General features: G+C 36.9%; 1 protein-coding gene across 1 annotated transcript; it reads right to left on the bottom strand.

The window, feature by feature from the left end:
- Positions 1 to 47,025: 47,025 nt before the first annotated feature.
- Positions 47,026 to 69,398, bottom strand: LOC113754107 (tryptophan--tRNA ligase, cytoplasmic). Its single transcript, XM_027298448.1, has 11 exons — positions 68,940 to 69,398; positions 68,028 to 68,213; positions 65,747 to 65,798; positions 65,575 to 65,640; positions 63,709 to 63,795; positions 59,675 to 59,767; positions 57,407 to 57,487; positions 55,788 to 55,859; positions 49,890 to 49,958; positions 49,651 to 49,761; positions 47,026 to 47,484 (listed from the first exon to the last, which is right to left on the bottom strand). The coding sequence occupies exons 1-11, from the start codon at positions 69,326 to 69,328 to the stop codon at positions 47,434 to 47,436; spliced, it is 1,257 nt and encodes a 418-aa protein (XP_027154249.1). The 5' UTR covers positions 69,329 to 69,398; the 3' UTR covers positions 47,026 to 47,433.
- Positions 69,399 to 72,089: the final 2,691 nt, after the last annotated feature.

Below are 72,089 nucleotides of genomic sequence, written 5' to 3'. Positions count from 1 at the left end.
CCGCTTTCTTGTGCCTCTGTGATTGCTATTTTGACCATGAAAATGTGTGAACTGAACTTCGATGTCTTCATAAGAAATGTAAAGCTATGTCTTAACTTTGAAATGCCATAAAATTCATCTCAATCTGATAAGTGTCCCTCTAGTTATGATCAAAATTCCAAGAGGTGTCAAAACTGTCACTTTGATTTTTTTTCTCCTTTGCACTCTTTCCTTCATTTTTCTTGGTTCAATTTAACATTTTTCACTCCATACGATACCTGAACCATTGACCTAACATGTACATGGAATTTCCCTTTGAATTGAGCTTGAAAAGTATTTTAGATATATATTATTTTCATAACTCGAGCTCCCTTTGAATGGAGTGAAGTGGTGCTCTACTGGACTGGTTACATTACTTTGAAAGTCGATGGAGTGTCGACTACGTGAAATAAGATCAAGATTCGTGGAAATTGGCTCCTGAGAGCCACCTGTATCCTACCCCTTGATATTGTTAATCACTTTATTTACTTGCTTTGACTTGTGAACTTGAAGTGTCATTTGAACTGCTCTATGTGACTGTATGTCTTTTTGGAACTCACTGGGCATTAGCTCATTCTTTCAATTTGTTTTCCTTAACAGGAATAGAGAATTCAAGTGAAGCCACTGTCAGTTAGGGTGTGACCCTGTTTCTTTTGTATCTTGTTTTGGGTTGTTAAACTTTGAATTCGATATTTTGGAAACTTGTAAGATGAACGTTGATTGTATCTTACGTACCTTGGATCGTATTTTACTAGTCGAGTTGTAAGTTGAACTTAGTTATGTTATAAGTTGTGGAATTGTTATTTAAGTACTTTGGAAGTATTTTATTCGATTGTATGAGTGAGTCCTGGCGCGAGTTGGGCAGGCAACCCGCCGAACCCTTTAGTTCACCCAAAGAGAAGGTGGGGCTGTCACAAGAAGAAGCTTAAACTTTTTTTCCCCTTACACAATAATAGGTCATTAAAATAATTACAAAGATCCAACGGCAAAAAATGTGATAGCAAAATTTTGGCCCAGTTTGGCAAGTGAGTTTTTTGAGTTTTTGTCTAAAACTTTACCGTAATTTAGTGTAGAAGTTGTAGAAAAAATTTTTGAAGTGTGTAAATTTTTGAATATTTTGAAATATATAGTTTTAAAACTTTGAGAATTTTTTGATTATCGTAACTAAAGTTGTTAAAAAACTTGTAGCAGACAAATTTGGCTAAAAACTTGCTTGCCAAACAAGGCCTTCATTTATATTATTAATTAAAGAGTAAACAAAAAGTCAAAAAAATTTCATTGAGTTTATCCACTTTCTAGCAGAATTGAATATCTTGTTTGAAAATTTTGAGTTATTAATTCTAAGATACTAAAATATAAGAGTCACTTTTGCCTATTAATTTTCCAACCACCTTTGTAAGATACTAAAATATCAACATGGGCTTTACCGATTAATTTTTCAATCACCTTGTAATGGATCGAGAAAGTATTCTGCAATTTGGGATTGCAGAAATGCACTAATGTGATCAGGCTCTTCATAATATTTCTTGATTACATGATGATTAGACGTTACACAGCTTTGGAAAATGTTTGTTTTTTCTTTTGTTTTATATATTTTTTATTTTTCTTTTCGTGCACGTGTAAGTTAAGGCAATGTATGTACACTCAAAATGGTTAATAAGTCTAATACATTATATAGAAAAATCAAGAGTTTGGTTTTGTACTCAAACACTCGTTTAAATGCTAGTTTCCATGAAAGATACCAAAGAAAATTTTCAAATCATCTGTAAATATTTACTGTGACGACCCCACCTCTCCTTAAGGTGTACCCCAGGGTTTAGCGGACCGCCTGCCCAACTCTCGCCAGGACTCGCTCACTTCAAGAAAACAAGTTATAACTTCGAAAGGAAATGAAACAACAGTTCCAAACTTAGAATATACATTTATGCTCAAGTCTATCTCAAATATTCATACATTCCCCAAAATACAACAAAAGATTTAAGATCCAGATGACTTCCAACTCTAATCAAGCACTAGCGCAAGTACAATTCACAAAAGTCAAAAACTAGACAACGCTACCCTAAACCAGCCTCACGCCCACGCTCGTACCCCCTATAAGGAAAACAAAACTAATAGACTGAGCCAAAACTCAATGAGGTTCCAAAATTTCATACAAATCCAAATAGCACATTGTCCATTGTGAAACTTGGAATATCAAAGTAGTGAGCATAAGAGTTCATAAAAATAAGCAGTAACATTTCAAATAGCAAATCATTAGATATCCAACAATTTCAGATAAAAGGATACAATAGCTTTTGTGAGTTAACTCCGCCGTAGCTTCTGTGGCGACCCCACTTCCCCCTAAGGCGAACCAGAGGGTTGGCGGGCCGTCTGCCCAGCTCTCGCCAGGACTCACGCACGCACACTAACCCGAATCCTTCCGAAGAATAACCTAAACTACTACAATATCGCTTCCCTCCAAAAAAGTCAATCACTAAACCACATTAACTTCAGAGATAGCAGTAATTTAAAACAGCCAGTCAACGGCTCCTAAACATCCCATGCGTTACAACCAGGGAATAGGGTCGTACAATTCGGATATACAAATAAAATTCATACAAACCAGATATCGAAATTAGGTTTTACACTTTTCCAGCTTCAAGTGGCAATCTAAAACAAAAGTACATAATTCAAGTTGAAGCATAATACAACCCACACAATAGCCGTAATATCCATTACATCCAAAAGAAAAGAAACATAAGTAAGTTCAAGGCTTTCAGTTTCCAGAACCTGTCAAGGAAAAAAAATAAACGTGGGGTGAGCTAAAGCTCAGTGGTGCCCCAAAACATGCAATTAAATAAAACAAATAGCAAGAAGCAATATTGATTAAGGTAACCAAGTAGGAAAGCGGATAACAACACAAGGTAGGATACAGGGGCTCTCAGGAGCCAAACTCCTCACTTGATCAGAAACCATCGTAGTTGACCCTCCGTCAACTCTCACTACTTATGATCCATGTAGATTCTCTTATTTTGTTTCCTAACCCGTCACCATTCATACCCCTGTCCCGGGCCCGAACGTCGACTAAGGCCGCAGTATACTCGAGATATACCCGTAGATAATTTGGACGCAGTATACTTGCGTATACCCGTAGATAATTGGTCGAGGGATTCACCCAACGACGTTATTGTAGTTAGATTCACGCGTCGAGGGATTCACCCAACGACGTAACTACATTTAGATTCACGGATTCACGAGAAAATGATTCACGCAAGTCACCACTCGAACAGCTAGTGCGATAAAGTACACACTGCTCACTTGGATGGATAAAAACTAGTTTTGCAAATTATCACATATTGAGTCAAGAAAGCACTTTAACCAAGTAAGCATAGAACAGGCAGGGACACTCACCAAGAGTGAAGTTCAGATATCAAGTTGGGAATCGAATTCCGCGTCCTCGCAATATCCTAGAATACCAAAATTTGAAACTATAAGTTTCTATTCAGTTTTCAAGCTTATACACATCGAGGTTTATCTAATATATTACTAGTATACTTTCCCATAGTAAATTCAAGAATCTACTTAGGTTGAAGCTTGACAAAAGTAGCAGAAATGTTTCTTATAGTTTTCCTTGATATATTTTTCCTTAGAAAAGGGTAACTAGTATTATTTTCTTGAAACAATTCGACCATCCACTTAGGATTGAAATTTAGTAAAAGTAGGAAATGTTTTATATGGCTTTCCTCAAAAATATTTTTCTCTATACGAGTGCGGCTAGTACTATTTTATTTAGAATAAGTTTTCTTGCCGAGAAAGTTTTCAGCTATTTTTAGTTAAAGCCACTAAAATCTTGTATTTTGGAAATTTTCCTCTAGACAATTAGCCAGGGACAATTTTAAGGAAAGAAAAGAAAATAGATCAAGACTTAGGGTTTTAAAACTAGTGAAATCATTTTCTAAAAGTAATAAGGCTAGTTTACGCTTAAAGGAGAGATATCGAGTTGGCAAGGTTTAGAAAATCCCTATACGAAATTTCTAACTTTAACATACAGTGCTAAGTTTTAACGAACCATACTAGAGTGAAGATATATTTAAATAGCTTGCTTAAGACTTCCTCAAGTGCACAAGACCAAAACGGATTCCTTACGATTTCGATTCACAAGCACATAATATTTCAGATTTGTCAATATAACCAACTCACATTTCAAATAGAAATCTCACTAGGGCTTCGTCAATCATTAGCCCTAGGTTTCAACAGATTCAATTCTGATCAAGAATAAAACGAATAACCAAGGCTTCGTCAATCATTAGCACTTGGTTTTGGCAAGCTCATATCACATCTTAACTAAAACAAAAATGAAGGTAAGGCCTTCAAGAAATTCCAGCAATCAAAGTTCATCACTCTTTAATATTTATAAAACCATTCAAATGGCCAAGGGCTTCTTCAATCATTAGCCCTTGACAACATCAATCACTTCCAACCACAATTCAATCAAGAATTCAAACCACAAATAAGCTAAATGTTCGATCCAAGTCAAAAATTCAGTTTCATAAAGAAACAGGACATTCAAGCAGGACAGTCTACTTTGAGGAGTCACGGACAGCAGTACATATGGAGGAAAAATATGAAATTTCTACAAAACAAAGGCCCATGTCTCTAGTTTCAAATGCCACTGACGGCACCTTAATCGGATTTTCCTACACCAAGATATAAGCATTTTACTGAGACTGGTCAGTGAAATCCGAAAATCTGGAAATTCATTTTTCACTTGTGAAAAACTCCTTTTTCTCTTTTAAGACCATAAGACTTTTATTCAAACCATCCGTACATTTAAATATGACATTCATACCAGCATATACCAAGGCAAATAACGCTTACTTCCAGTAAATGGTTCAGCCAAGAAATCATATATATGCTAATCTGTCATCAGCTAAGTATGACAATCATCAATTGGCAATTCACCCACAATTCGAGTGTTTCGCATCTGCATGTCTTATAAAACTTTAAAACAACATATTCCAGGCATTTCCAATCATTATGCTTCAAAGAATAATTTCACAACCGAGCTAAAACTCCAACTCAACCTTCGGATACCACGAAAGAAATTCCAGCCTTTAGATATCAACATTTTTGGTTCAATCTTTCAATATACCCAATATTTCATTGCCAAACAACTTAAAATTATATCTCTTATGTATTACTAATCCATTATATTCCAAGGGAAGAATAAAATAAATTTCCAGAAACCAATTAAAATTTCCAAAGACAAACTGAAAATTCTGGTTCATCCCCTCGGCTATCAATACTTTTCCAGCACTTAGAGTTTTATAAATCCAACCTTTCCTTGGTTAAAACATGGTTTTAGATTCTCAAATTCATCATGTGAACCTTTGGCTAACTAATTAACATTTCTGGTTCAAAATCGAATTCGAATAACAGGTTTAAACATCCCAAAAATTCCAGAAATCTGTCCAGCAAGCTACGGATGAATCATGTGTGAAGAAACTTTCTGTTTTCATTTTATTTTCTCGGTTAAAACATGCTATTAAACTCTCAACTTCCTCATGCAATTACTTAGCTAAACAATGAACATTTCCAGTTCAAGAGTTACAGAAAAATCCCCAATAATTATAAAACTTCACCAATTCAACCAAAATCAAGATTTAATCCATAAAAGTGCATCTTATACCACCACCAATCATGAATTGAACATCAATTAAGGGAGGAGAGTGGTTCTTCACAACTTACCTTAGCAATACAAGAGATAGAGCAACTAGTCACCTTAGCTTTCCAAACAACTCCACAAAACACCTCAAGACCACTTAGCAAAGAGATTTTATGGAATGATTTGGAGTTTTATTGGTTGGATTTGAAGATTGAGCAAGAAATAGAAGGAAGAAATTGAGAGCTTTTCTTTCTTTTCCTTTGAGAGAGAGCCGGCTATGAAGCTTTAGAAATAAGGATGATTTTTGGCAATTTTTTGATATTTATTTTGAGAGAGAGCCGGCTGTGATGGTGTTGGGTTCTGAGGTTTTTTTGTAGCTGGTTGAGGTTTCAGCAAGGGATAAAGCTCACGTAGCCTCCCTCCTTTCTCCTCTTTAGCTTACGGACAGAACGGACAGGTTGCAGCTCGCGTGATTTCCTTTCTTTTCTTTCCTTTCGGACGCACGGATGCAGCTCCCTCTCTAGCTCTCTCGTCGATGATAACAAGGCAGAGGAGAATGTTGTTGTGGTCTTGAGGTGTGGTGGTGTGGAGAGGAAATGGAAATGAGCTACGGATGAGAGAGTTGAGTGTGCAAGTGGAGAAGTTTTCTCATTGGCCGAATGGAGAGGTGGATTATAAGGTTGTCCGACAATTTGGTTTTGGAATTGCATGGTGATTTTTGGAGTAGTTCAAGGGTGGTTTAGTCCTTTCACGTCTCTTCCTCATCTCCACTCAAAACCTTAGTTCTAACTTAATTCCAAAAAATTATCCCCAAGTGTGATTTGATTGCCTAATTATACACTAGTCATGCAAAACTTTAATTATCGAAATTTTCACGCCTTAGGTATGTTTAGTATACTTGCATAAGGTTTATCGAAGTTTATCGATTACAATTTAATATTAAGGTTCCTAGTAATTCCTAACATTATTACCTAATTATTTAAACTATTAAATTCAAGTTTGACCTTAATATATAAATTTAACGTTCTTAATATTCGTTTATCCATTTATATCAAAACTTATTAACTTAATCATTATTAACGATTAAGATTAGCTATCGGAATTCGAAGAAATTATTTGTTAAATCAATGAAATAATTTACCTTCGAAATATGAATTTAATGAAACAAAACTAAAAATTTAATAGTTTAGCACAATTCTTTTATTTTGCACATAAAATTTATTGGTTTTGGTCTTAACGTGAAAATTCTTGTTAGTATTTAACGTTATTCACTAATTAGGATTAATTATTGGAATTCAAGAAATTTTATATAATTAATCTACTCAGGTAGCATTAATTTTTAACATAAAGAAAACTAAGTATTTTAGCATTTTATTTTAAGGCGATAAATTATTCTAACTCCAGATGTATTAATTTAGTCTAGCAAAGTCAAGAAAATTCATAACTTGGGAAAATTATATTATTTCTCACATAAAATTGTTTTTACGGACTTATTTGCAGACAAGGGAAATTAATGCTAAAATTTATTAAAGAGTTAAAAGAAATGCAAATGAACTACAAAATGATATTTATATATATATTTTTCAGGGTTCTCATTCATAAGCTAATTCCAACATTTTTACTTTAAATGAAATTTGTTAGCCTACTAATATTTTATTCTTGCGAAGGTTCAATTATCGATATTTTAAATGTTCTGAATGTAATTGTAAAGGATTTCCGCTAACACTTAATATTATTAACGCTTAGACTTGGCTATCGGAACTCAAAGAATTATCCTCAAGGCATTAAAATAATTTACGCCAAAAAGTATTAGTTTATAATGGCAAGGATCAAATAATTTTAATATTTTGCACAATTAAGCTGTTTGTAGCATAAAACTACTTTTACGTACTTAATTAAAATCAAATAAAGAGAAATATGAAGTTTATTAACAGTTTAAAAATGCAGGTGCAATACATATATTTTATATTATGTATTTATATATATATATATATACTTTACCCTTGCTTGTTTAAGAACGAATAAGGTTAGGAGTAGGATTTCTTACAAGTCCAAGATGCAAAGGCAATACGTAAGTACACCTTTATTTTTATACGTATATATATATATATATATATATATATATCTGTAGGCATATTTTCGAGGTTCTCACATCCTCCCCTCCTTAAAAATGAATTTTGTCCTCAAAATTCTTACTTTCTAAAGAGATAGATCGGGGGTATATAAATATATATTTTTTTTTTTATAAATTCAATTGGGCACTAAATTTAACCATTTATTTGTTATAATATTTCTAATAGCAAAGTAGTTAAAATGTAGCATACATACAATTCGTAGAGTACATATAATTCATAGCGAAAAATTACACTTCCAAAAGTGCTATCCTAGTTTAGGGTAACTATAACCTCTGTTCCTCGAGTGAGGTCACCCTCTTGATTTGTGAAACGTTCACTACTAGGACCCCGTTCATGGCCATTAACACGAATTACTTCCATCTGGCACTTGGTCGCTCTGTAGCGGACTTAATTATCTGCTGAGTACTTCCTCCTTGTAAATGCTCTAGGGCATCCCGAAATCTTGTGCTTGGTACTACCGCACCTCAAGCACTTTCCCTGTTTCCTCCAACATCCGTCCTTAGTATGGCCAGTTTTTCTACAATACCCACAATTTGCATGAGAAGTGGTGGCCTGGCTATTTCGAGAGTTTTCTTTATTTTCCTTCTCCAGTTCTACATTTTGGCGTAGCAGCTCAATTTTCTCTGCATATTCTTGTTTCTATCGTCCTTCTCAGTAGTCAGCCAATTTCCTTTGAAATTCTACCTCATTTCGGAGAATGTCCATTTCCTTACGCATTTCTTCCAAAGTTGTCATCTTATTAGTTGGCTTAAATCAAATAGCTAGCCTGCCAGACAAATCATAGGATCAAAATAAGCAACTATTCATACTGAAAGCTTGAGCCGTGATACTCTTTCATCAGTTTACTGATGGTTACTCCAAAATATAAACCTTACTACTTTCTTCCTAACCCAGCGAGTTCTTAAGTGTTACCGAGATTACCATCGTTAATCACTATCACGACAGAATAAGGAAGCCTTATCCCAAAGAAAATTTTCATGTCTTAGTGCACTATTCAATACTTACCTTCAACGTTGTTTGAAACAATAGTCGTGCTTCTTATTCTCACTAGGGCCTTATTATATTCCTTCGATTCAATCTTACTATTTTGAGATCAGATTCCCCAATGAAACCTAGGTAGACGAATTTCAAGAGTCACTCCATTTTCGCAACTCTTTTGGTTCCTAGGTTAGTTGATTGGCCTAAAGCTTTGGTACTCCACCAACCGTTCTAAGGTATCAATCATATGGTCAATAGGGGTAACTACGTGGGTGGGTTCCTTCTAAATTCCCATTGATAGCACCTTTGTCGGAGTCTGTCTACCATTAGCTCTTGCAACAATTATAACATCATTAAAGGCTCAACTTCCAAAATTTTACGTACCTTTCGTGACTAATAACAGGATATTAAATACACATTTGGAAAAATTGTGGTCTATATACATATATAAATAAAATGGTTATTCGAATGGAGGACGAGAAGAAAAGAAATTGGTTCTGATCTTGGTAGTCAAAATTTCACACTTTTAATCGTAGAGATTTTCCGGGTATCCTTTCTGTATTTTATCTTCCATTTCCACATCACTTCGTCTAATCATTCATGTTTGCCACGAAACCTTAACTAAAGGAATTTGGTCTTAGTATTTTTCCATAATTTAAGTGTCGAATCGACTGCTTCCCAAAGTATATAAAAGTTCAACTGCTTGAATTTACAATTTATCTGCGCGTCATACTCAATTAAAAATTTTCACCCAAGATAGCATTATTACTCTGACATTATCGCTCCCTAGGCTCTATATTTCTCACAACGAGTTGATTTAAAATAAGTAATAACCAATTATGCATAAATACGATTGCGGTAAATTTCACTCCATATATATCATTAATACCAAGCAAATTCATGATCAATTTAATTACATCACAGAACAAAGTCAATTACAACATATATCAAGCTCAAGTACACTCTAGTCAGAAATCAAACAAATTTCTTTTTAAGTGCATTCAATATCCAAGCATGGCAAAGTTCCGACTCCAACATCCCATCCTATTGATTTCTATCCGTAATAGAGTTGGTAAATCCTTGAAATTCCTACCTTTATTCACAAAAGTTCAGTTTAACCTGGATCTATCAAGTCATTGCTTCAACGTTGGTCTAACCTTTCTTCTAAAGGTATGAGCTGATAAATAGATCGAGTTTACTAACTTTTAAATTTTATTCATGTTCTTACCCTTTCCTATTTCTGGTTATTAATAATGGTTACATCAACAACTTGTATACATGATACGATAACTATTTCTTTAACTCATAAACTGCAACGATTTTACCAAGACATGATTGCCCTAATAGTCACCACCTACTCCATATATATATATTTTTTTATTTTTTTTTATTTTTTTTTTAATCTCATAGTTCTATACACCACTTTGGTTACCAAAATTCACTCAGGTTAGTAATTATTTAATTCCCGGGACCAATAAATATTACAGCGTTACAAAAATTAAACACGTAATCGTCAAATTATATACTCACAATATATGTCACATTGCATACCAAATTCATACAACTTCAAAAGCTAGATAATTCACGAATACATTCAATATTTTCATACATAACTCAAACTTCAATCTTTATAAGCATGAAAGGAAACAATACAACAATACACAAATTATTATAACCACATAGCTAATAGCCTAACCCTTAGTTTAGATTCAACTTAACCTTCATTAGTTTAGTCCTGGACAATCCCACTAGACCCCCTCGCAGTAACACTAATCAAATCTCCTTAGTAAATTGTAGATCTACTACGTCTAGTGCCAAATCAAATAATATGATCATTACTTAAGTACATCAGTGGCTCTTAAGTATTCTAAATGAACTCAAACATTTCATTCATCAAGTTTTCTAATAACCTATTAACTAGGTATCTTTATCCCATTGGATATTAGCCCCGAATAATCCTTCAATACAATTCAAAGACCACAATGTCATCTAGAGCTCACCTTTAATTATTTGCAAATGATAGCATACTAATCATGCGGCAAATTTATCAAGCTTATCTCTCCTCCGGGTTTAAAACCATTCACAACTGCATAGTTCTTATTTAAACTGCTGTTTCACTCAAATTCTAGGTCTAAAGCCACATTTTTGGAAAAGAGGTGACATAAAATCCATTTACCTTCGAACGACTAATGGAATTATTCATCTTAAAGAAAATATGAAATTTGCACTAATCTTCAAGATCTCACTGCTGGCTTTGCGCTTTTAACTTTCAAAAGTCAGACTTGGTCCCTTCGATCCTACTTTTCCAAACTTAGTCATGATTTCTAGTCACATCATAATGTGATATAATGAATCCTTTTCAATTGCAAATACTCCATTAAATGTAATATTTGTTACTCGGGTACAAGAATCCGAAAATAAGATGATTCACAACTCAAGCTGGCCAGTCCCAAGCATGAATCACCTATATTTGAGATTCCTACCCAACATACATATCTAATTCCCTTAGCAATAGTACTTAGTTCAACACTTAATAGGCCTTTCCCCTCGGTCTGAGAACCTTTTCCCGGTTTGAGCTCGATAGGAGCTCTGATACCACCTGTGGCGACCCCACTTCCCCCTAAGGCGAACCAGAGGGTTGGCGGGCCGTCTGCCCAGCTCTCGCCAGGACTCACGCACGCACACTAACCCGAATCCTTTCGAAGAATAACCTAAACTACTACAATATCGCTTCCCTCCAAAAAAGTCAATCACTAAACCACATTAACTTCAGAGATAGCAGTAATTTAAAACAGCCAGTCAACGGCTCCTAAACATCCCATGCGTTACAACCAGGGAATAGGGTCGTACAATTCGGATATACAAATAAAATTCATACAAACCAGATATCGAAATTAGGTTTTACACTTTTTCAGCTTCAAGTGGCAATCTAAAACAAAAGTACATAATTCAAGTTGAAGAATAATACAACCCACACAATAGCCGTAATATCCATTACATCCAAAAGAAAAGAAACATAAGTAAGTTCAAGGCTTTCAGTTTCCAGAACCTGTCAAGGAAAACAAATAAACGTGGGGTGAGCTAAAGCTCAGTGGTGCCCCAAAACATGCAATTAAATAAAACAAATAGCAAGAAGCAATATTGATTAAGGTAACCAAGTAGGAAAGCGGATAACAACACAAGGTAGGATACAGGGGCTCTCAGGAGCCAAACTCCTCGCTTGATCAGAAACCATCGTAGTTGACCCTCCGTCAACTCTCACTACTTATGATCCATGTAGATTCTCTTATTTTGTTTCCTAACCCGTCACCATTCATACCCCTGTCCCGGGCCCGAACGTCGACTAAGGACGCAGTATACTCGAGATACCCGTAGATAATTTGGACGCAGTATACTTGCGTATACCCGTAGATAATTGGTCGAGGGATTCACCCAACGACGTATGTGACAGCCCCACCTCACCCTAAGGCGAACCAAAGGGTTCGGTGGACCGCCTGCCCAGCTCTCGCCAGGACTAACGGTTCAGATTAGAGCGATCGAATACGTTCCGGACCGTACAACGCGCATAGACAAGTCAAAATCCCAGAAAAAAACAAAACGAAATCGGAGTCGGCCATGAATAGGAACCGACATGGCAAAACCCAACCAAACGTCAAGCAAATATTTACATCTCAAAAGTTAGCATAGACAACCCAAAGGGCATACCAAAGTGATTCAAAAGTGGATACATGTACGGTTTGCCAAATCCAAAAGAGAAATGGACCCAAAAGTATATTTAGGGTTTAAATCAATGAGCTATACAAAAGATATGTCTAACTAGCTCAATTCGGCAACCATTTGTCAAATCCAGTCCAAAAGTATTTATTTTCCTGTAAGGAAAACAAAAAGGAACAGAAAGGGGTGAGCTTGCGCTCAATGAGGTACCAAACATATAGCAGAAAATCATAGCATTTCACATTTAACAAATCAGATACACATGCCAGATGTAAAGTAAAGTAACTAATGATTCAAATCAGAAGGATACAGATGGCTCTCAGGAGCCAAATTTCCAGCGCAATACTTGATCCAAACCGGTTGACTCTCCGTCAACGTATATAGAACCAACGCGTCCGTAGACCTCACTTCGCACCGAATTCCGTCCACCAAACACCCCTTTACCGAGCCCGCTCACCATATTCGAACATAAATGGTAATACTCGAGTATACCCGGAATCAAGGGTCTCAATACCCAAAATCCCCGAACAGACTACCGTGGTTCGTTATCTAATCGTCCAGGCCCTTGCTGGCCCGACTCGAATAACTTAGCCACAGGATTGAGCTCATAGGTCATAGAAATCAGAACAGATGCAGACACAGATAACAGATTCAAATTTTGCATAGTAAATTGGCATATGAACAGACAAGAGAACGAGTGTGATAAAGTACACCCTCGTCTCGAACAAATAAACAGATTGCAGAGCAGAAATCAAGTTAAACAGCAATGGAGGGGAGTGGTACACTCACCGATTCAACTTCAAAAGTTTTTACTTCAGATTGGCCTTAATCGCCAAGAATCCCTAAAATAATCAAAATAAACCAATTGAAGGTTTCACATCCATAATCGAGTAACCAAAATGCACATGAGGCTCGACTACTAGTCGTATGCCTCGCCAAATAATTACAAATGCAAGGGTACAAAACATGATTTTTGGGAATAAAAATATAACATGAAGACCTAGGTTCAACAACCCAAAAGCCCTTTCATTTCTACCAAAAGGCAAATCCAACTTAAAAGAACCAAACGGCCTAGAAAATCAGGCAGCACTTCCCCTAAATTTCTTACTTTTCCAGCCATTAAGGCTTCATTATTTCCTCAAATCAGTCCCAACATCTCACACAAAAGTCATCTCATTTCCCAAAAGCCGTTCACGAGGCTCAAAGTAGTACAAGTACAAAAGTTAGCTAGGAAATGACCGGAATGAAAGCAAGCCCTAAAACATGCTGTACGCGATAAAAATTTCAGGTCTGCAAAACGACAAGAAAAAGAAATACACGACAAACATGTACTATATAAACTTAGAAAAATATGTAGGTACAATCTCTGGAAGTTTCTCGAACTTATGGAGAGCTTCCTTCGATTCTTCTCCTCGAACACTAATCCAAGGGCTTCGCAGCTTGTTCTTGGATCAACCACCGACTCCTTCAAATCTTGATATGGAAGATTTGAAGGATTTGAAAATACTTGAAGGCTCAAGCCTTGATATGCGGAAGACTTGAGGAGCTTTGAGACCCAGACCTTCGTAGCTTGAAGCTTCAATACTTGAGTGTATGAGATGCTTCTTGATATCTCTGTGTCCCCTTAACTTGGTTGAGAGACCTCTATTTATAGTTGTAGCAAGAGGTGGAGGTTGAGATCATGTACACCACTCTACTTGCCTAGCAAGACGTACAGTCATATTAAGACTGTGCCAGTTAAATATTATCTCTTCATTAATAAAGAGATAAGTAATTTCTCGATTGGCCAGACTTGTGGGGACACGTGACGTGGCGCCATTTTACTGGCCAGGCCATTGCAGTATATAAGAGATATACTTGGATTAAACAATTCTAAATATTATCCCTTTAATAAGAAATAAATATTTAGATATTTATCCAATAAATACATGATATGATATGATTTGGTTGGTGGAGATACCCCTGCAATTTGAATTGATTTAGAACACCTCACCTTGACACGTGGCAAAATATAATTGGTTGCTTAATAACCAAATTTTCCAAGTGTACATGACATATGGCAATATCCGATTGGACAAAAACATTTTAATAGACCAATGGTAATTTTTAGAATTTAATTAAAATTCCATTGTCTACAAATGCCCCCTCGAAACTTGTCTGCGAAAAGTAAAACTTGAACGGACAAGTTTCGACATTCTTCGTTTTTTTTTTCCCATTTTGATTTGGATGCCGCAAGGCTGAAATTTAAGCGTCAAAATAGCCACAAGTCTTGATTAACTCGCACAACACGCCTGCCAGATTCCAAGTAGTATTTGAACCCCGAATAGTATTGGATACTGGTGATGATTAGAAGAATCCCGAGGCCGAATTACTCCATGTTGGAGTCTTACAACAAGAGTCCGTGAATGGACTCTAAAAGCCAATTTCATAGCTTTTGAATTAGTCATAAGATGACCATGCGGGGGCCACCTATCCATACAACATTTAATGCTACCAATCCCAAGGTCAAAGTATATCATGCCAAAGGCTTCAAATTCACCGTGAATCATCCAACAAGCTTTGGTGGTTAACTTCCAATACAACTCCCTCTTGTGGCCCACTAAGCCTTTTCCTATATTGACTACTTCCCGAATTGAACTGTGACTCTTTGTCCGTAGCGAACTCTTGGCCGGCAGCTCCTGACAAGTCCTTTTAGGCTTAGCAAAGTCATTCCAACAAGGAATTGACTTCCTTCTCAAATTCTTACGGAAGAAGACTTTCTCTCTCGGCCCGGGTTCGCATCAAATCTCCCCTATAAATAGCCGTGCCTAGCTTTACCAATTGCCGCATCATCAAATTTCTAGCCGCATCATCAACTTGCCGCTGCGCCAGAGTCAGCCGTTATCTGTTGCACGGGACAGCCATCATCGGCTGCTTATACTCCAATAAGCACTTTCTGTTTGCCAGGTACTTCAAGTTTTTTTTTTTTTTTTGTATTCACCTCGAACACGGTCAGCCCTTGGAATTTATTTGTCTTCCTGACATGTGCTTTTGACTTGTATCCCCAACATATTACAATTTACAAAGCAACTTAATCCTTCGGTTTATCTGCTTAAAATAACGCCAAGCATAGCATTTGAGCTATTTCTCATGGCTGAAAATTTAGTCTCAATTTTTTGTACCCACTTTTTGTTTTGTTTTTATTTTTTATTATCTTTATTATTATTGTTTCTTTTGTTGTTCCTGTTTTTTTTTTTTTTTTGCATTATTGGGACAATACCAAATATGATATTTGGGCAAGAATTTTCCCCTTCTTTTTGCTAGAACTTGACCTTAATTTTTTTTTTTTTTTTTGCCCCTCAAATATTCCTACTATACATGATTTTGATCTAAACTTTGTCAACTTGCCTCTTTGTAGACAACTTACGCCGCGCTTGAAGAGGGGTTCGAAACAATTCCGGGGATTTGAGAAGAGGCAACCAATTGGGTAATTTAATTACCAAACTTCTTGCACGAAGCTCCTGCATCCTCTAATATTTTCTTTTACAAAATTCCAGCAATCATGCAAATTAAGGACTACGCCGTGCCAGTGCCGCATATTTCACTGACGGATGAACGGGGAGGAACTCAATCAAAGAGCTTGTCACTACATGTTTACAAACCAGCAATCGGCCCGCTCGCTGAATCCTTCATACCCCTTGAAGGATGCTTTCATCTCGAAGATTGGACTAGCAAGTGGATCAAGGAAGTGGTGGCACCGTCGACTTTCTCCACTACATCGAGGGAAGAAGAAGTGGTCGTATTAAACTCGTCACTTCACAATGGAGATCCAGAAATAGCCAAATTCACTCTTCCGTTCGTGGGATTCAATGTTGACAAAGCTACATGGAAAACCCCTTCGTCATTCTTCGGTGAGGCGTGCTTCACCTCCCATTATTGGGAGTGGGTTGAGGACATGCTTGGAAGGTATAAAGACATACTCACACGCGCTGGCATATTTGAAGCCGTCTACGCGTCGAGATACTCCTACGACCGCTGTGAAAATATCTTGCGGGCCTTCTTCAAATATTGGTGTCCCTCGACGAACACGCTCCATACGCCCGTTGGGGAGTTGTCCATCACACTTTGGGACCTTTATCGACTCGGTGGCCTTTCGATCGACGGCACGTTTTTCGATGAAGTTGTTCCTTCGGCACGGGAGCTCCTCACTCGTGACAAAGAAGGGAAACCACTTCTCCCTGAGAGTTGCAGGCATCTTTTTTCGGCTTACTACCACCTCTGGACGAATGACCAAGGAGTATGGATGAAGGACTGGATTCGCTTCTGGTTCAAAGGAGAGGCTAGGTATAGGGCTCCTCCGAGTAGAGCGAATAGAAGGAAGACCACATCTAAACCAAAAATGACTTACAACCCTTCTGGAAGCGTGGAGCCTTACGACCTTGCCGATACGAATGACTTCAATGTCCCTTTTGACACCCTGGGTATCCCAGGGTCTCTAAGAAAGGAGACCTATATTGCGGCATTCATAGCGTGTTGGATCTGCAAGTTCCTTTTGCCAAGCAAAAAGGTCGACCGTATTCGCCCAAGTGTTTTCAAGGTTGCATGCTTAATGGCTACAGGAAAAAAATTTTGTCTTGCAATTCCCGTCCTTGCGAGCATATATCATGGGTTGAGGGAGATCGTCCACGCCCCTAACCTTGGAGAATGTGAGGTAACTTTTCCAATCCATTACGTCTATGCTTGGATTGGCCAATACTTCGATGTATACTACGAAAATCATCAAGTGAGTAGCCACCACGCGCGCATGACAAGATTTAGTGGTGAGAAGATGGCAATATTTTATGGCCAATTGGAAGCTGAGGAAATCTTCAAAGAAACGAATCCTTTGATGCTTCCTAAATTGTGCTGGACTGAGAATGAAGAAAAGGCGTTGATCGATGCCGGATCCTTATCATCAAGACTCATGAGCTACTTCATTAGTCAACGCTCTTGCCATTTAACTCTACGTAAGGATAATACTTTCATTACTGAAAAATATAATCCTTGCAGGTTCAGCAGTTAATTCGGTTTTTGTCAGGACATCCCCAACAACTTGAAAGAGATCACTCACACTTATACCTTAGGTGAAGCTATTCAACTATGGGATTCCTCAGTTCGCACTCAGACGCGATCTCGGATGACTATACCCATGCACAGGAAGTATCCATTGATCACCAAAGACTATGATGCCTGGTGGTCGACTCGGTCAAATAGTGTCTCTTCAACTCCCTTAAAATTTACCGTTAAGATCCCTCAGCAATCATCGAAGAAGAGCAAGATTACCTCCGCCAACGAGTCAGTGCATCCTAATGGAGTTATAGAGATTGTAACGGGTCTTACCTCATCTACCTTGCGGAAGAACAAAACCATTAGTAGCTCCTTGGAAAATATTGTTACAAGAAATAAGTCTTCCAAGGACTCTCGACAGGCCATCAAAGAGGCGCAACCAGTGATTCCAGCAAAGAAGATGCCGCCCATGGTTTCAAAATCTTTATCAGTGACTCACACAGAAGAAGATGTCGAAATTGAAATGATGGACGATCGTGGTTCTCTCGAGGCTATAGGACAAGAAGGGACTCAAGCTCAGGGTATCGAATCTACCCAGAGAGGAACCCATTCGTTGGCAAGCGGCAGTAGTAGCCAAGACCGTCATTGGAACCGATCGAAGAAGAGGACATCTTCTGATTTGGAGGAAATTTCCTTTTCACCACCGTCGGTTGGAGTGTCGCCACTTAAGGTAATCATATTTTCCTTTTCTTTTTTTTTAAAAAAAAAAGACCCTCAAAACATTTTTTTTTTCAGCCCCCACTTCTTGAATTCCACCAAGAAGATGTTGATACCAATTCACCACTTGAACTTGAGACTGATGCTATAATTTCAAACAAGAAAGGTGACGAAGTCGTTATCAGCATCCCAAAGCAACTTGCCCCCAGTGGAGGCGCTTTGTCAAAGAAGGAGCTGTCTAATTTGCACGAAATCCGGAAAAAACCTAAGGTAGCATTGGTTTCAGAATTTCATGGTCAAAAATTGATCCAGGCGCATCGAAGGAAGTACTTGCAGAGTTTGTTGATGGATTTTCGCGGACAGATTCTTGACACTCCAACTGAACAGATCTCTTCTTTAAAAGAGTGTGCAGAGGAAATCATTGCGGAAATCACAAGAACGGATTCTACCAATGGTCTCCCTTTAAAAGATCACTTGATGGAATTGTTTGCCAAGGCGGAGGCATATGATGTTCTGGCATCCTCATCGTGGGAAAGGATGAGCAAAGAAACACATGCAGAACTCCTTTCCAACGCGACCGTCCAACTCGAGAAAGTTAAGGCAAAGGAAGAAGGACTAACTTGTCACTTGCAAAGTCTTGAAGAAAAGTTGCAGTCCATTGAAGACAGGAAGAAGGTTCTGCAACAGGAACTCATCAGTTTGGAGAAACAAGGCTTGGAAATCAGTTCGACTATCGATCAAAAGCATGAGACCTTCAAGGAGATCCAGGCTGAAATAACCCAAGCGCATGATGAGTTATCTTCCATTGAAAATACTAGCATCATGACTGATGACGCAATGAAGGAATTTGAAGACATGAAATCTGCACTTGAATCATATAAAGTAGCTGTAGTGGAATGCAAATTTGATATTTAGACTTTCCACCATGTTCTTCTTTTCCTTGAATTATTTTATCACTCATTTCTTCCATGTAATGAGTTTTTCTTTTGAATAATAAAATGCTTTTTATTTCTTATCTCTTGTTGTTTTTTTTTTTAAGAGAAAAGAACTTTTAAATTTAGCATTTTATCTCAAAGAAAAAGAGAGGTTTTTTTTTTTTGCAAGGAACAAGGATTTGATTTGGAGTGGTGTAACTGAACTTAGAAGTTGCCCTCTAAGCTGCCTACGTATCCCAACAAGGGAATCAAGTCACACGTAGTTCCTGCCGTTCACATTTTAACCTCATGCGGGCCAGGAGTATCTATTTGTTTACCACCTTAGATTTGGTGGAGTGTTTCAGCAGTTTTACCACATACTACACCATTGGTGGTTGCCATCCACAGTTTTAGCTCATGCGGGCCAGGAGCATCGTGCGGTTCCGATTACGCATAGTACCTTTTTAGGTACTTGCCATTGATGGGGCCAACCCTTAATCCATCTTCAGCAACCAACTTGTATGAGCCATTTGTATACACTTCTCGAATAACATATGGACCGTCCCATTTAGGAGTAAACTTTCTTTGCCCCCCATGAGTGAGAATGATCGGTCTCCGAACGGCGAGTACTAACTCTCCAATCTGGAAAAAGCGCGGTCGGACGTTCTTATTGAATGCCTTTGAAAGGCGAGCCTGATAACACACAATCTGTTGCTGAGCTTCCAATCTCTTTTCTTCGAGTGCTTCTAATTCCTCAAGGCGAAGACGAACATTATCTTTTCCATTGAGCCCTTCTTGAATTGCAATTCTTAGCGAAGGTATTTGACACTCAAGTGGAAGAACAGCTTCAACACCGTAAACAAGCGCATATGGGGTTGCTTGTGTGGGAGTTCGAAAAGTGGTTCGGTATGCCCAAAGCGCTTCTCCAATTCGAAGATGCCAATCCCTTTTCGATTTATCCACGATTTTCTTCAACAGATTACATAAGGTTTTGTTGAATGCTTCAGCGAGTCCATTTGCGGCAGCATAGTACATGGACGAATTGTATTGTTTGAAATGAAACTTTTCGCAAAGTTTGTTCATTGCTACATTGCAAAAAGGTTTACCATTATCGGTGATGATATAACGCGGGACCCCATATCGATAAATGATGTGCGAGCGGATAAAATCTACTACATTCTCCCTTTTGACCTCTCTTAGAGGAACCGCCTCGGCCCACTTTGAGAAATAATCCGTCGCTGGCAAAATAAAAATGTGTCCTCCGGAAGATTTTGGAAGCGGTCCAACTATATCCAAACCTCAAGCATCGAACGGCCAAGAAGCTACAGTTGGATGCAAAGGTTCAGGAGGTTGACGGATGAAATTGCCATGAAATTGACAAGCTTGACATCTTCTAGCAAAATCGATACAGTCCTTTACCATTGTTGGCCAGTAGTATCCTATTCTTTTAATGTGAAAGTGTAATTTCGGGCCAGATTGGTGAGCACCACATATCCCAGAGTGAGCCTCTTCCATTGCTTGCATGGCCTCATCTTCCCCAAGACATCGTAGAAACACCCCATCGAATGATCTTCGGTAAAGCGTCCCTTTGTAGTAAATGAAACGTGGCGCTCGACGACGTATATCAACCCTTTTCTTGGAATCTTCTGGTAACTTTCCATGATTAAGGTAATCTACTATGAGATGACGCCAATCCTCCTTTTCGATCTCATGGACAAAAATATGATAAGTATTTTCTTCTTCACCATCATTATCTTCATCAAACATCGGAGGTATGACCCAATTTTGACATATTGAAATCTGATTTCGATGAGAAGGTAGAGTGATCATGGACGCCACCCTTGCTAAAGAATCAGCTTGTTGGTTGAAATTTCTAGGGATATGTTCTATAGTGACATTACCTAAATATCCCATGAGTTGCCTTGCATACTTGTAATATGGGATCAATTCAGGTTTCTTGACATCATAAACACCAAGGAGTTGATTTACCACCAATTTTGAATCACCGTTGACTCTAAGATGCAACTGCTTCATGTCTACAGTCGTTTCAAGACCGAGAATCAACGCCTGATATTCAGCCACATTGTTGGAACACCGGCGTGTTAAAGTGAAAGAGTATGGTAATATATCTGCTTCAGGAGTATAAAAGACAACTCCCGCACCAGCTCCATCACGGTGAGCAGCTCCATCGAAATACATTGACCACGACGATTCGACCATAAACACTTCTTCATCGGGAAGTTCATCAGTCAACTCCCACTCGGCAGGTAGGGGATGATCGGCTAAAAAGTCTGCCAATATTTGTCCTTTGACGGCCTTCGCAGGTACGTAAATAATTTCAAATTGTTGAAACTGGAGGTACCATCTCGCGAGCCGGTCAGATAGTACAGGTTTTGCCACGACATATTTAATGGGATTGGACTTAGATATGAGACGAATAGTATGTGCATGAAAATAATGCTTCAACTTCTGAATGACAAATATAAGTGCCAAACACAACTTCTCGATGGGTGCGTAGTTCAACTCATTAGATGTCATCATCCGGCTCAAGTAATACAGTGCATTCTCCTTACCTTCATCGTTTTCTTGAGCAAGTAAGGCCCCAACCGACCGTTCTTGAGCGGAAATATAGAGAATCAATGGTTTTCCTGGAATGGGCGCAGCCAGCACTGGGGGATTCATGAGATACGCCTTGATGCTTGTAAAAGCATTCCTACACGATTCATCCCACTCGAAGGGTACCCCTTTCTTCATCAGTCTACTAAAGGGTTGGCATCGCCCGGCCAAATTAGAGATAAACCTCCGGATATATGCCAACTTCCCTTGAAGGCTCTTCAATTCATGAATATTTCGCGGTTCAGGCATGTTCACAATGGCATCAATTTTAGAACGATGAAACCAAGAAATTTGCCAGAAGTGACTCCGAATGCGCACTTCAAAGGATTCATCTTTAATTGGTACCTCCGAAGGCGTTGGAAAACTCTTCGAAGGTATTGAATATGATCCTCTCGCTTCTTTGATTTCACCACAAGGTCGTCAACGTAGCACTCCACATTTCTATGGAGCATATCATCAAATATTCTTTGCATTGCCCTTTGATATGTCGCTCCAGCATTTTTCAATCCAACTGGCATTACTTTATAGCAATAAATTCCCTTGGGGGTGCGGAAGGCAGTTAGCTCCTCATCCTCGGGCGCCATGCGTATTTGATTGTAGCCAGACGATCCATCGAGAAAAGATAGTGCTTCATGCCCGGTTGTAGCATCTACCGTCAATTCTGTGATGGGGAGAGGAAAATCATCTTTGGGGCAAGCCTCGTTTAAGTCTCGAAAGTCAACACAAACTCGAATTTGCCCATTCTTCTTCCTTACAGGGACGATGCTTGAAATCCATGTTGGATATTTTACTTCTCGTATGAATCCGGCTTCAATCAATCGATTTATCTCATTTTCTATCAGAGGAATCAATTCGGGCCGAAAGCGCCTTTGCGTTTGCTTGACAGGTTTTGTTCCTCGCTTGACGGACAAATTATGAACGGCGACCCTTGGATCCAAACCAGGCATTCCTGAGTAATTCCAGGCAAAGACGTCCCTGAACTCGAGCAGCAAATCAACATACTCTTTTTCTTCTTCAGGAGTCATACAAGAGCTTATGTAAATTGGGCGAGGATCGTCGCTTGTGCCAAGGTTAATCTCTTTTAGCTCATCGACTGTATTTTTTACCCCTTGTTCAAGTTCAGGGGGAGCGTCATCTGCATCTTCTTCTTCTTCTTCGGGATCACTGATCGTAATATGGTGACAGGAAGCCGTACTTTCTTGACCCTGCTCTTCAAAAATGGTTTCAATTCTTACATTGAATAAGTCTCCATAGTGCATGAAGAAATTGGAGATTCGTTTTCTTGGTCTGTTCTTCTTTATTGGAGTAAGACTTTCTTCCTTGGCAACCTGGTACTCTTGCTTTTTACTGCCTAATCCTTCATAGACAGGCGACTTCAAACTTTTCGGCTGCGGGCCAAGTCAGTCAAACACAGAAATACGCTTTGACTTATTTCCCAACCTATCGAACACATATCTCCTTCGGCTTGTGACCTCCATTTCTTCGTTCACGTAGTTACAACTCGCTCTTTTGATCATTATACGAACAGGAGAGGGCGGTTGATAACCAAGGCCCATCGATGAACTTTCAACATTATAGCCCCTTTCTTTCAACATTTTCTGCGTAGGTGTCAATCCGTGAGTTTTCTCGCCAGTCACTTCAGGAGGGAGTTTGCCCAATGTATTCTTCTCACTTGGGTTATAACCCGCCTTAGCAAGAAGTCTATAGGCGTTTGGATCAAAACCTTCTTGAGTCCGATTAGTTGGTAGCGAGTAATGTTCCACTGCCGGTTCTTCTTTGGGACGGACAAACCCTTGCAAGCTCACCTCCTCAATTTTAACAGGCTCTATTTTGTTGAGCGGAACATTTAATGTGTCATTTCTGATAAAAGAAGACTGACCTTCTTCTCTCTTTGATCTTGGAGTATACCGCAAAATGGGTACTTTGGAATCTTGACTTTCTTTCCTTACCAATTCCTTTCTTTTTGCTTCTTTGTGAAGATAAAATTTGGCGTCGGCAAAGTGAGTTTCGGCTTCCGTGAAAGGCTTGTCATCGGCAGTAACTTTCTTAACAATACCGTCTCGACAATATTTGAAACATTGATGCAGAATAGATGGTATAATTTCATTCTCGTGAATCCAGAGCCTTCCCAAGAGCATGTTATAAGAGGTTTTGGCCTCAATGATATGAAATAACGCACTTGAAGACAGCTCACCAATGAGCAATTCAAGCCTTATGAGGCCAATTGCTCTTTGCCCCCCTTGGTTAAATCCTTGGATCATGAGGCGGCTCTGGGAGAGTTCATCACTTGAGATTCCTAACTCTTTCATAGCACGTACGGACATGATATTGACAGCAGATCCCCTATCAATGAGTACCCGATTCATCTTTTGTTCTCGAACATATGCGCTAACAAACAAAGGTCGATTGTGGGTCTTGAACTCAACAGTTAAATCATCATCATAAAAAATGATGGTCGTTGCACAATCCACCGGTGGTTTATCATCGACTTTGAGTTTCTTCTCAAATTCAGTGCCAATTTGTGTGACTTGAGGATTTTCAGCTTTGACGACATTACAAGAAATGGAATTATCAGTATCGTCACTTAAATACCCCTTGGGTATAAATTCTCTCAATGTCACGGGCTGTCGAACCTCTTGAAGAAGCTGAAAATCTGACGAAATTGGTGTTGTGGCGACGCCCTTTTGTTTCTTTGTCGCATTTCGTCGTTTCATCGTCACTTTCGGCTTTGTCGAATGAATGCTTTTCGAAAAGATGTACTTCTTTATTTTTGGCTTGCAAGTCCTCTTTCGAGTGACTAAAGTCCATCTTTCGTTGTCATCTTCAATAACATTTTCAATTGATGATTTTTCAAACTCCGTTTGTACAGACAGAGCACTGCTTGATGTGGGTAGAACTTCTATCGGGCAACACACAGATCCAAACATTATTGTTGTTTGGTTTGCCGATACTTTATCCTCCTCAAGAAGGATTTTTCCTTGGCGGGCTAATTCCATAATTTTGTCCTTAAAGACAAAGCATTTAGTGAGAGGGTGACCAATCAAGCGGTGATAACAGCAATAATTCGGATCATTGACTTGACCGGCTTCCTCCGGACGCTTCATATCGGGAAGTTCAAGGAGCTTCTCCTTGAAAAGATCATCAAACATTCCTTGTAAGTCGGACTCAAGGAAAGGGTACTCCCTTTCTTGCATCTCTTTTAAAGTGGGTCTTCTTACTGATCTACTCTGGGAGGAATCTAATTTCTCAGTGATCTTTCGACTCACTTTGGTAGCAATTTTCATGGGAGCTGTGTTTATTGCCATGGACTCCTTATTATTGAATCTTGAAGGAGGCTTGCCCTCTTTTCTATTTTCTTGTCTTTCATTGTTTTGCCGAGGTGGCTGTACTCGCGGAATTTGAATAGGAAGCCCATCAGTTGCATTGGCCGTGATGTTTAACTCCATATCATGAGCACGAGTAGCTAATTCTTCAAATGTGTTTGGGTGTATACCCTGCAAAATGTAACTTAGGCTCCAATGCATTCCTCGAATGCACATTTCTATGGCAGGGGGTTCAGACAGCCTGTCCTTGCAGTTGAGACTCAGACTTCTCCACCTATCAATGTAGTTGACCACAGGTTCATCCTTCCATTGACGAGTGTTAGTCAACTCCAGCATACTGACGGTTCTTCTAGTGCTGTAGAAGCGATTCAAGAACTCTTGTTCCAACTGTTCCCAACTGTCGATGGATCCCGGAGTGAGATCAGTGTACCAATCAAACGCGTTGCCCTTCAAGGATCGGACGAACTGTTTGACTAGCAGGTCACCATAGGTTCCAGCGTTATTGCAGGTTTCGACAAAATGGGCCACATGTTGTTTTGGACTGCCTTTCCCATCGAACTGTTGAAACTTAGGCGGTTGATATCCAGCAGGCATTGCTAGATTGTCAATTCCAGCAGTGTAAGGTTTGGAGTAGGTAAAACTCGATCTTGAACTACCCCCATTTTTGTCTTTGATCACGCCTTCAACAAGTTCCTTCAACTGTTCTACGGGGATAGTTCCCTCGGCGGTCACGTGTACTTCCTTCACCTTGTCTTTACCTTTAGATGAGAGATTTTCACGCTCTTGGTTCTCCTTAGAATTCATATGGCTTCCTTCAGGAGCGTGGTCCTTTTGGGTGAGCAGTTGAGCGATAAGAGCATCTTGGTCCTTGATGTGTTTCATCATCGTCTCCATCATCTTAGACAAGTTCGAAACTTGTTCTTCAAGATTTAAAGCATTTGTCATCATAGCAGGCATTGCAGTAGAAGAAGCAGCAGAATCTTCCATAGAAAATTTTGATTGAAGGGTTTCATGTGAAGAAGCTGATCCCGTGCTTGATGAATCATCATCATGCTCAGAAAATTTGGGTTCGGATCCAAATTCGAGCATGGCGAGAGCCTTCTCAATTGAGGCAGGAACGTCTTGGATCCCCATCGTGGAAGAATAGCTCATTGGTGGTATTGAACCGAAGACGGGAGTTGGCGCCGATGAAGCTTCCATGCTGCTTTGGGTGGAGGCTCTCGTCATACTCCTTGTCATGGGACCAATAGCGCGGGTGTTGGTGGCAACATGTGCAGCTTCCTGAACAGGCTTAGCATCAGTAGCCTTGGAACGTGCAATCATGATTTTGTTACTCTTTGGTACCATTGATGTTGTATGTAGTTGAATATTCGAAGAGAAGAGATGGAAGGCAGAGATGGTCCCACCGGGCGTGCCAAAAATTTGTACGCGATAAAAATTTCAGGTCTGCAAAACGACAAGAAAAAGAAATACACGACAAACATGTACTATATAAACTTAGAAAAATATGTAGGTACAATCTCTGGAAGTTTCTCGAACTTATGGAGAGCTTCCTTCGATTCTTCTCCTCGAACACTAATCCAAGGGCTTCGCAGCTTGTTCTTGGATCAACCACCGACTCCTTCAAATCTTGATATGGAAGATTTGAAGGATTTGAAAATACTTGAAGGCTCAAGCCTTGATATGCGGAAGACTTGAGGAGCTTTGAGACCCAGACCTTCGTAGCTTGAAGCTTCAATACTTGAGTGTATGAGATGCTTCTTGATATCTCTGTGTCCCCTTAACTTGGTTGAGAGACCTCTATTTATAGTTGTAGCAAGAGGTGGAGGTTGAGATCATGTACACCACTCTACTTGCCTAGCAAGACGTACAGTCATATTAAGACTGTGCCAGTTAAATATTATCTCTTCATTAATAAAGAGATAAGTAATTTCTCGATTGGCCAGACTTGTGGGGACACGTGACGTGGCGCCATTTTACTGGCCAGGCCATTGCAGTATATAAGAGATATACTTGGATTAAACAATTCTAAATATTATCCCTTTAATAAGAAATAAATATTTAGATATTTATCCAATAAATACATGATATGATATGATTTGGTTGGTGGAGATACCCCTGCAATTTGAATTGATTTAGAACACCTCACCTTGACACGTGGCAAAATATAATTGGTTGCTTAATAACCAAATTTTCCAAGTGTACATGACATATGGCAATATCCGATTGGACAAAAACATTTTAATAGACCAATGGTAATTTTTAGAATTTAATTAAAATTCCATTGTCTACACATGCAAACAAGTACAAGGAGACTCGATAACGAGTCATAAACCAATGCCAAGTATGACCCCAATAGGGTTCCATAAACATATACAAACATTAAAGAAAACCAGAAATTTCGGACATGCAATTAACTTTGGCCCTGAAAAAAACAGGTTTTGACTTTACTTTGCGGTAACAGCACCAAATGCACCACGATTATCGGATGAGGGTGAAAGACCCACCATTTCGAAGCTAAAAGACAGGTCTACAACATCACAGAAGGTCACTCAACCCAGTTTTGAGTGTAAACAGGGCAAAAATGCAAGATACTTCATCAACAACGTAAAACAGATTCACCAAAACGCATTCTAGCGGAAACATCATAACTCAGGCTCTACAAGTCCAAATCCAGAAATTCCAAAACCAGTTGAAAGCTAAGAAACAGGGATAAATTTCATCAGAAGGCCTCAACAACCAATTCGGAAGCAATTCCAGCCAAAACAACCAATTACAGTCTCAAATCCCAATTTCGGGTAAACCAGAATAGCAATAGTAATTTCGACTTTTCTCACTCTACACTACTCCGATTGATCTGAAATTTTGTAGGCACCTCTAAAATGTCATTCCCTACAACTTTCATGTTTTGAGGTAAGGCCAATTCGGCCTCTATATAGGACCAAAAATTTCGGACAGAATGAAGAACCAAGAACCCTAATTTTCCTGATTTCTTCCAAAACAGAAATTAATTGCAATCTTCCACTTTTTCCACCTCCTAGAGTCATTAAACATCAGTTCCCATCATCAAGTATAGCCACAACATCACATTCATATTAAACCAGAAAATTCATCAATAAATTGAAACTTCATCAATTCATCCAAAACCAAGAAGTAAACCACAAAATTCATCACTTTAACTACCACTAGGCACTAATTAAGCTTCATTAAGTGAAGGAGAAAGTTCAATCACCACTCACCTAGTAAACAAGAGAGGAAGAGTTGTTTGTCACCTTAGCTTCCCAAAACACTTCACCAAACCACTTACTAACACCTAAAGAAGAGATTTTATGGAGTAGAAACAAGTCTAAGTGATTGCTTTGGATGATTTGCACTAGATGGATGCCAAACTTTGAAGAGTTTTTTCTTTCTTCCTTGCTCAAGGTGGCCGGCCACAATGGAGGTAAGAAATGGTGATTTTTGTGGTAATTTTTGAGATATTTAATCAATTGGTCAAATAAGTCAAAAAGGTGAATAGTTGTCATAAGTTACAACCACTCTTAAGGTGACACTTGTCACTTCCTTTAAAACATCTCTATCCTTTAAGTCCCTCTCACATCAATCACATCTCAACCTCTACTTATCTCTTAAAACCCGATAAATTTCAACCAGTATCCGAAACTTAACCTAATTGGCCGAATTTTTCCGAACTTCTCACACTAGTGGATCCCACGTCCGGTATACGCTCTTAATTTCTCAAAATCTATTCGATACTAGAAAAATCATCTAAAAACTATATTTACTCATAAAAATTATCTAGAAAATGTTCCGGATACAGAAAGTGCAGAAAACAAGTCATGAAAAATGCGAAAACCTAGAAAATGCAATTTACGGGTTCTCACAACATAACTACATTTAGATTCACAGATTCACGAGAAAATGATTCACGCAAGTCACCACTCGAACAGCTAGTGCGATAAAGTACACACTGCTCACTTGGATGGATAAAAACTAGTTTTGCAAATTATCACATATTGAGTCAAGAAAGCACTTTAACCAAGTAAGCATAGAACAGGCAGGGACACTCACCAAGAGTGAAGTTCAGATATCAAGTTGGGAATCGAATTCCGCGTCCTCGCAATATCCTAGAATACCAAATTTTGAAACTATAAGTTTCTATTCAGTTTTCAAGCTTATACACATCGAGGTTTATCTAATATATTACTAGTATACTTTCCCATAGTAAATTCAAGAATCTACTTAGGTTGAAGCTTGACAAAAGTAGCAGAAATGTTTCTTATAGTTTTCCTTGATATATTTTTCCTTAGAAAAGGGTAACTAGTATTATTTTCTTGAAACAATTCGACCATCCACTTAGGATTGAAATTTAGTAAAAGTAGGAAATGTTTTATATGGCTTTCCTCAAAAATATTTTTCTCTATACGAGTACGGCTAGTACTATTATATTTAGAATAAGTTTTCTTGCCGAGGAAGTTTTCAGCTATTTTTAGTTAAAGCCACTAAAATCTTGTATTTTGGAAATTTTCCTCTAGACAATTAGCCAGGGACAATTTTAAGGAAAGAAAAGAAAATAGATCAAGACTTAGGGTTTTAAAACTAGTGAAATCATTTTCTAAAAGTAATAAGGCTAGTTTACGCTTAAAGGAGAGATATCGAGTTGGCAAGGTTTAGAAAATCCCTATACGAAATTTCTAACTTTAACATACAGTGCTAAGTTTTATCGAACCATACTAGAGTGAAGATATATTTAAATAGCTTGCTTAAGACTTCCTCAAGTGCACAAGACCAAAACGGATTCCTTACGATTTCGATTCACAAGCACATAATATTTCAGATTTGTCAATATAACCAACTCACATTTCAAATAGAAATCTCACTAGGGCTTCGTCAATCATTAGCCCTAGGTTTCAACAGATTCAATTCTGATCAAGAATAAAACGAATAACCAAGGCTTCGTCAATCATTAGCACTTGGTTTTGGCAAGCTCATATCACATCTTAACTAAAACAAAAATGAAGGTAAGGCCTTCAAGAAATTCCAGCAATCAAAGTTCATCACTCTTTAATATTTATAAAACCATTCAAATGGCCAAGGGCTTCATCAATCATTAGCCCTTGACAACATCAATCACTTCCAACCACAATTCAATCAAGAATTCAAACCACAAATAAGCTAAATGTTCGATCCAAGTCAAAAATTCAGTTTCATAAAGAAACAGGACATTCAAGCAGGACAGTCTACTTTGAGGAGTCACGGACAGCAGTACATATGGAGGAAAAATATGAAATTTCTACAAAACAAAGGCCCATGTCTCTAGTTTCAAATGCCACTGACGGCACCTTAATCGGATTTTCCTACACCAAGATATAAGCATTTTACTGAGACTGGTCAGTGAAATCCGAAAATCTGGAAATTCATTTTTCACTTGTGAAAAACTCCTTTTTCTCTTTTAAGACCATAAGACTTTTATTCAAACCATCCGTACATTTAAATATGACATTCATACCAGCATATACCAAGGCAAATAACGCTTACTTCCAGTAAATGGTTCAGCCAAGAAATCATATATATGCTAATCTGTCATCAGCTAAGTATGACAATCATCAATTGGCAATTCACCCACAATTCGAGTGTTTCGCATCTGCATGTCTTATAAAACTTTAAAACAACATATTCCAGGCATTTCCAATCATTATGCTTCAAAGAATAATTTCACAACCGAGCTAAAACTCCAACTCAACCTTCGGATACCACGAAAGAAATTCCAGCCTTTAGATATCAACATTTTTGGTTCAATCTTTCAATATACCCAATATTTCATTGCCAAACAACTTAAAATTATATCTCTTATGTATTACTAATCCATTATATTCCAAGGGAAGAATAAAATAAATTTCCAGAAACCAATTAAAATTTCCAAAGACAAACTGAAAATTCTGGTTCATCCCCTCGGCTATCAATACTTTTCCAGCACTTAGAGTTTTATAAATCCAACCTTTCCTTGGTTAAAACATGGTTTTAGATTCTCAAATTCATCATGTGAACCTTTGGCTAACTAATTAACATTTCTGGTTCAAAATCGAATTCGAATAACAGGTTTAAACATCCCAAAAATTCCAGAAATCTGTCCAGCAAGCTACGGATGAATCATGCATGAAGAAACTTTCTGTTTTCATTTTATTTTCTCGGTTAAAACATGCTATTAAACTCTCAACTTCCTCATGCAATTACTTAGCTAAACAATGAACATTTCCAGTTCAAGAGTTACAGAAAAATCCCCAATAATTATAAAACTTCACCAATTCAACCAAAATCAAGATTTAATCCATAAAAGTGCATCTTATACCACCACCAATCATGAATTGAACATCAATTAAGGGAGGAGAGTGGTTCTTCACAACTTACCTTAGCAATACAAGAGATAGAGCAACTAGTCACCTTAGCTTTCCAAACAACTCCACAAAACACCTCAAGACCACTTAGCAAAGAGATTTTATGGAATGATTTGGAGTTTTATTGGTTGGATTTGAAGATTGAGCAAGAAATAGAAGGAAGAAATTGAGAGCTTTTCTTTCTTTTCCTTTGAGAGAGAGCCGGCTATGAAGCTTTAGAAATAAGGATGATTTTTGGCAATTTTTTGATATTTATTTGGTAAAGGTAAAGGTAAAGTCAAATGGTCAAAGTCCAAGACTTAATCTTATGGTGACACTTGTCACCTTTTGGTTCAAAACTTATCTTTTTGTCTCTCCAATACAAATATCTTAACACCTTGTAAAATAATATCACTAAATACAAAATTCCAAGAAGTTGTCAAAAATATATTGCGTTTACCGCACTTGCGGGTCCCACGTTCAAAATACGCTCTTAATTTCTCAAAAACTAACCGATACTAGAAAAATCATTTTAAAACTATTTTTGCTCATAAACTTTATTTGGGGAATTTTTCTAATAAAGAAACTGTAGAAAAGGCGGGCGATTAAATTAAATAAACACTAGAAAATTAGAAAATTTCCGGGTTCTCACTCTTATTCTTTCGGGGCGTCACACAAATCATCATTAGATCAGAATTGTTCTTTTCTCCCCCTTTTTGACATCATACAAATTTAGTAATATTCAAAAACATCAAGAAAAAACTCAGGTCAAAGCATCAGAAACTTTAAAAGAAAATTACAGAAAAGCATTATAAACAAGAATCTCACCAATCTTACCAATATCTCCTACTTGTTAGAGTTAGCATCATGTCTAACTATCCACATGTATTTCATGCCTCTTCTCATGTTTTTTCTCACATAACAATTACTTTTCATGTGACTTTTTTGACAACAAAAGTTACACATAACCAAAGAGTTATTTACATGAACAGGTTTAATAAATCTTACTTGTCTTCTCTTATAAATAGCAAATTCATTTGCAGCAGAATTTATCTTAAAATGAGGTTTTGATTTATTACTTTGAAAACAGTCTTGTTTTTTATGTTGGAGCAACTGATTAAGATCATCCATTCTTCTTTTCAAACTCTCTTGTTCATTTTTTAGCATGTCACAGAAGTTTGTTTTTCTATCGAGTTCAACATGTAAATCATTTTCAATCCTTTTCAGGTTTTCATTTTCATTTTTCAGATTCTTGTTTTCTTGAAAAAGACGTGCATTGTCCTGAAGAAGAAAGCCAATTTTATGTTTTAATTCCTTGTTTCTAACACAAGATTCTTTCAAACTATCATGCAATTTTACAATGAAAGATTCAAGATCATCATCACTTTCATCATCACTTTCAAATTGAGAGTTAGAAGATGTTACATCATCATCTCCAATGGCCATAAAAGTCAATTGAGCAGATTCTTCTTTCTCTTCAATTTCACCATCGGAGTTACATTCATTCCATGTGAACTGGAAGTTGTTGAATCTTGATTTTCTTTCACCTTTCCTCTTCTTCATTGGACACTCACTTGCGTTGTGTCCAGGTTGGCTGTGACAGCCCCACCTCCCCCTAAGGCGAACCAAAGGGTTCGGCGGACCGCCTGCCCAGCTCTCACCGAGACTACGGATCCGGAACGAGCGTAAACCCTACCAACCGCTTAAAAGAACTTTGAGAAGATAACATGCACTGTCCGAAACCCAAACAAGCACAACAACTTTAGATAACCCTAGAAAAGAACATTTCCAAACCAAATCAACTTAGGAACATGATTAAACACTTTTATATACACATGGTTGCAAATTTACAATTCAAAAGGGAATTGTTTGGTTAAAATACATTTAAAATTTTCCAACCATCAAGGAGCTATACAAAATAATACTAAAACTAGCTCAACTCATGTTTCAAACATCATAGTCTTCAAAAGGTGATTTCCTGTAAGGAAAACAAGGATAACGGAACGGGGTGAGCTAAAAGTTCAATGAGGTACCAACAATATAAACAGTAGAATTCATGAGAAAACACTTAGGAGGCACATATTCACATCAAATACGAGAAATGAATGAACATCACAATGTAAAGGATACAGGTGGCTCTCAGGAGCCAAATCCCCGTTGCGATACTTGATCCAGTCTCGTTGACCCTCCGTCAACGTTCAAAGAAAGGAACTAGTCCAGTAGAACACCACTTTAACACCAAAACCCCGTTCACCAAACATACCCCTTACCGGGCCCGAACGCCAAACAGGAACAGGAATGGTAATACTCGAGTATACCGGAATCAAGAGTCTCAATACCCAAAGATTCTCCCAGGAACAGGCACCCATGGATTGTCAATTATCTCGACCAAGCCCTCACTGGCTCGATTTAATTAACTCCCCATGAGGTTGAGCTCAGGTTTAACAGGAAGGTCGTTGGATACTCTTCCAAATGACATCATAACAAGTGCAAGTAACAAGTTCATGTACATAACAAGTACAAGTAATAGATTTCAATTTGTTCAGTACAGGCAAGAGAACGAGTGTGATAAAGTACACCCTCGTCTCATACAAGATAAACAGTCAGGAAAGACATTCAACTAGCAATTTGCAAGTACAGGAAACCAGTTTAGCAATAATTCAGGGGAGTGGTACACTCATCTGATCAAACAAGGATAATTTCAAATTTCCTTCCCAAGTGTGACTTTACTCGCCGGCACCTCCTAGAACAATCAATGCAAACACTTAAGACTGGACTCCAAAACCTAATAAGTGGAATTCGCAAGTAAAACTCGATTACAAGTCAGGTGCCTATCCAAATGAACCATTAATGTAAAGCGAAGAGGTGACTTTGGAATGAAAAGATAACGAGTAGTTCTAAGGGCATGAACAACCTCAAAACTCTACCTACAATGACTGACCAACTTCAAATTTGAAGTAGAAAATGAAAGTAAGATCGATACTAGGAAAACAGGATTTTCCAGTTTCGCGCAACTCTATATGAAAATCATATCTCAAGTTTTATAAGTCCAAAATTAGTAAAAGTTATACCGTTGGAAAATACATTCAAAGGGCTATAACTTTCCAGAAAACACCCTCATAAGATTCAGAACGCAAGTCAGTCAAATTCAAGCCTCAAGTTGCTGCTTTATCCAGTGAAAGACAGAACAGGTACAATATTTCAGTCAACTTTGAAAAATAACCATAAATGGTACAGACATAAACAGGATTTGAAACTTACACGGTTTATATCCCTGTGAATCTAATTTAAAACGCAACAAACGGAATTCAATTCTGACATTCCTACATCAAGATATAGCAAATTTCCCGAGATTGTGCAGAAGTTCCGCGAAAATTTTGACAGCATTTCCCTTGTCTTTCTTTACTTTCCAACCAAACCTCAACACCCACAAATCACAAGCTATCAAACACCTTTAATTAGCGCTACAATAAGGCTCGAATACGAGTCATAAACCGAATCCATATATCACTAGAGTAAAATCATATGGAACGTATAAGTGCAAAATCAAACTAGGACATATGCGAAAACGAAGTTTGGGCTGGAAAACAAAAGGCAGGTTTGCTGTTGTTTAGCGGAATTAACGTAACTGAAGTTATCCTTGTCAGATTGAGGTGTAATTTACACCGTTTCGAAGCTAAGGAAAAGGGTTACAATGTTGAAGAAGGCCACTCAGTCCAGTTTGTAATGAAACTAGGTCAAAATGTCAATGTACCAAACCAGAACCGCATAAACAGGTTCACAAACCGCATTCTGGTTAAATAACCATAATTCAGGCTACCTAAGTCCAATTCAAGTGATTCCAAAGCCATCCGAAAGCTAAGATACCAAGATATATTTCTTAAGAAGACATCAACAACCAAATCAGTCGTATTCCCAATCAAATTAACCAATTACCAAAGCTGAATTTCAGTTTCGGACAGAAACAGGACAGCAGGGGTATTTCAGTCTTTTCATAGGTTACGTTGCTCCGATTGAGCTGAAATTTTGCAGGAAACTATAAAATACCATCCTATACAACTTTCATGTTTTAATCCAAGGCTAATTCGGCCTCTAACTAGGAGAAAAAGTACCGGGCAGAATGAGGTTAAATGAAACCCTAACTTCCGAAATTTCCTTTCAATGCGGAAATTTTCCGCAAATAGCCACAACTTACACCCTCTAGCTTCATTTTAGATCATTTCCAACCATCATCCAAAGCCACACCATAATAATCATATGAAAACAGAAAAATCATGATTAAATAGAAAAATGCACCAAATTTTACCAAAAGTCATGAAACAACACCTTAATCCATCACTTCATCTCACATAAGTCAATAATCAAACATTATTGAGAAGAAAGAAAGGTCCCTTAGTTACTCACCTTCACAACCCAAGAAAAGGAGCAACTTAGCACCTTAATCCTCCAAATCACTTCACTAATCACCTCACAACCACTCACTTAAAAGTTTTTATGGAGCAAATACAAGATTAAACGGTTGGAATTGAAGATTGAACAAGATTGGAGCTAGAAATTTGGAGAGGATTTCCTTTCTTTTTCCTTGGAGGAGTTCGGCCATAAGAAGCTTGGAAATGAAGAGATTTTTGATCAATTTTTTATTTATTTGGTAAAATGGTAAAAGAGTGAATAGTGGTCAAAAAGTAAGACTTAATCTCCAAGTGACACTTGTCACTTTCATTTAATACATGGTTATCCTTTTGTCCCTCTCACACCAATTCATCTAGTAACCTCTAGTTATCCCTTAACACCTGCTAAATTAATCCCGGTATACGAAACTTAACCTAACTGGCCGAATTTTACCGAACTTTCCGCACTAGCGGGTCCACGCCCAGCATACACTTCTAAAGTCTCATGAACTAACTTATACTAGAAAAATGATTTTGAAACCATATTTACTCATAAAAATTATCTAAAAAATTTTTCTAACAAAGAAAATATAGAAAAGGCGTGCAATTAAATAAAATAAAGGATTGAAAATAAGAAAATTTTCAGGTTCTCACACTGGCCGCATTCAAAGCACTTATCAGTTTGCTTTTTGTTGAACTCTAGCTTCCCTTTGTTTCTCGAGTTGTTGAACTGATTTGGGAATGAATAGCTAGGTCCACCTTTTCTGAATCTCCTCTTGTTGAGTATTCGTTTGAAGCTCCTTGTGATGAGTGCAATATCACTGTCATCACCTTCTATGTCATCTCCATCTAAGGAGACTGTATCATCTTCATCTTGAGTTGTCTTTAGAGCAATGCTCCTTTTTACTTTCGCATCTTCTTCCTCTTGCACTTTGGACTTAAGTTTCAGCTCATAAGAGGTTAGAGAATTAATAAGAGATTCAATGGGTAAGGAATTCAGATCTCTTGCCTCTTCAATAGCAGTCACTTTACTTTCCCAATCTTTAGACAGAGCATTCAAGATTTTTCTGTTTTTCTCTCCTAAGGTATATTCTTTTTCCAGAACCTCTAAATCTTTAATAAGATCATTGAATCTACAATACATTTGATCAATATTTCCATGAGATTCCATCTTAAACGACTCATATTTAGTAATCAAGATAGATTTTTTCTGTTCTCTAACATTCTCACTACCTTCATGAATATCTTTCAGTTTGTCCCAAATTTCTTTAGCTGACTTGCAACCCTTGACTCTAATAGATTCATTTGAGTCTAAAGCACAAAATAATACATTCATGGCCTTTGCATTTAAGGTGAGATGAATTCTATCTGTAGCAGTCAGTTCACTTCTTATTTTTGGTCTAGATCTATGAGTATTTTCATCTATAACAGAGGCATCATATGGACCTTCACTAATAATAAACCACAATTCAATATCAATAGATTGCAAAAAGATAATCATTCTTTCTTTCCAACTCACATAATTTGACCCATTAAACATAGGTGGTCTAATGACAGAATGTCCTTCCAAAAACATGGCATTATTGGTTGTCATTTTTACTCTCAAGCCGATTGAGCTTAATCTCTAGGAGACCAAGCTCTGATACCAATTGTAAGGATCGAAGACAACCAAGTGGAAGAGATAAACAATGTAAAGATCACAAATGTAACAATAAGTAAATAAAAAGGAAAGAATTGCAAACCAATTAACTACCCAACTCCTCTTGAGCTTGTAGATTAATTCAAATAAGCTTATTCAAATTGATGAATTACAATCACTCTTGCGTACAAAGAAAGGTTCACCTCCTCCTTGCCCCGAACACCACTCGGTCAAGCCAGGAAGTTTTACTATCCCTCAGGACAACCCCCATAGAGCTACACTCATGAAATATTCACTCACAAATGAAAAGCTTACAATGAACCTCACACCACTAAAACTACAAATCTTCTTTGAAGAGTATTTTCTCACTAAAATCACTCTAGATCTTTTGTATCTTCAGTGTGCAAAAGTTGTTTGATGTATCTGACCAACCACTATTTATATAGGACCAAGAAAGTGCCTCATTAACGCTTCCAACGGATAGAAAGTAGCTGAAGAGTCAACTAGTCGTTGGGAGTGTCGGACGTCCGGTACTCCTGTTTTTTGCGTCCGATAGCAGGCAGTGAGTTTGAGAAATTTTCTTCAATTCTATCGGACGTCCGGTGCAAGCTTTTTGTGCGTCCGACAGCAAACAAAGAGATTTGAGAAATCATATTGTTTCTATCGGACATCCGGTGGAGACATATTCAGCGTCCGATCGAGGTCAGTGATCATAGAAGACTTGGCTTATTATCTTCGGACGTCCGAGTGTGAGTTCTTCATGCGTCCGAAGTTACTCAATGGTTGTCGGCCGTCCGATATGGTCCTTTTGTGCGTCCGACAGTTTCAGCATACTTTGTCCCTTCCAAATGTGCTTAATCTCTGAACCTGATTTATTTCATTTCTGAAAAAGCCTTTGAGAAGATATTAGTAAAATCCATTTGTTTTGTAATCATCAAAAGTTAGGGATCAAGGTCAACATAATATTTAGTAATTATGTATAATATTTAGTAATTAAAACTAACTATACAATTAATAAAGTCTTTTTGTCTCATTGACTAATTTCTATTCATTCAAGAAGAGTCTGACTATTCATTGAAGAGTCTTCAGAGCCTAATAAATCATTTTGGCTCATTATCTTCACTGAAGAATCTTTAGTCTTCGAGAAGAGAACCCAAAGGCCAAAGCTTGGTCTTCATACTCACAGTCACACTCACAGCTCATAAGGAACAAATAGTCAAAGCACAAGTGACAAGACCACCGAATTGACCGAACCACTTTGTTTGGTTACCCTTCATTTCTCTCACGGCCACCAGCCACTTCACCAAAGAGGCAATGACCAACAATTTTCGGACTCTCCGTGCCTCCACTGACCACCTCGCAGGCTCGCACTTCGGATTCTCTAGTTGCAACTTTCAATCTCGGCTCCAAAACCAGAGGCAAGGTAACTTTTAATTTTGGTCTCCAAATCCTTTATCCCTCCGATCCAATGTGTTTTCCCCTTTTTTGTTTAGAGTTTTATTTTTATTATTTTTTATGGCACTTATAAACTGCACCTTGGTTTTTATTTTTTTATTTTTTTGTGATTTAATTATGGATGTCAAATCTTTGGGTCATGTCATGGTCTAATATATCTTGGTTTACTATCTGGAACTGCCCTTTAGCTCTAGCTTTTATGAATCCTTTAATTTGATAAATATTTTACCTCCTTAACAATGTCCTTTTTTTGGCATTAGATGTCAGATGCAAACAATGAAGACATTGTTATTACAATCACAGATGTTGAAGCAACAAAAACTGCAACTGAACAAGAACCTGAAGGAGAAGAAGCAAATAAAGGTGAAAAGAGGAAAAGAGAAATGAAGGTGAGGTCCAAAGTTTGGGCCCATTTCACCAAGATTTCATCAAAGGAGGAGGAATGTACTTGTAATTATTGCAAGAAAGTTTTCTCCTACCATAGCAAAGGAGGAACAACTCATTTGCATCAACATATATTTGGGCGCATATGTGTAACCTACAAAAGAGCCATGGGTGGACAATCGTCAAAAGGGCAAACACTTCTTAGTTTCCCCAAAGGTAATTCAGATCAAGCTAGTAACTCTGTTTGGAAATTTGATCAAGAAAGTAGTCGAAAAGATCTAATAGAGATTATAATTAATCGAGAGCTGCCATTCAATTTTGTTGAAGATAAATCATTTCAGAAGTATGCCCTAGGTCTTAATCCGAAGGTTAAATTTGTGTCTAGAAACACAATGAAAAGTGACTGTATGAAAATATATGAATTTGAAAAAAGTAAATTGAAGGAGATTCTTTTGCAATCCAAACCAAGAGTATGTTTGACAACAGATACTTGGACATCTAAGACAGATCTTCCTTTCATGGCATTGACTGCACATTTCATAGATAATCATTGGAAATTGCATAAAAAATTATCAATTTTGTCTTGGTTCCAATGAAGGCATCCGGGGAGAATCTATCTGATATAATTATCAATTGCTTGCTAGAGTGGAATATTGATAAGATATGCACCATAACTATGGATAATGCTTCAACTAATGATGTTGTTGCTAGATGCCTGCAAGAGCATTATTCATTTAGAGGTGTATTATTGGTAAATGGGAGCAATATTCAAGTTCGTTGTTGGGGTCATGTTCTTAATTTGATTGTTCAAGAAGGATTGGATGAGATTAATGATTGTATTCATAGGGTTAGGAATGCAGTGAAATATGTTAGAGGATCTGCTAAGAGAAAACTTGAGTTTCTACACTATGCTGACCAGGAATGTATTTCTAGAGGCAAAATGTTATCTCTAGATATATGTACAAGGTGGAACTCAACATATTTAATGCTTGAATCTGCATTACATTATAGGAGAGCTTATGACCGCATGAAAACTCGTGATTTGAACTTCAAGGATCCTCTATTGGCTAATGATTGGGAAAAAGCTCGGATTGTTCATGGTTTTCTAGAAACTATTTACACTGTCACAAAAATTTTCTCTGGCAGCAAATATTGCACAGCTAATGTGTTTCTTCGTGAAATCTACCGTGTGTTCATGTTATTAAGGGAAACTTCTATAGAGGACAATCCACTTCTTGGAAGCATGTTGGTGAAATTTGAGAAATATTAGCTAGAAAAAGAGCCAAATATCTTGCAGGTTTAAAATGAGGAAATTGAAGACCATCTTTAGCAAGATTTATGAGAGCTATTTAGCACCATATATGTTAGATCGTGTTCACAAAACACTTTAGGATCTTTTCATCGAGTATGTAAAGGCTTATGAAATGAGTTATCAGCAGGATATAACTTCACAAAACGAAAAAATTACAGGGACAGGCAGCAGCACTTCTTCCACAGTAAAGAAGAATTACATGGATGATTTTTATAGCCTTGACGAGGAAGAAGATAACACTTGTAGCAAGACAAAGTTGGACTTTTATTTGGAGGAAAAGATATATCCAAGCAAGGCCGATGAAGAAGAATCATTTGATGTATTGGATTATTGGAGAACTGATGCAGCCAAATTTCCAAATTTGTCCACGATGGCAAGAGACATTTTAGCCATTCATGTTTCTTCAGTTGCATCTGAGAGTGCTTTCAGTACAGAGGGACGTGTTTTGAACAAGTTTCGTAGCTCATTGTTACCCTCCACTGTTGAAGCATTAATTTGTGCTCAAGATTGGATTAAAGATGCACCTAAGGAAATTGATTTTGAACAAGAATTTGATCCCGATTTTACTGGTTAGTAGCAATATTGAAAAATCTTCATTAATTATTTGATTTCTTGTTGATATTTAGACTAACAAGTAGTGTTTATTCTACCAGCTCCTCCTCCATCCAAGAGTTAAAATCAACTCCTCTACCGATTTTTTTGAGAGCCAATATTGGTAATGTATATCTAAAACTCTAACTTTTTTTATTGGTTGAGTAGATTTTTATATGAGCTTGGGCTAAACCCGAATAAGACTCACAACCCAAATATTATGTGAGCTGAGTATGAGTTTCACATTTATTAACCCGAAACTCATAGCCCGAAGCGCGAAGGTGTTATAAATTAAATGAGCTGAACTTGAGCTTATAAAAGCCCGGCTCATTAGGCCCGATTGACAGGCCTAATAAAACCATTTGTAACCAATGCACAGTAATAAGTCACATTAGGGCAAATGCGATAAAGTACACCCTTGCCCTATCAAACAAGTTAAGTACCGTCCAATCATATTAACAAAGCAATTCATTCAAGTAATAAGTTCAAATATGCACTTGGAAACACTTACCAATGAATTATTGCTTTCTAAAATCAAGCTCAGGTTCAACTCCTTGGCTGGAGTCCAAATCTGCGATAAAATACCGTTTAACAATTTGCAATCAACTAGGGTTTCAAAATATGGAAGTTTCGTTTAAAGAAAATTCAAGTAAATAAAACTCGTTCAAGTAGTACTCATTTTACTTATCAAACCCTAGAAAATTTATGCTCGCTCTTTTGGTTTCGATAAATAAGCGTTTAAAACTTTTAAGTTCACAACTTGGTATAAAAAATTAGGAAATCGCGTTTAAGGTGGTCACTACTTTCTCTTTATCAAACATTTATGTTTTGGCAAGAATTTCAGTTTATACATCCCTACTAAAGGGAACTCAAATACCCTAAGCAATCCTAGTTCAATTCACCCAAAAATCACCGCTCAAATTCTGTTTTTACTCGATTGAATTTCAAGAAAAAAAAAACGGACAGCACTTCCTTTGTGTTTCCCTTATTTTTCAGCCATTTTCAAGGCTTCGTTTTCTTTTCAAATCAGCCCCAAATCAACACACAAGTAATAATATAAAGATAGCTCTTAAACTAGGTCATAAACCATCCAATTGTAACTCATTTCGAGCAAATAATCATCCAATACCAAAGCTGGAAAATTCTTAAGAAAGCTGGAATTTCCTCTTTTAAAACTAAAAAGTCATAATAAGGTTACTAATCACCTCACAAGTCCAAAATCAAGTTCAAAACCAACATATCATGGATAAACAACATAAATCAAAGCTGAAAATTGCAAAACCCTAGCTGAAATTTCACTAATCTACACCAAACCTAGAGTATCATCCATAATATTCCAAAATTCATGTCATCTATGCCATATTTTGCAAGAATAAGAAAGAGAAAGGAAGTTGTTGAACTTATACTTTCAAAACCTCTTGAGAAGTGATGAACCAAGCTATTTCTCCAAAGAAACTCTCCACTCCAAGCCTCCTAACTCCCTTGGTGCTAGTTTAATTGATTTAGTTTTTGTGATTTCAACTCAAACAAGGCAAGAATCAAGATGGAAACTAAAGCTCTCTCTCTCTTTTCTCCTCTTGAGGTTCGGCCACCATGAAGAAAGAAATGAAGAAAATTTGGCCAAGAAGAAGATAAGAACAAAGAAAATGGACTTGGTCAAACATCCCTTGATCATTGACACTTGGCATCTAAGTGTGCCTTCGTTTTTTTCTTCTTTTCTTTCCTTTTCCTAGTCAAATATTTCGGCTGACTTAAGGGGTAATTTAGGAAGGATTAAATGAAATAAAATCAAGGAGATTAAGGTAAGAAAGTATTGGTCAAATGGTGTACTCAACCGGTAACAAACGGCGCACATCAGTTCAAGCCTACTTTCTTAACTCTCTTGTACTTTTGTTTTAACTTATGATTCACTAACTTATTTTCAATACTTCTAATCATACACTTCCTCTTACTTAATACTCGCTCTTATCTACCAAAATTTAGTACACACACCTCACCAACAGATTACACTACCAAAATGCACAAAAATTCTAGTTTACTCTAACTATAAAAGTAAAAGTAAAACTTTCGATTCTATTATTTCTTATAACTAATGAAGGAGTAAATTAGTAATAAAGGAATTATAAATTAACTTATTCAAAATAAAAGAGAATTATAAGGAAGATATAGGTGCTTTATGTGACAGCCCCACCTCACCCTAAGGCGAACCAAAAGGTTCGGCGGGCCGCCTGCCCAGCTCTCGCCGGGACTCAGTCGCTCACTACAGTCCTCAAATAAATTACAAGATATATCTCAAATTTACATCAAATTCTCCAAGAATTACATATCACAAACGCAGCGGAAACTAATTCCCAAGCGTGGAATGTACACGTACATCCATTCAAGTCCAAACATTCATACAAACCCAACTATTACACAAGAGAAATCTAAAACTCACTATACAGGAGATAATCCATCCAGCCACATGAACAAGTACTGCAAGCCTTCCTTCGCCATGAGCCCTGTGAAGGGGAATAAAATATTTTTGGGGTGAGCTAGAAGCTCAGTGAGTAACCAATAAAATCAGTAATCAAATATATTTCACAATAATGCATTTCGATGATGTCATGATTCCAAGATCAAATATACGTATTGTTGCTCTCGTGAGCCAGTGAAATCATTGAACTTAAACACCCAACGCTCAAATAGATCACTTAGCGTTAAACAATAAGGGGGAGCAACGTTAGTGCTCCAGATCATGTCATGAACAATAAACAGGGTAGAGACGTTGGTGTTCAGCACAAGACTCCCCAAGAACTCATTAAAACCAAATCATGTCATGAACTCACATGCAAGCACGCATGATATGCAGTTGAGTAAATAATACAAGAAACATTTCAAAAGTACTTGGGAAATAGTTGAGGGTCACTCACCTCCACGGCTCAGAAACCATCCATCATATATCATTACCTTACCCGAATCCAAGCCCTAAACTCAAACTCAAAGCCATCAAATGTTTTCAAAGATCGGACAGCATTTCCCCTACATTTGCTTACTTTTTCAGCCGTCATGGCTTCATTATTTTTTTCATTCAAACCCAAAGGTACACACACAACAACAAGTTCATTCAATAGCCATTCAGCAAGCTCCCAGTAGTACAAGTACAAGTCAAGCTAGGGAAAAGTCCGGAAATGAAAGTTAAGCTCAAAACCAGAAAAACAGTTTTTGACATCATTTTACGGTTTTGGCACCATTGACACTAAGATTATCGGGTGAAGGTGAAAGACCCACCGTTTCGAAGCTAAGAGATAGGGTTACAATATTTCAGAAGGTCACTCAGCCCAGTTTTGAGTGTAACCAGGTCAAAAATGCAATATACTACACCAGAACCGCAAAACAGATTCACAGAATGCATTCTAGTACAAACATCATAAATCAGCCTACCTAAGTCCAAATCCATAAATTCCAAAGCCATCTGAAAGCTAAGAAATAGGGCTACATTTCATCAGAATACCTCAACAACCAATTCGGAAGCATTCCCAACCAAAATAACCCATTACAGAAACAATTCTCAAATTCGGGTAAAACCAGGGCAGCAAGGGTAATTCCGTCTTTTCACAAGCTACGCTGCTCCGATTGACCTGAACTTTTGCAGGCACCTCTAAAATATTATTCCCTACAACTTTCATGTTTTAACCCAAGGCCAATTCGGCCTCTAACTATGAGCTACAAAACCGGGCAGAATGTAATTCAAAGAACCCTAACTTTCCAATTTTTCTTCCAAAACAGAAATTGCTTGCAATTTACCACTTTTTCCACCTTCTAACTTCCTTAAATATCATTTCCAATCATCATGCATGACCATATAATCATATTCATATGAAAACAGAAAAATCCCCAATAATTATAAAACTTCACCAATTCAACCAAAATCAAGATATCTTTCACCCAATCACACATTTAATCAACACAACTCATTACTTTGACATTATCAAGACCAAAGGAAGCATTCCCTAGTTACTCACCTTGAAATGCAAGAAAAGGAACAACTTGGCACCTTAATCCTCCAAACAACTCCACTAATCACCTTAAACTAGCTTAGCAACTCACTTTTGTAGAGAAATTTGGAATTTAACCGGTAGGTTTGCAAGATTCAAGCTAGAAATGAAGGAAAATTGAAGAAACTCTCTCTCTCTTTCTCTCCTCCATGGCCGGCCAAGAGCAAGGGAAAAATGAAGCTCATTTTGGTCAATTTTTGGTATTTATTTGGTAAAGGTAAAGGTAAAGTTAAATGGTCAAAGTCAAGAGTGAATTGGATGGTGACACTTGTCACCTTTAGGTTTAAAACTTATCTTTTTGCCTCTCTAATACAAATCTCTTAGCACCTTGTAAAATAATCTCACTTAATACAAAACTCCAACAAGTTGTCAAAAATATATTGCATTTACCGCACTTGCGGGTCCTACGTTCATAATACACTTCAAAATTAACGTGGACTAACTTGTATCAAGAAAATGATTTGAAAACTATATTCCCTTATAAAAATGTATAAGAAATTAATATATTGAAGAAAGGCATAAAATTATCGACAAGGAAACAAAATAATGTCACGAAAATATATAAAATTTTCAGTTTCTCACACTCATTCTTTCGGGGCGTCACACTTTACATATATAATGATTTATTATATTTTGATTAGTGAAGAAGTACGATAAATCATAACATCTTGTCAAAAAAAAAGTTTTTCAAGCAATTTGGTACCTAACACCCTAATAAAAAAATGATAAAATAAAAAAACCAAATAAAAAAAGAGAATAAGAAATGACATGGTCCTATATTCTCCCATGATTGTGAAGCAATATCAACTGGATTAGACGATTATCTCTATTTATTTGGCAAATGCAAGCCTCCGTTTTATTCCAGCTATTGAAGATGAAACTGTAGTCATGAATCATGATAATAGTGCTTTGAGTTTTTTTTTTCGAAAAACAGCAGTGCTTTGAGTTATTTCCTCAAGGATAGAGTGAAAATTTGACAGTTATGTCCTTTTATCGTGGTGGTCTGATATTTGCTGATTCCTCCTGACCTAGATTTGCCATCATAAAACACATTTAGTCAGATCTTTGATGAGAAACTCCACTACAAAAGCAGCCATTGGACGCACTCTTGAAGATTTAAGATTGTTTAATAGCTTAGGAGACAATGTCAATGTGTTTTAAGTTCAGCTATTCATGTCAACTCATGGTTATTTATCTGTTCTCGAAGCATTGTATATCATCATTCAATTCATTCACTATGATGAGCAGTTGTTTCGGTAACATGACCGAATGGGGAGATCTGAAGCATACATACATGGACTCATTTGATTTTAGGAACATCGAATTGTTGATGCATATTTTGCTTACAATTACTATTCATCAAAGTTGATAAACAGTAGCTCCATAACAGTTCAGCCACTATTACCATAGTCATTTAACCTTTGATTGTAGCACATATACAGTAAATGAACGAAACTTTTCCGATTGATAAAACACAAAAGGAGTATTCAAGTTAGTAGGCATGTTCTTCCCCACAATATTACTTCTAAATAATTTGCTTGATCTCGAAATTCACTACTTATCAGTAGAAATTAACATACCATAACATATTCCAAATCCATGATGTCTAGAGCATATTCAACACCTTACAAATTCTCTTAAAAACAGATGTTTGCTCAAAATTCCCCAAGCTGGTTCATTAGCATACAGTATAGGAAGCGAGTCTGCAAGCTGTTTGCAAAAATAGAAGCTAAAGCTTTCCTCAAAATAGAAATATAATAAGCATAAAGGCCAATGACGTCCAGATATGCAATGAAAAGCACTTTTCTACAAGAGAAATAATAGAAATGTGTTCAAAAGAATCATTAGAAAGAAATAGCACAGAATGAGGAGAGGAAGGAGATGCCCGCTTAACTAAGAGAAAGTATTACCAATCTGAGTAATAAATTTCAAATTGGTTAAAAGCTGCTAAAAAAATCCTGTCAATTTCTTGAACCTTGGCTTCTAATCCGCCACAAGCATGTAGACATATAATCACTTTTGATAGTTGCATGGATGAGAATGTGCATAACAAAATATAGTGTGTGAATGACCAAGCACAAGGTAGATAATGAAAATCTCTATCCATCCAAAAGTTCGAAGTAACTTCAATGGTCTTCCAGAACCAACACCTTGAGGCCTAGATAGCGAGTTTTAGCTGAACATGTTTGGAAGAGGTCGTACTGCCATAAATGCATCAACCATCTGACAAAGACAAGAAAGTAAACTATTTGAAATAACTGAGAACAACTACAAACATCTCAGCCAATTACTTGAGTTAGATAAAAGAAAAACTTAAAAAACTTAAAACAAGTGGAAGCACATCGTTTGACAAAACCCAACATATACAACATTGATGGCATTCAGAAATGCTCCACAAGCTAACAATTAAAAAACCTGACGTTTTAGGGTAAAAATAACTATCTCTAGTACTAGCATAATGGATGATAGAAGGCAAAAAGTGTTGACTAAAATTACAGACAACTAGAAAATATATACTAATCGAAGCCCTTCCCACATACAATGAAGGGAGAACGGAAAGGAAAAATGGAGGAAGTGAAGGACAGGAGCAGGACATTTCTCAGTGTAAAATTCCACAAGTTTCTTGGACGGTGTGCTCTAGACACACTGCTGTAACATAAATTCTTTTCCTTTGGTCTTTGAATCTTTGCTAGCCAGTAGGTTTAAATGCAATGTTCAAAAGCTCACGACAATGAGAGGTTCCGACACTAAAGACATGCACTTGCAATGGTGTGTAACTTTTAAATTAGATAATACAAACATCTTATTGGGAAAAGAAATGTGCACCAGTTCGTAATATGGTACATACTCACTACATAGTATTTTCCTTACTCTTGGAAGCCCAAGACATGATTATTGCAAGGACACTTATAAAGACGTAATCAAATTAAGCAGAACCACCACGCCGAGGTATGCATGTTAGCTGTATATACACATATATACAAATCTATGCAAGTATACATGCTAGCTGCACATGTAGACACACACAAATATGCCTGCGGGACTGGATACATGTTAGTTGTATATATAGATGCATTTATGTTAGCTGTATACACATTTTAGTGCAGTTTGACAGCTTGCAGGATGGCCAGCAAAGCCATGTTATCATGAGGGTGGGCAATTGACCCACCCCCCTTCAAATTTTGGAAAAATCCTAATCCTTTGGTGTCCTATAATTGTTTTAATTATGCTTTAAATTAGATATGATTAGTTGTTTGCAGCCCCTCGAAACCACAAAAATTATATATTGCAACCTCTCAAACAAAAGTGAGGGGCAACCACTAAGAATTAAATATATTGAAATCCAATGTATCAGAAGAAAGAAGTCAAGAAAAAATAGCAATTAAAAAAACAGATAATATAGACATAAAATATCAACCCACCATGATGGAGTGGGAGCAATAATTAAGGAACGCATGGATGAATATAACCGATGCCTCTAAGAAAGAAACAAGCTAGTTATGTCGAGAAGAGTAAATGGACAGAGAGAAAAGGCTTGAATACTGTGTAACAAAATGCACTTGAGATATTTTTTTTTCTTTTTTTGAATTTGAATTACTCCTACCTCTTATCATCATTTTATTTTGGCCAATTAGCAACTAAGTTTTACTTGGAGGATTTTTGATAGTGTATCTTATTTATTTATTAAACTGTTTACAATTCAATGGGTGACCAATTACAAATTAATTTGTGTAATACTAGTAATCATGATGCAACTAATTGCTATAAAACTTAAGATGCCAAATTTACTTTCGTTCAAGCAACACTAACATGAATAATGCAAGAAATTACTTTGAATACTAAGACAAATTAAGTACATTATAGGTATTAGGATTAGCCAATTTGATTAACCGCTCACTGATAGTACATTAATTCACAAATTGTATATAACTAATTACTAAACCATTTTTGCATATGTGGTTACAGGTACTACTGAGATATTTTCTTCAAAGGCTCAAATGTTCCATTACTCAACTGTAGAAGATTGCAACCCCTGACTTCAGGCCCTAGCTCCTTCACATTATGGATGGCCAAAGGTACACGTTGAAAGAAATTATCATCCGCTAAGATCAAATGAAAGCTTCTCTGCCTTAAAAGTTTTAAAAAAATTTTTTAAAAGCTTCTCTTGAATATTCTCCATTCCAGGGAGCTATCAAAGAGGAAAGACAGTGAGCTACACTTGGGTTTTACAACAGAAGCAAAATTTAAAAAAAAAAAAAAAATCTTCTTGTTGTCCATACTATGAATCAAAGGATTCAAACTCAACTTTTTATAGTCATTTAAGAACTATTTTGTCAATACTTGAACCAACATGAGGAATTCAAGATAAAAATGGCATTAGTCTGTTACCTCATCAGTCACTGCAGCACGGGCTCGGCGATGTCTTTCTACCAATTCAGTTAGAACTTCAATAACCCGCCTTTTAACTTCACCTGTTAGCAAATGCCCAGCTCCATATTCCTGAAGAGAAAAAAAATACAAGTTTTAAGGTGAAGCTAAACATCTATCGCCTATGGTTTCTGAAAATGCAATTTCAAAATTAAGCTTTGGCCAGAAGAACACCAAAAAAGTAAAAGATGGCTGCTTACCCTCCTAATCTGTTCCAGTTCAGCATCATCATCAAGAAAAAACTCAAGATATTTAATGGGTATATCCACCTGAGAGAGAGAGAGAGATCAGGACACATATATACAGGTACAAAATAATGAATTGTAAAAACAACCATAACCCACAAGTCACTAACAAAACCCATACATATAAGATGTATCTGAAGAAGAAAAGTTGCATATGGATGTCATAACAATGATTTCTTAATACGTTGGAAATTGGGAAGATAACTACAGTTACCAGTATTTTGAAAACCAGAATAGGCAGGCCATTCCTACTGGTTAGTTCAAGAACTGGATGACCAGGCGGTGTGAATATATGTTACAGCAAGAAAATACAATAAAGAAAAAGAAAAACAGTCAAACTAAGTCAAAACTGCTGAACCACGCTGACCAGTTGAACCGCTGTGCACAGTGTAGGCCCACATTTTTGGGTTTTCAAACATTTCACGTGCATACGTCATTAGTCGGATCCATTGTAGGAACTACTCCTAAACAAAAATGCATGTTCCCTAGCTTTATTTTATTTTCTTTTTAAGTCTCTCTTTCTTTTATTTATGTAACTCCATTTAATAAACTGAATTTAAAAAAAAAAAAAGACCCAGAAAGAGAACAGACTAAATAAATGAAGAGGAGCACTTCTCAAAACAAACCCCACTACCTCAGATTCTCTTCAGCTCCTCTGCTCCTCTAAATGAGAGGTGATGTCAGTGTGGTGATGACAAAGATGTGAATTTATTGGGATCTTATTATAATGAAAGATTTTAACTCCTCAATTGGCTAATTTACTTTGAGAAATGAGAGTTTTAAACAACTATGAGTTGTGCTGTTTAACTTGATTTTCTATTCGTAAAATTTATCATTTTAACTGTTTTCCTTATTTTTCAATAATTATAATCACTAACAGATCTTTTTTCCCGACCTTTCATGAATGTTGTTAAAGTTCATTTAGGGGATTTAGCAATTTCCAGATTGTTCTTCATTATCCCAAAAGTCATATCGAAAGTTTTAAAACTTTGGCAGATTTTCTAACTAATTGTCGTTCTGTACTAGCATAACACGGTTCTCAACACTGCTCAATGGAAGCCCGATTGGAGGCTTAGAAGTATAGCCAATTAATGGATGTGATCCATTACAGTCCTCGCTAGTCCAGTTAATGAAAATCCCTGACAACTATTTAATAAGCAAAGTCACCTTAAAGGTAACGGGGAAGGAAACTCTCATGGTTACCACCCAAGGGGGTTAGCTAAACTGGGTGCCCTTTCTGCCCTTTTTCAGGGGAAAGATCAGTTAATGTTATTGTGGTTCTGAGAAGAAATTCTATCATCTAAAAGCTACTCTAAGTTGGTTAAAAACTAGTAGCTCTATGAAGGAAGGCAAGATCAGATAGTTCCACCTTTGATATGAAATTAAGTTCTGGATATAGTGGGGAGAAGAATGATCAGAAGTACACACTCCTTTACCTAATTTTTTTATCATTTTTCGCTCTGCAAGCCTCAGTTGCACAGATGCTAGAGCAAATACGAAGAAGTTTTGTAGGATGCAATGATGCAGGAACAAAATTCCCATCTTTTGCATTAGGCACATCTGAGAATCAATACCTAGGTTTTACAGATATCCGAAGTTTAGCTCATGCAGAGGAAGTAATGAGAAAAGGAGTTTGAGCAGACAAGTTTAATTAAAGTTGGGCAATTTAATCCACTTTTGGGGGTGGAGGGCTTGGGAGTTGGAGAGGTTCAAAAGCTCTTGCCCGGCTGTTCTTCGAAAGGGAATAAGAAAGGTTAAGCATGAAGTCTCCAAGTTAACAAGTTGTTAACAGGCATATGGTTGGATCTCGGCTAGTATACGCTTAAGAATGAAATTCCAACTAAATTTCATATATCCAAGGCAAGGGGTACTAGGGATAAAATAGGGACTGAGAGCAATTTATTTTCAAGATATCTACATGATTGGGATTTGCAATCTTTCAAGGGCTATAAAAGCAAAACCTGTAGGAGGAGAAACATGGATTAAGGCAATACTAGAGACTCACAGTCAAGCCCTTTGACATGATAATGCAGAACAGGAAATATAAATTATACAAGGATAATTTGGACACCAGAACACCTAAAAGAGTCACCCTTAACTGTAGTGAATAAACTGGATAGGAAGTGAATCTTCATTGGCTTCTTATGTGAGGCTAGACGTAAAATTAATTGCCAACCTGACCACAATATATGGTATTGCATAAGGGTTATGATGTTTAAGCTTTTGAGGCGCTACTTGATGGTGCCAGATAAATTCCCAGATCAACCGCTATGGAAAGTGAAAAAGCGATCATGAAAAAAAGATGGACACCTGTTACTGCTATAGAAAAATAACAAAGAGCTACATATAGTAAATACACCAATCCAGTCCTTAAAAAACTATTTACAGACTACATTATTTTAGTACTCATTTCTGGAGTAGGCAATCCATCCAGACTTGTAGCAGTCTTGAATTTTATCCTCCAAAAATTTAAAAGTACAAAGGTCCAATTGATTCTATTTCTTTTGCCTCACTTACTGACAAATGCTGGTTCATTCAACTTAATGTTTTTCCTTTGTGCTTGTTAAGCAACAGTTAATTGATAATACCTTAGTGTAAATTCTATACATGGAAACAGAAGGCATACAACCTCCAACATTCTTAAATTTTCTAACAAGTTATAAAAGACAAATCTCCAGAACAACTGGATACAGAATTATTCACCATATATCCAAACTATATATAATCATCACAGTCTGTCTTATCAAGAACTTTCTCAACTTGGGTTTTGTATATTTCATAAAATGAAAACACCAGATGGGCTGAGCTTCATCCAATTCACAGAAGCATAGAATATCTTCAGAAATCCAGTCAAACTCACTTGTCAAAAAAGAAAGAGAGACAACATCGTGTGCCCAATTACGAAATTCAGAGACGAGGAAAATGTAGGAAAAACTCATTTTTGGCCACTAAAATGCTACAAGAATAAAGTCCATAATACTAGGTAATCAGTGAAAGGGTTTTAAAAAAACCAAGTTAACCTAAAGCTGCATCAAGAAATGAAATTGTACAAAGTATGCAACATGGGAGAATCGGCCAATAAATGATAATAAATGATAGTTCTCTCATTTATTGACTGGTTCTATAGAGGTCAAAGGATGGGAGCAAGTTCTACAGAAACCAAGTATGGTAGATGAGCAAAGCTAAAAGTAGCATGTGAAAATTGGTGTAGGAATAGAACTCTGAGGAAGGCATTGCCTGATCTGCAAAGCTATGTAGTGAAATGCGAAGCTAAAGGGGCTGATGTTCAAGCAACATGTACAATCCAGCCTGAATCTGACATTCAGAATGTTGCTCGAACACTGGAGGTTCTCTTCAGCAATACTCTTTAGCTAAAATATGACAACTGGAATACTCTACATACAAGCACAAGTGGGAGAATAGATAAAATGAGTATAGGTATGGAAACCTACACAAAAATTAAGATTCACAGCTAAGTTTCCTTCTTTTCATGGTATGCAGCTTGCGATTTTATTTTACCAACATAACATCTGACCAGGGGTGCAGGGTTACACATTAGCTGGTTTTATGCCAGGATAAAGAAGTTGAAGATACTACTTGCCTCCTGTTAAGAGAATATAAATATTCTTGTAGATAATAAATTAGCAAGGGTATTCTTGTAAATAGTTTGTTAGGTTTGTATTCTTATAAATACTAGTTGGTCACTCATAATACTGTGACTAGATGTTTTCCTCCCAAAATACCTGTTAACATGGTATCAGAGCAAAAGTCCTAGGGTTAGGGTTAAACATCTAGTCACTATAAAAGTCCTGTTATTGGTTGTAAATGGGTGTACACTATAAAAGTGCAGCCTAATGGTTCTATTGATAGATTGAAGGCTCGTCTGGTAACTAGAGGATTTACTCAGGTGTATGGAGTAGACTACTTAGAAACATTTTCTCCTGTTGCAAAGATTACCTCGGTTCGTCTTCTTATCTCTTTGGCAGCAACTTACAATTGGCCATTGCATCAATTGGATGTGAAAAATGCATTTCTGCATGGAGATTGGGAAGAAGAGGTATATATGGAACAACCTCCTGGATTTGTTGTTCAGGGGAAGAATTCGCGATTGGTTTGTCGTTTGAAAAAATCCTTATATGGATTGAAACAGTCTCCGAGGGCCTGGTTTGGCCGATTTAGTAGTTTTGTCATGAAGTTCGGTCTGACAAGATGTGGAGTAGATCATTCTGTATTTTATCGGCATTCTAATGCTGGTAAAATTTTATTAGTTGTTTATGTGGATGATATTATGATTACAGGTGATGATGTTACGGGGATCCAGAAACTTAAATCCAATTTTCAGGCAAACTTTCAGACAAAAGATTTAGGTCATCTACAGTATTTTCTGGGTATTGAGGTAGCTCGGTCTAAATATGGGATTTATTTATGTCAAAGAAAATATGTACTCGATATGCTGAGTGAAGTTGGGATGTTAGGTTGCCGACCTGTGGATACTCCTATGGATCCTAATGTGAAATTAGTAGGAGATCACGGTACATTACTAGATGATCCTAGGCAATATCGAAGACTTGTGGGTAAATTAAATTATCTCACTGTAACAAGACCTGACATTTCGTTTGCAGTGAGTGTTGTGAGTCAATTTCTTGATACCCCTCGTACTAGTCATTGGGATGCTGTTATACGGATTGTCAGGTATCTTAAGAGTGCTCCTGGAAAAGGGTTGCTGTATCAAAATCATGGACACATTAATATTAAAGGATATAGTGATGCAGATTGGGCTAGTTTTGCCTCAAATCGAAGATCGACCACAGGATATTATGTATTTATTGGTGGTAATTTAGTGTCGTGGAAGAGTAAGAAGCAAACAGTTGTCTCCAGATCAAGTGCAGAATCTAAATACCGCGCTATGGCTCACACTGTGTGTGAGTTGGTTTGGTTGAAGAGCATGTTACTTGAAATTGGGTTTGAGCATAAACAACCTATGAATTTAGTGTGTGATAATCAGGCAATTGTTCATATTGCGTCTAATCCAGTGTTTCATGAAAGGACAAAACATATTGAAGTTGATTGTCATTTCATTCGAGAGAAATTGCTTGACGGAGTCATCAAGACATCTCATGTACCGTCTGTAGATCAATTGGCTGATGTGTTTACCAAGAGTTTAGGGGGCTCCAGGGTGAAATACATTTATAACAAGTTGGGTGCTTATGATATATATGCTCCAACTTGAGGGGGAGTGTTAAGAGAATATAAGTATTCTTGTAGATAATAAATTAGTAAGGGTATTCTTGTAAATAGTTTGTTAGATTTGTATTCCTATAAATACTAGTTGATCACTCATAATACTGTGACTAGATGTTTTCCTCCCAAAATACCTGTTAACACCTCCTACTGCACTAAAGTGATTACTGACTGCATACTAGTAAACATTAAAAGCCTACCAAGTTGCTAGAAGTTCAGGGTAGAATTATGTTGAAAGACTGCATGTCTTTTAATCACGAGAGCACTTCCACGGACAATTTGATGGGTGTGGTTAGATAACCATTTGACACTTTTGAGCATCCTCATAGAGAATTCAGGATAAATGCCTACTCTATTTTAAATTTCCCTGTGCTTCTTGGAAATTGAAATCACTACTTTTATACACACATTCATCGATTCCAGAAACTGTGCACTCTACCAATGGACACAAGTTGCTTGCCTTTTGGCCCTTTCCTTCAATAAACAAATTGACAAATCCAAATATAATAGTAAAGCAATAATGAACATAACAAACTGATTATGGAAACATTCACTATGAAGAGTAGCACCAATTCAGCAGTTATATCTTTTGCATGCAGCAGAGTTTAATACCTCAAGGTTTGCTCCAAACTTCCTTTGTTTCTCTGTAGTATCTTGTCCACCAGAGAAGGCATATTTATTAATCTGTGGAATGCCATAAAAAAGAAAGTGAACTGACAAGTAATATGACTTAATAGCTGTAAAAAATTTGCTTTAAAAATAAACATATAGACAGGCTTGGATATCCCTCTGACAAGGTGTTTAACAGATAAGAAACAAGCCATGAAGCACACCAAAAACCCTATGCACAATACATGAATATCAAGGTGTCAGTAATTGAAAATAGCATTCTAACGTTTAAGAAAAAGAACGCATGACGAGTAAGAAGAAAAATCAATGCATCCAACATGATCTGATAAAATGAAACACAGCAGGAAGTGTCAAGCAGTGCAGCCTTACTTTTGGTTATATATCCAGATAAATAAAAATTTCTTCATGTTAGCATATGTACTTTGTTTTTCAACAGAAAAAATAAATAAATTGCTCGAATCCACATTTGTTTTTCCTGGCAGACTACTTCATAGTATGACTACTATTATCTCATCAATCATCAAGAGAAATAAAATTCATTTTGGAGTACTTAAAATGATACGCTAACCAGATTTAAGTACAATGTATTAATTACAAAAAGATATTATTTACATGCTGGAAAATAGGTACTTAATATGGTGGTTTTTCTATTGACCAACCAGATAACTACATTGTAGAAAAGCTGGCATATGGGCACATTTGAGAAGCATAAAAGCACTGAATAAAGCAGCCATCAAGAGTGCCCCCCCTTCCCCCAAAAAAACCCAGAAACTGTGTTGTGTCACTTAGACTTAAACACTAAATTGACTCGTATGGCTAGAAGGATTCTAACTGGAAAATGATATATGCACATTCTGAACATGGAAAATCTTCATCACTAAAAGTTGTTTTGCTCTCTAAATGATGGAATGTAATGAAAAAGATGAGAAAATTCTATTCCTGCTGTCCAGCATTCCGGAAATCCATGCTCCATTATACCAAATTTCTTGGACCACTAAGAACAGATAGATGCCTATATTTTGCAGATAAGATTCCTTCATAATCTGAAACATGAAAACGTTTAACAAGAAATGGTATATACAGAAAATAGTTAATCCAATTGTAAAGATAACATCAATAAGATCAATAAAAGATAACATCAATAAGATAGTTACAACATCCCCAAGATGGACCCATAAACAACTGACTATCTACAAAAAGGCAAAAGTTGTTTGCTGGACAGTTTCCACATCCCCAAGATGGGCCCATAAACAACTTATTATATACAAAAAGGCAAAAGTTGTTCGCTGGACAACAGGAAGGCCAAATATTCCTGTGGACAAAAGATGGCAATTTTTGGTCTTAACCAATTACTAGCACAAAAACCAAGCTGTGGGAGAATCAGGATTCACATATCGTGAGCTCCATCAGTACTGTTACTTTATATATCCCACTTTGAACCTTTTGATTCATTATCTTTGATGCATTTATAGAGCCTGGAAAACTATAAAAATAAATAAATAAATAAATAATAAAATGAAAAGAACTACAGGAGAGGAACATGCATTGATTGTTGTGAATATTGAATCTGGAAAAACACATGGAGAAAAACTCTAGATGACCTTGTTTTTTATGTCCTTTGCAGTATCTGTCACATATATAGCAGAATTTGGATCACTAGCACTCATTTTGCCAGTCTCTCCCTGTAAAATTTTCAAGATAACAAAAGTTGAATGTAAAATATAGAAATCAACATGGAAACAACATGCAATAAGTGCCACAAAAAATGGAAGGTTCTATATCTGCAATTATTTGGTTCAGAGATAGACAGTCTAACTGTGTGTTTATTACTGTAAAACAACCCTTGTTAAATATAATCAATGTCCAACAAGAGAATACAGAAGCTAGAGACCATCAAGTTGATTGGGCAGGATATTGCCAACTGCTATTAAGTTGTGCAAACCTTGATACTCTGTGAATATCTTAAGGAGGTAAGGAATAACAATCATTTAAATTAGTAAAACAAGTTATATTTCATATAGAGTAGACAATCAATGAACAGAACTACAAATATCGAAGTGTTGGATTCATCATACATAGAGGAACATCAGTTTAGCCTATATTTACAGTAGGACTTTCTGATGCACTTTACGCAAAATAAGCTCTTATCCTCAATCAAGCCTTTGGAACGTTTCTTTTGTAGAAAAACTAAAAGAAGATTTTCCCGCAGGTCCTTGCTAGCTTAACCAGCTTCATCATATGATCCACATTCATAATTCTCTGTATATAGTCTATTTTCTGAAGTCCTCCCACTCACCTCCTGCCCCTGAACCCCCTCCCCCCTCACAACCAGGAAAAAGGAAAGAAAAGAAAAGCGAGACTGTAAAAGAGCTTTATCTAAATATAGATGGTTACAAGGTTTACGGGTCATCAACTCTCACTCCTTATTTTTGAGTCCTGCCTCCCAAGTGCTATCCTCAGTCAATTCCTCAGGTATTCTAAACTAGTTTATATCGCATTCATATCCAGGAAATGAAACAAAGTGCCGTAGATCATGAAGGGAACAATCAAGGACAACATTCAAGTTGTAAGATCAGCTTTTTCCAATTCACACTCTGATCATAAAAATTTGTACAGTATACATAGCTTAAATTCTAAATTACTGATTATTCAACTAGTAAATTCATCAGACTCTCAAATAGCTGCTTCATGAAACAAAAGGAACACCTAGAGCTAAGCTTTAGGAAATTTCCAATATATTCTCTACAGATGCCTGTATACATCCTCAATTCTAACCAGAATTCATGTTATGTAGCAAAGACCGAACTTCCCATCTGTAGTTGCGCTAGAGGTATACAAAGAAATGTAGAGTTATATCCTTCTCATGACTACTTGCTCATGCTCAGCCAGTTTTCTTTAATACTAATTTCACCTATAGCAGAGTGAATTGTGTGCAACAGATTTATGTTTCTTTAATTTTCAAGATAGTTAAAACTCTTATTGTGAAAGAAAACGCAGCCCTGGAAGAATGAAAACTTGCTGCATTCTGAGCACAACATCACAAAACTGTCTCTTTTTTATAATATGACAGACACTAGAGTTATGAGAGCCATGGGCACAGGGTATACCCTTTTAGCTTTAACTAATAGTATATCAAACTTTTGATATACTATTTTTTTATGCTACATGTGATTTGATCCCTAACTAGTGGTATAGCATTAGACTGATTTAGATAGCTTGATTCCAGGACTTGATAGCTTGATTATAGAATGTAGATTAATTAGCTTGGTTATTAAGATCTAGATTTTGATTCTTAGATCTCTATATGTTGAAATTTTGTACTTTCAGTAAGGTAGTGTTCATTTTATCAGACACTAAAGGAACCTATGAGATTCCTCACTCACCTAATTCTACACGTAACATCTGCAACCATTAAACCTAGATCATATGAAACAATTCACAGCTTGTAACTATTGGACATTCAAAAGGGATTTTTGATTTCTCATAACCAAGGGAAAATGACTTATTTAAACTTCCATCTTTTGGTACAGAGCATTAACAATTAACAATTAGATGAAAAGGCTAATGATATGAGCAATAATATCAGCTTTTATCAAACTTTTGAATGCTAAACTAAAAACCTAATTGTATCCACAAAGGAGATTTTAGAAACCATTATGGCAAAAAAGACAGTATCATTGCAGAAAAAAGCAGTAAAACAATAAATGTATCCTCAAGTACTTTGCAGACAGAAGTGCCGACATGGGGCGAGTTCAATTTATAGAACACTTCTATTTTATAGCAGAAATATTAATTCAACCATGCCCAACAGACTATAATTACACTTAAAACTATGAGTACATTAGAATTTGAAGAAAAGTAGAGAAAACCTGAAGTGCAGGAAAGAATGTTGATTCGATCAATGAGGGCTTACTGTATCCTATTCTAGGAGCAACATCTCGTGTCATCCGAAAGTAAGGATCCTGAAGAAAAAAAAAAGGTTAAGATCTACGAAAATCCAGAAAAAGGAGACTAATTGAAAAAGAATGGCACGTCAATCTAAATATCTGAAAACTGTCAATCTAAATAGAAGCTAGCATGCGAAACTATCTCCTCATTTGGACCACTTCAGACCAAATGTAACTTTTTCAGATCCATAATTCTTTTAGATGCCCAAAATTTGAGACTGGAACAGAAAGACCCAGTAAAACTGTAACAACATAGCAAAACTATGCAACGATCAGCAAACATTGGTAAAAGCACCTTGGTTAGAAAGAGTAAGACCACATAACTCGATTGCATACATACACTAAAACTCAAGACTAGGGGAAGTGACAGAAGCACTGAAGCAGTATACAAGAAACCAGCAAGCAACTTCATGGAGCACACCAAGCTAAAGCTAAGATGTCAAATCAACTTTAGGCAGATAATTCCCCGCCACAATTCTTCTTCTGAACATCATAAAGACATCCTTTGACAAGAATTTTCCTCAGAATAGCAATGAAAAAAGTGCATTACACGTAAATCTTTATAGGCTCGCAATATTGCCTCTAGGAAACCTTCTAGAGCTCTACAAGTTTAATTCTTCTACTATTTCATATGCTATAGTGTCTGCTATAGGAAACCTTCACCTAGAACTCAAATTTTTTTTCCCTTCAAAATGGATGCAAGATCAGGTGTGGAACAATGCACCATCAGAGACTATCAGACCTGTATTCCCAGATATACTAATTCCTCATCTTTTAACCAGGTGTTTAACTAAAAAAATAAAAAATATAATTAGACTTCAGCAATCAACCAAATTCACAGACACCACCCCGGATTGCAGCAGCATCCATTTCATAAACCTACGTTACTTCCATTATTTATTAAACAAGAGATGTGCACAAACGCAATTTCGCTTTGATTGTAGTCAAAGAATCAATATCTGATCATCTAGGCATCCATGATTGTTTAACTATGATTTCTCTTCTTTATGGAATGTTCATGATAAGTTCATCGAACATGCAACGTCTATTTTAAAAATTTAATGTATCATAAAATCTTCTTGCCGTCAAGGACATTTTATTGATAATTTTTTACAACACCATCGACATACCACTGAATGATTAAATTTAACACTTAGAATAGGTAGGCTCACAATCACGAGAGACAAATTAAATAATGACTATAATCGAGCTTGATATATAATTTTCTCGAACTCAAACACAGATCTACAAATTTAGGATTCAAAAAACAATAAGATTACACAACATCTTAGGGAGAAGGGACATAGTGCAGAAACATGGAAAAACAATAAAGATAAAGGGAGTGCTCTTTGTAGGTGAACATTTAAGGACTGAACTGCTGAACAAGATGATAAGTTGATAGGGACGTGCCCCATTTTATAGGCATACAAAGGTGGAAAATTTGGAACCATTAGAGGGGACCTCCATATGTAGAGGCACCTGGAATCTAGTGTAGTTTTGACATTTTTGGACATTTGGCTATGCTGCGCTAACAATATACTGGCAAGATACTCCAAGGGCCAGATTCATGTCCAAAAGCTCAAGCTCTTCCTGAATTTGAGCTTGCCTAAATCCCCAGGTCCTAATTAGTCCTTACAATGTAACACCATTTTGGTGGTGGAGACACTTGGCTGCAAGAATCACTACCTGAGTGCATTTTGGAGAAACAATGTTCATATAATGATTAATCTGCAAGTAATGCAGATGATGGATTTGGTGAATGGTTAGAAGGCATGTATATGTGTTAGCCTGGGCAGATGGTAGCTCTTTCATATAATCTTTATTCTACAGCCAAAATAAGGCCACTAAATGTGTTTCAGGTTTTCCTTTTTTCTAATTCATGCATTCTTCAGGTTTTATCAGTATATGCAAAGGACAATATCCATAACTGCTATGTGATATGCATTCTCCCTGTACAATAGGAAATTACCAAGTATATCATCCTTCGCCCACTTATTCAGTTGACATTTGGTTGTGTAAAGATCATTCAGCTGGAGATATCCTTATTTACCTCCTTTCATACCTCCATGAAACACAAAAAGCTTCTTTTTCCCTTTGCAGAAAGGTTGTATTCTCGGATATTTACTTCTCTAAAGATACACAGAGGGAAATTAGATGAATCAGTTCCCTCAACCAGTCTAAATCTGTCTCTCACATCAATACAAATCTGAGGCTAATTTCTTGCACCACATCATTTTAGTATTGTATAGTAAACCAACTGGTCTGAGACCTTACTACTGTATCTTTAGTTAAGTAGCATGCTTCTTCCATATGGAGCTTGGGGAATATGAAAAGGCTGTATTTGTATATTAGGTCTGAAGTTCTAGAAGACAGTTTATAGGTGAGTAACAAGCAGAGCATTCAAGCAGGACATCGAAAAGTTTATATAGGTAAGCTTATGTATTTTTTAATGGAATGTGACATACAAACTGAAAAAATACATCACACATCAAAATTGGCCTATGTGATAGATTTACATTTATGGAAACAGTCTATCTATACTTCTAGTTTTCTCCAACCACCAATGAACAAACTTGCAGACCACTACCAGCACGTACATTACCAACACCAGTTACACCACCTTAATTAAAACATCATAATGTAGACTGTTAAAAATAATTAATTAATTAAAAACCTTAACCTGACAACCACACCAGTTGACAGATCTGGGGGCCACCACACCACCCAACCCATCATCCCAAAACCACCCTCGAGCACTGGCTGCTTTACCTAAAGCCAGCCAACCCATTTCCTGCCCCTTCTCAAGTCACATCACCCATCTTTCAGAGTCACCATCAGGCCATATTCGCCATCTATAACTTGCTTTAAGCAACAAAGTCCATAAAAACACCATGATGTAAGCAAGCACACTCCCAAAATCTTACCAAAATTGTGAGTTTGTTCCTCCAAGATTTACTAGCAACTTGGTTCCTACACAAAAACGGTAAAACATCCATTTCAGGGACTAAGCAATTAATTGGAGGAAACTGGAGAAAGTAGAGATGTGAGGAAAAACTGGGGAAGCAGAGAAATGGGAAGAAAGCAGTAGATGCAAAGGCAGGAAGACGTATTAGGTAGCCAAGAAAAGGAGAGAAAGATGTCTGACAGAACAGGGGAGGGCGAACAGAGCCCTGGAAGAGGAGGGGAGGGCCAGAGAGAGAGAGAGAGAGGAGCCATAGAGTGAAGTAAGGAAAAGAGGGATGCTTCTGAGGTGGGATATTGCGCTTTGATGTGTCACTAAACACTTTGTAAGATTCCTCTCTTAAAAACTAATTGCCTGTGAGTAAGGGAAGAAACCTCAGGAGTTTGTTCCTCCAAGATTTACTAGCAACTTGGTTCCTACACAAAAACGGCAATATATCCACTTCAGGGACTAAGCAATTAATTGGAGGAAACTGGAGAAAGTAGAGATGTGAGGAAAAACTGGGGAAGCAGAGAAATGGGAAGAAAGCAGTAGATGCAAAGGCAGGAAGACGTATTAGGTAGCCAAGAAAAGGAGGGAAAGATGTCTGACGGAACAGGGGAGGGCGAACAGAGCCCTGGAAGAGGAGGGGAGGGCCAGAGAGAGAGAGAGAGAGGAGCCATAGAGTGAAGTAAGGAGAAGAGGGATGCTTCTGAGGTGGGATATTGCGCTTTGATGTGTCACTAAACACTTTGTAAGATTCCTCTCTTAAAAACTAATTGCTTGTGAGTAAGGAAAGAAACCTCAGGAGTTTGCACTGTAAACAAGGTTAATTTTTTAGACAGACCTGATGTCTATCTTGTAAAGGAAGATAATTCGACATAAAATCAATTGAGCAACGAAATTCCTTGAATAATAATAAGGTCAAAATCACCACAATTACCACGCAGAAACATGAGAGTCCAGAAGTTTTACAAATTCAAAAATCAAGAACCATGTGGGAATGAGAGTAAACCTGGTCAATTGCACATGGAATCAAGCAGCGAAGATTCTCTCTACCAGAGAAAAGATGCGGAAATGAACTTGGAAAGGATGGAACAGCCTGTAAATTATTCAAATGTAGATCACCAACTAGAAGCAGAATGCTTTCAGGCCAAGGTTCTAAAGCGTAAAAAAAAATCAAACAATATAACAAATGACTGATAATAAGGATAAAAATCCTCAACCACTGTATCATATCTACAAGGTGCACTGAGATTGTTTATGACTTAATTAGCTTTCATTTTTTGATACTGACTTGCAGAATATGTCTTTTAACAGAAGTACACATATCTTTCTAACTGTAGTTACTTTCCATTTCCTCCCCCTTTTTGTTTTTCATGGGAACCTTTCCTTCTAGATGAGAATTGGCCATCACCCAATGGTTAAGGGTCTTTGTTATTCATCTTAAAACAATGGATTTGTTTTCACTATCTTCCTTCTTCCTTCCCATCCATTTCCCCTTTCCAGAAAATTACCCAAAAGCTTAAAAATTAAAAAAAAGGGGCAAAAAAGCTCACCTTTCTAGTTTCTGCAACATAGTTTGTATTTCAAAAAATGCATATAGAACTTAGAATTTAAAAGGTCAATTAAAAACCTAGTGTTGCCAGGTAAATTTAGTATGTTTCAAAATCTTTTCAATGATGTAAACAACTTTCATCTGTATCAAAGAAAATTTCAGCAGCAGTCAACCCCTATATATAACACAGAGCCATGGAATCTAAGAGCAAGTCAACATAATTACAGAAGAAACAAGAGGGAGGTCTCTCTGATTTGATAAACTCAACAAAAGTCAACTTAAAGATAATTCCTAGACATGTTTGCATCTTATTATTGAGTTCTCTACCGTTTAAAAGGTGAAATTTTTATGATTGTGCACAAAGGCACACTACAAACTCACCAAAACATAGATATAAGAGAAATCATCACAAGATTAGTAAGAATTCTAAATGGGTCAACTAAAATCTTAAAGTGACTAGTTAAGTTATGCAATAGATCTAGTACTTCCCCGATTAAATGACTAAGAATCAATTGCATCCACAACTAGGAGGAGAAAGGAAGCATATACAATGTACAGCAAAGTTCTCACCTTTATTTTAGATTTAGATCTACTAGACTACAGCAAAGCTTTTTCACATTTATAACTAACAAAGGTAGCTTTTAACATGGATAAACATAAGCATTTAAATGCAATCCACTTCAACAATAGTAGATGAATAATACTGAAGTAGAAAAGGATTTTCAGTTTGAAAATTTGCGTCTAGATCTCCCCTATCTTGTCCTATATCACTAAAAACAACTCAGACATTAATAGGCACAGCAAATGCTTTATGCAAAAGTACCAGAAAAAACAACTTCTAACAGTCAGCCTCAAACACATGACCATGCAAGTGTCCCAAAAGCACTGCATAAAAATGACAATGAGTTTGTTTGGATAAGAGTTTATTTGGATGATTTATTTGAGATAATTACTGTAGCACTTTTTGTGACGTGATGTATGTGAGATAAGATTGGGATTTGTGAGGCAAATTATTTTTTTTCAAAACCTCTCTATCCAAACACACCCAATACTACTTACTAGACCCCCAAAAAAAAATCCAACACTCCTCTTGAACTGTTTGTGTGAATCATTCCTTCAGGCAGCGTACACAGAATTTAGAATATAAAGTGCAAAAAATTGGAAAAGGGGAAAAACTAAAAGGTAATCGCCTCCAATCAGAATGGAATATTTACTTGAACATTCAAAATTGTGAAACAAAAAGCAAACATTAACTAACCATTTCTTGAACAACATTACAGATACAGCAGAGGTTACCATGTAAAATCAAGTACATTCTCCTACCTGAACAGGAGGAAAACTAACTTTTCCAATGTGATCTTCCCCAGTGAAACCAAAAATGCCAACAACCTGAAAGAAAGGAACAATTAATTCTACTCAGGAACCCCATTAACAATATAATTCATTAGCAGATAGCAACCCAGCATGATGTGTAATGCCTTTTCAGACGGATCACCTTATTGTAAGTGACGCATTTTGCAACCCTCACCATGTTCTTGTAGAAGGCACTAAACAGAAAATCCTCAAGTAAGAATACTGTAGCAGTAAATAAGAAATGCAACATTAAAAAGCAAGGATGTCCCTTTCTTTTATTTGGTTTGGTAAGAAACGAATATCTCCAGCAATGAACACCATGATCTGTCTCTTAATCGACAATCAAATTGGAATCCATTCACCTTACAATCGGGAAAATGCATATTGAATTCTACATTTCTATACAAAACCTGTTTTTCAGAACAAAATCAGGATTCAATAATAGTAGATATATCTATGCTATACATATCTTCACTTATTTATAATTTACTTGAAAATCCATCTTGAAAGAAGTGTAACAAAGAGTACCATCATTATTCAGATAATCTGTCACTACGAGACTATTGCTTGCTTCATATTCAAGTTCCAAGCCCAAAAAAAAATTTGATAGGATCCCTACATTCCTTTTTAATCTCAATAAAACTCTCCTAATTGCAATCACCATTTCTATATGGTACCTCACAAGCACCAGTAGTCAATAATGATGAGGAACTACTTTTCATGTAAAGGTTCCATTTAAAGATGCTTCAGAAAAGAATTAGGGTATGAAGACTATAACAACCTCGTTGATAAAATAGCAGATAATCAAAGTTTATGTTAGTCTAGTCAGATGTATGAGCCACACCCTCAGCCCTTTTTTGGCTGCATGGACGAAATTCATGACTATCAGGAAGCCAATGTGTTGATTTGCTATGGTTGAAATTCATGACTATCAGGAAGCCAATGTGAAAGACTGTCAGCATCGATTAGCCTACAAGATTGTCTGCATCTGAACATCCAACACTTGTCTATAGAAGACAAGGAGATATTCTAAACTTTGGCTAGTATTCAAGCACTAAACATTGGATATTCTAAACTTTGGCTAGTATTTCAAGCACTAAACATTGAAAACTGAAATTATAAGGCAAGGGCAAGACAGAAGTAATGTACCTACAGAATGTTTAATGAAAACGTATAAATCATGTTTTGATAGTCACTATGACTGATTAATGTTGTTAAAAGGAACTAATGGATAAAGTAGACTTTAGCTTTAAAGCATGCATTTTTACTACACAAGCATTAAACCAATTTTTACTACACAAGCATGCATGAAACAGTATTAAACTGATTTTCAATGCATTACATGAACCCACATTGTGTATCTCCCAACATCCACTGCTACCACAGTTAATACTCAACTGTATACTTGAACTCGTATGCAATTACCTTTCAATAGCAAAATCTTGAGATGCAAGAACAAACAATAATATGTCTACATCATGAGGCTAAACAATAAGCATGACCAACTTTGCTATTGAAGCCCCAAGAACAGGATAGACAACTTGTTTCTTCATCCATCTGAAAGAAGAATTGTTATACACCAAGGAGAAGTACTCTCGCATTGGCCCTGTTAGGAAACCTAACCTTGCTTAAATCCAATTCCACTCAACCTAAAACTAAGAGTAAACATCTCTAGTTACTAGTTGTGGTAATCAGAATTTTCTCCAGGTTAGTGGCCAAATTTTTTATAGGCATATCATACAATTTCTCTAGATTTTCTTTCTTTCACTACCTTTTTTCTTCATTCCAGCTGTTTAAGCCCTGACAAGTTCAAGAACATCTCAGTTTCATTCATCTTCATGATAATCATCCCCTCATAGGGCACAAGCTTCTCATCACAGACATCTCCCAAATAAACTAATCAATTTTTAGAGCTAGCAAATCAGCAATGAATATCCATGTAATAACGTTTTTTTTTTTTTTTTGGGCAATAAAGCATTCTTACTTGATAAACATGGAACTTCAGGAAGTTAAACATCAGCTTGGTATTGCATATCAAATGAAATAAAGCACTTCAATAAGATCCCATACCTAGAGCTAGCACCGTATAACTCAATTGAGACATTGTGGAAAAAGCTAAACCTCTTTTAAAGGGAAAATTTATAAAGATAAAAAATGATTTTTGCAATAAGTCGATAAAAGTTAAAGATACATCCATACCACAGAAAGACATATTCCAAATCAACAAGCATACATGAAACAAGGCATATATCCAGAAGCAGTGTGATATAACAAGCATTTTAAGCTTTCAATAACAATTACGTAGACATATAACATACAAAATTGTGAAAAATTAAATTACCACGATGTCAACTCTAAATCCTAAAATGAAGTAGAGATAAAAATAAAAAACAAACTCACAAGTTAATGAACAAATAACATACCCACCAACATAGTCAAAATCACAGAAAATAAAGGTCCTCGAAATGTCGAATCCACATGCAATCAGATCCTTAGCATTCTCTCGTGCAAGTCTCTGACTCTCCTCTACTGACAGATTCTTCCACATGCACTTCTCATCATCAGTCAACTGTATTACAAGTGGAACCTTAAAAGCATCCTGCAGGTACCTGCAACCAACTAGATTCCTGACTTTCTACCCTGAAGCTCCGCCAGTTGAAACAGAAAAACCAACAGAATAACACATTCCAAACTAAGTCAATTCTAACTCTTTTAAACTAACATTTCATTTGACCGTTCACTGTTCAAATTCGACTCCAAATCATACATCTGAAATTTATATCAATTCAAGAAAGAATTTGTACAAAAGGCAAAAGTTGCATAAGCAGAAAAACCTAACAGGAGAATATGCAACTCCTAATGCAAGTATCTGGAATAAGACAATCTCAACTTAGTTTTACCCTAAAAGGGTGGAAGAACTACCTCATTTTTGGGGAAAATGATCGTTTTGAAGTCAAATTTTCTAATATATTCTCTATCAATGCAAAATGTGGTGTTCTTGCATTTCAAAGTAGAACAATTTTCCGCAATTTTTATGATATCAAAGGACTTGAGACTACCTACGAAGATACAAAAGTAAAATACAGCCCAAAAATTTTCCAAATATAATAAAATCATATGCACATCATTCGAAAAAACTAGCTGAGACTCAGAAACTAATTCCACAAAGAATCAACGAGGTTTACTCAATTTCAACACAATGTCATCCGGAACAAGACATTCAATTCAATAAAAGCAACAAAAAGAACAAATTTCTCAAAATATTTCCAGAAAAAAACTGGCAGTAGGAAAACCCCCCCCCCCCCCCCAAAAAAAAAAACAAAAAAGAAACATACTTGGTGAACATAAACGGAACAAGATGGCCGAGATGCAGGGCTTCGGAAGAAGGTCCACGGCCGGTATACAAATAAAACTTGTCTCCTCTTTCGTAGGCGTCGAGAATATCAGTAAAATCCCGGTGCGCGAAGAAGACGCCGCGGCGGAGAAAAACGTGAGGATGCCGATTGGTGAGGCGTTGGACGCGGTCGATTAAGGACTGGTCGAGTCTTTGACAGCCAAATTGATCAATCAGTTTGCCGTAGTCAATTTTGCCGCCTTGCTTGGCGGATACCTCCCATGGAGTCACTACTTGTTCTTCTTCTGCTACTTCTTCTCCTTCGGGGGATAAGGACGTCGACGACATTGGTGGTGGAAAGTGGCGAGCTCGAGGGTTTGAGGATGGCATCACCTGCTCTAGAGTCTAGTCTCGTCTCTGTGCTACTCTAATAAAAGGACTCACTGAAGCTGGGTTTTGGCCGTTAAGAGTTTCCTTCTTTTTTTCTTGGCCGGTTAGCACTTTTTTTTTCTTTTCCAAAATATCATTTATAATTTTTTAGTGTAAGTAAAAAGTAGGACACCTCCTGCTTACACTCATTCTTTCGTATCATCCAATCCGTTCTTTTTCCCTGACATCTCAATATAACTAGTGTTTTTACAAACATTTACAATTTGGGACAACTATCCTATAAAATGACTTATGTCTCATTCACAAGACACCGGGCAAAATCACATTCCCGCTTCACATTTCTAATCAATTTGGTGGCAAATTTTGTCAAATAATGATTAACAATATTAAACTCCCTGAGGACAAAAGTAAAATGGTATAACCAAAAGGAATTTTCAACTTTCTAATATTTCGAATAATAGTAGAAAGTATAGATTCATCCTCTACCTCCCCATTAATAGCATTTACTACTTCTTCATAATATGAGAATATACAAATAGAAGCTAAACTCTTACCTAAAGCAAAAGTGAGAGCAATTTTGATTACCATGGCCTCTACAATTGTTGGTTCTCTGCAATGGTGAATAGGAATGGTCTAGGTTGCTTTCAAATTGTCCATATTATCCCATATTCCAATTCCCAAACCAACTCTCTCTTTTATCACAAGTTGCATCAGTGAATATTTTCCATGCATGTTGGGTAGTTCTTGGTTCTTGGGTTGTTAAAATTCTCATATTAGCTTCAGTTTCCTCAGGCGAGATCACCACTTGTTTTGCTAGCATGAATTCATTCCATTCATCCAAAGTAACTTTGGATGCCCACATTCTTGATTATTGTTTGGAGATGAAATTTGCTTCATTCATGCATTTCCAAATTTGCCAAAACAAGTTTGCTATCAGAGCTATGTGGTCTTTTCCATTCTTCCTAGTTTTAAGCTCTTGTAATTTTGCCCACCAATGCCAAAAATTTCATTTATGATCGTGAAGGTCATCTCATTGAAGCGGGAAAGCCTTCCAAATGGCCTAAATTGATTTGCAAAAAAATAACATATGTTCGAAAGTTTCAATTTCATCACCACATTTCCTATGCATTGGGCTTCCTTTAACTATTCTTTTATGGATATTTTCATTGATAGGGAGGATGTGATGAAGACATTTCTAGGTAAAAGTGCTTTATTTTGTGCTTCATATTAAGTCTCCACAACCTTTTAGAGTTGCCTCCATCTTGTCTAGCTTCTTTGTATTTCCTGCTACAAGTTTTCTTGAAATCGTAACCTGATTTTACAATGTATAAACATGATTTGGTATAGTTCCATCTCAACCTATCTTTTCCTCCAAATATATTGAGTGGGATGCTTTGAATCCTTTTGCAATCCTCAGCATTAAAGAGAGTATTGAGAAGTCCTATGTTCCACTGGTTCTTTCTCATTAGTTGCTGAACCCAGATGGTTTCACATTCCATTGGTTTAAGTGTAGAAACTTTACCACTCTTAGACTCTAGAAGCCATCTGTCCTCCCAAATGTCTATGTTAGCTCCATTTCCTACATTCTTTCTTGTTCTTCTTTCTATTTGTGGAATTGTAGCTTGAAGACTCTGTCAAATCTGACAAGCTGTACATGATGACTGTGCTTTAAAGATGATGGTGTTAGGAAAATATCTACCTTTTAGGACTTTACTAACTAAAAAATTTGGTTTGGTTACGATTCACCAGATTTGCTTAGACAATAATGTCAAGATGAAGTATTATAGGTCCCTAAATCCTAGTTCTCCTTTCCCCTTGACCTCTATCATCTTTTCCCAACACATCTAGTGTATCTTTTTCTCCTCTTTTTCAATTTCCCACCAAAATTTTGCCATTGCTGAACAGAGCTCTTTGCATAATCCTTTCACTTGTTTAAAAATAGATATGGCATATGTAAGCATTGCTATTGCGACTCAATTTAGTATAATCTCTTGCCCTGCTTAGCTGAGGATCTTCTTTTTCCATCCTTGAATCTTGCCCATGACTTTGTCTATGATGAAATTAGGACCTGATTTTTTTATCTCCCTATTACCAGCAATAGTCCTAAATACTTTCATTGGTGTTACGACTTGAATGCCTCTTAATTAGTTCCTACATCATTTCTTCTCCTGTGCTGCTATCCACATTTTTGTTGAAAAAAGCAATGTATTTCTCCAAGTTGATTTGTTGTCCGAAGGCATTTTTATACTACCACAAAATTCTATCAACCTCCTCAGCTTCACCTACTTTTGCTTTGCAAAATAGTAATGATTCATCAGCAAATAGTAAATGAGTTAAGCTTGGACAATTCCTTGAAGTTTTCAAACACGAGAGATTTTTCTTTTCAATTGCTTTTTTGAGAAGACTAGTGAGACCTTTAATGTAAATGAGGAAAAGATAAGGGGATAGGGGATCCCCTTGTCTAATAGCTCTTGAATGCAAAACATTTCACCCTATTAATATTGAAAGAGTAAGAGGCAGAAGTCAAACAATTCACGACCCACTTGATTCAGAGATGACAGAAGCCCATTTTACACATCACTGTAGTAAGAAAGGCTATTCTACCATATCATATGCTTTAGACATGTTAATTTTAAAAGTCATAAAACCATCAACCCATCTTCTTTTATGGTCAAGGTAATGAATACTTTTATAAGCTAGGATGATGTTATCAAGGATTAGTCTACCTAGGACAAAAGTTGCTTGGGAAGGGCTAATACAA

This window comes from Coffea eugenioides, chromosome 11, assembly GCF_003713205.1.
Source record: "Coffea eugenioides isolate CCC68of chromosome 11, Ceug_1.0, whole genome shotgun sequence".
NCBI lineage: Eukaryota > Viridiplantae > Streptophyta > Magnoliopsida > Gentianales > Rubiaceae > Coffea > Coffea eugenioides.
The sequence above is the reverse complement of the archived record's forward strand: the minus strand, read 5'-3'. Positions and strand labels throughout refer to the sequence as shown.

Bases quoted from the DNA above. Each gene is read 5' to 3' on its own strand.
- LOC113754107 (XM_027298448.1), bottom strand. From the start codon at position 69,328: ATGCCATCCTCAAACCCTCGAGCTCGCCACTTTCCACCACCAATGTCG. The intron at 65,799-68,027 runs GTATGTTATTTG...TTTTCTGTTTAG, and splicing joins GATTTTGACTATGTTGGTGG to TGCCTTCTACAAGAACATGG. The intron at 49,762-49,889 runs GTAAGCAGCCAT...TTTTCTCTTCAG, and splicing joins AACTGGAACAGATTAGGAGG to GAATATGGAGCTGGGCATTT.